Source organism: Vulpes vulpes, chromosome 3 (assembly GCF_048418805.1).
Source record: "Vulpes vulpes isolate BD-2025 chromosome 3, VulVul3, whole genome shotgun sequence".
NCBI lineage: Eukaryota > Metazoa > Chordata > Mammalia > Carnivora > Canidae > Vulpes > Vulpes vulpes.
Genome location: NC_132782.1, coordinates 108521648 through 108593736, shown reverse-complemented (window position 1 = coordinate 108593736; position 72089 = coordinate 108521648).

Sequence of the window (72089 nt, the reverse complement as noted above, 5' to 3'; positions counted from 1 at the left end):
GGGAGGGAGTGTCACCTAGGGTGAGGCTGGTTTTTTTCAATTGAGATCATCCTCAGAGAGAGGCTGTCAGCTGAGGGTCACCTTGAGTAACACTCCCGGCCTCCAGGAGAATTAAGGCTTCCACCCAGAGGAGGCAGGCATCTGAATGGTGGTGCATCACAGCATCTGCATAGACCTCAAGAAGTCAAACGCATCGTTAGGAGCACCGAATACAAAATGTTGTACGGAATTACTTCCTGATGAGACCTCACAGCCTCTCTCGTTAACCTCGGCCCTGCTCTTCCTGGCCCTTGGTACCATTTGCTCAGCCTGGCCGTTCTCAAATTACCAAGAGCCACAAACATTTTTATGTTCCCAATCAATGTCTTGTGCATTTTTTCAGGACTTCATCCACATCTCAGATTTGCCTTAGGTATTCTGGAGGCTTTTCCCTCCTCTGTCTCGCCCTCTTCTGTCTTTTGCAACAGAGACCAAGTTCGCCTCTTGGTTCCTTTTTTTTTTTAATTTCTTTTTCAAGCTGACATGGAAAGCCTGGCCTGCCTTTTCCAAAGCAAGGCAGGCAGCTCTGAACCACAACCGACATAGGTTAAGCTCTGCTAAACTCCATGACACGAGGATTATAAATTAAAGGTCAACCCGTTCCTTCACACGGTTGCTATTGAAAAAGCTCTCGAAATGTACTAAATTCAGATGAATTGGAATCTTATGTCAAGGCTACAGAAGGAACCCCAGTGTCGGAATAAAGACCTGTTTTTCCCAGAGCATATTTCGACAGAGCTTAACCCAGGTGATCCATCCCCGGCCCGGGGTCTCCTTCATCCATCAGACATCTGCTCCTCCTCCCGCCAGCAGCGTAGTTGGTCATCGATCCCACCCCACTCCTCACCCCCAGTCAATGGCCCCAACCTGGGGCAGGCAGGGTCGGTTGGACTCCGTGCATTCGGCAAAGCCTCACCAAGAAGTAAGTTTCCATCTCCCCATGGCAGCTGGACTCAAAGTGACAAAGGACTGACCCCAGGGTCAAGTGTAAGGTCAAGTGCAGCCCTGTTAGTGCCATTAAACACTAACGAGGGACAACGAGGGACGAGGCTCTGCTAAGACCAGAGGCGCCTGCTACCCTGGGTTAGGTTGCTTGAGATCCTGCACAGACCCAGCCAAAACACATCGCCAAAACTCACTTTCCCTAGAGCTTTTAAAGCCTGTCCTGCCCCTGCTCCTCCTCTGCCTTGAGAGGCACATTTGTCACTCTGTCTGAGGCCACCAAGCTCCATATGCCCGCTCTCTTGGGTGAAGCAAACACAAACAGCCAGGCTCTCTCTTGGCAATACTGACCTATCATGGACTAAGGCCAATGGGCTGCTTTGCCAAAGAGCCCACACCCCCCCCCCCCCCCCCGCAGAGAATGGAACCCTCTCTTTCCACCCGTTTACTGTCAAAAATAGGGGAAACGCAGAAAAGCAGGAGAGACACCAGCAATCTCATCAATTACTGGCTATCACTATTAACATTTTGATGTGGTTCCTTCTAACTCAAAAAAAAAGTTTAAATGAAGTAGGAGTCATGCTATGCATAGATCCTCATTCTGCTTTTCTACGTTCAATTCTTGACGGTAAGCATTTCTTCATGCCATTAAACATTCCTTGAAAATGTGACTTTTTAACGATCATAATAGCCCATTGTCTAGAGGTGATATGATTACAATTAGAGTGTCTCCCAGACTACATTGGCATTCTATGGGAGTGGTGCCCCCTGGAGTTGTGTGACAAGGTGGCCTGTTAATTATATGCCATGCAAATGCCATGGCCATTTTAATTGACGGGAAACTGAAGTTGAGGGGGCGTTCGTGACTTACCATTTTAACTCCAGTGAGCAGAAATCCCACTGTCTCCATCAGCTTAGGCTACTATAACAAAATACCATAAATTGGTTGGCGTAGGGGTGCTGGGTGGCACAGTCGGTTACACAACCAGCTCTTGGTTTTGGTTCAGGTTGGGTTCTCTGAGTCCAGAGATCGAGCCCCACATCAGGCTCTGTATTCGGTGGGGAGTCTGCTTGAGATTCTCTCTCCCTCTGTCCCTGCCTCCCCCCTCTCAAATAAATAAATAAATCTTTTTTTTTATAAATGTCTAAACTGGATGGCTTAAACAGCATTTTTTCTTACAGTTCTGGAAGCTGTAAGTCCAAGATGAGGGTGGCAGCATGGATGGGTTCTGGTGAGAGCCCTCTTCCAGACTACAGTGCTCTGTGCTCACAATGAGGGGACGCCATGGGGTCCCTTTTATAAGGGCGTGGATCCCATTCCTGAGGGCTCCACTCTTGTGATCTAATCGCCTCCCAAATGTCCCACCTCCCAAATGTCCTAATGCCATTGGGAATCAAGGTCTTAAGAATAATTCAACCAAGTAAATGTTTTGTAAGATATTATTTATTTATTCATGAGAGACACAGAGAGAGAGGCAGAGACACAGGCAAAGAGGGAAGTAGGTTCCCTGCAGGGAGCCTGATGTGGGACTTGATCCCAGGACCCCAGGACTGTGGCCTGAGCCAAAGGCAGATGCTCAACTGCTGAGCCACCCAGGCTCCCCTCAACCAAGTAAATTTTAAGATCCAACTGGATCTTATTAAGAGACCCATGAATCAGGCACCATCCAATCCAGCAAGTAGAGAGATGTTCTAATGAGTCTACAAAATGGATGGTTTTGAGAGGAAGGGGGCAGGACAAGAAGTTGTCAGCAAAAGGAAAGGAAGGATTCCTCCATCTTTTTGGGAGGAAGGCAAGGCCAGGCTTTATCCTACAGGTAACCTTACCAATGATGATCAAGAACTTGCAGACTGATGTTGGAAGGCCACATTCCTGGGACAGGTTGAACCTGTAATTAAGTCTTGGTTTGCTTCTTGGGGAGCAAATGACTCCAATTTGTGGTTGGTTTTTTTTTTTTTCTTTCTTAAGAGGGATTTCAACATATAAATTTGGGGAGGACAGAAGCACTCAGTCTGTACCACCAACCTATGTCATTTGATCCTAAAGCCAGTGTTTCTATATCATTAAAACGAACATACAAACAAATCTTGAAATCCCTCCACTATTTCCATTTTGCCCAGTACATCAGGAGACACAGAAAGAAGAAAGCAAGGAGGGAGGGACAATAGGAGGGCACATGTAATACCACCTCCAAAATGCCAAGTGCTCTCCCTCCATTAGCTCATTCAATCCTCACTCAGATCCTTGAAGCAGATGGATTCCACACTGCCCCCCTTCCTTAGGAGAGGAACCTGAGGTCCAGAAAGGTTAAAGACTGTTCCAGAGATTTTGCAACCAGCAAGTGGCAACACCATTCCAAAGGGCATTTCACAGAGGGCCTGTCGTGGGCTGAGAGAGAGAGAACTGTTTGCATTTGCATGTGGTGAGCACAGTATTGGGTCCATCAGGAAAACAGAGGCTGGATAATTTGAGTTGCTCACAGAACCAAGTAGTGAACACCAAAGTCCACCCCACACCCACATCTCTATCAGCCACTCACCCCAGCTCGGTCACCGCAGCTTTCAAATCTTGGAGACCCCTTGGCCGATTAGACCAATCTCCAGCTGGAACACTTTCATCTTCCACTTTCTCTGTGACAAGGCCATCTCAATGTGCATGGAGGCTGAGAAGGGCAGCAGGAGGGAAGGTCAACCCAAGCTCTTGAATGGTCTCCCTGCCACTTTGCAGGTACTCACATTGTGCCTGATACCACGACCAGTGCAGGGACTTGTTGGGCTGTGCTCATCCAAGATTAAGACTCCAGGAAGAACAGGGATTATCCCTGGCATTGGGGTTTGTTTTATATTTCTAGTTATCTGATTCCTCTTCCCTTTCTAAGTATCCTCTTCTCTAAAGGGAAGATGCTTGATGCTGTGAAATCCTCTTGTCCACATGATTTTGAAGTGGTCAGTCCATTGACTCATCAGTAATCACCTAAAGGTCAGCTGGGGTCTCCAGTTCCATCAACTCACAACTTGAAAACCCACAGGATGGCCAAGAAAGAGCAGAGCTGGACTAGAACTCATCTCAGGAATGACAGTGATTAAAAGGTATAAACACTTATTTGGTGGCTGTTGGTATGGCCCACGCTCTGTATGAGATAAGCTGTCTCATTTTCATCCTACTCCATATGTTGCTATTACAATTATCATTAGTTGAATCATTCATTTTAAGCATGAGAGCACCGAAATCAGAGAAGAGAGGTATCTTGGTCAAAGCCACATTATGCAAAGTGTTTGCACACGATCTGTTAAAAGGAAAACCCGAGTTCTGGAACACCATCCAGGTCATGTCTGCAGAGATCTCTGGCTGCTATACCCAACTGAATTTGAACCTTGTGTCTAGGAAATGAACTTGGCTTCCCTTACATGAGCTCTGAAGGTAGCTGTTCCCATTCACTCACCACCCTGTGCTCAGAACTTCCCAGAATCTCCTTCCAATGTATTAATCTGAGGGCTTACAAGATACTGATACTCCATCCAGTAGAACTATAATGTGAGCCACATGCATCATTTTAAACTTCCTAGTAACTACGTTAAACAAATAAAAAGAAATAAGTGATATATATTTTCAAATTACATTTTATTTAACCAATAGATCCAGAATATTGTCATCCCAATAAGTGACACTAACCACATTTCCAGTGCTCAAAAGCCACATGGGGCTGGTGGCTGTCATAGTGGACACTATAGCAGAAAAACTACAGGGTCCAATTTAGTATACATTAGAATAAACTGGAATCCTTATCTAAAATACAGATTCCTGAAGGGGCATCTGAGTGGCTCAGTGGTTGAGTGTCTGCCTTCAGCTCAGGTCGTGATCCTGGGGTCCTGGGATTGAGTCCCGCATCCGACTCCCCTCAGGGAGCCTGCTTCTCCCTCTGCCTGTGTCTCTGCCTCTCTCCGCGTGTCTCTCATGAATAAGTAAATAAAATCTTTTTAAAAATTAAAAAAAAATACAAATTCCTGGGGCCCATTCCTAGAGACTCTGAGTGAGTAGATCCAGGACCCAGGAATCTGCTTTTCCAGCAAGCGCCCCTAGGTCCCTCCAAGGAGAGCAATCCGCAGCACTTTGCTGTAGATTTTCAGAGCAAAGCAGAAGATTCCTAAACCTTAGAACACAAGAATAGCCTGAGTAACCGTGAAGTCCTTGCAGCGAAACCTGTATCCCTGAGAGGATATACCGCTGCAGTCTTTGCTGTTCTCTGACTTAAACTCAATAACTGGATTTGAGACTCACATGTGATGATACAGGTGCCCATATTGGAATGGGCCCATTCACCGACCCACCACCACCCATTGCTTCAAATGATGTTTGAAACAAAATATGAATGATTCTAATGAAATTTGAGAATGACCTTAGACAGAACCCCATGCGTTTTAAAGCAAAACAACCCTGAATGGTTGTACAGATATCTACATACTGGCTTCTCTTGGTCTTATTTCTGACATACTACCTGGGTAAGAATACTTTCAAACCACAAGCAAGCCTCCAGGCTTGGACAGTTACAAAAAAGGATAAAGAGAGGAATGGTCAGACATTAAAATAAGGCTTTCCCCTATCTTAAAAGCTTCCCAAAACATGATCCCAGGACTATAGAGGCAGTGATCCTGAAAAGTTAATAGACCTGCAGATTCCCAGGGCCCTACTCCAGAATCCGATTTATATACAATCAAGAATCTGCACACATCCAGCACACCCCCCAGCCATCACCCCCCATGATTCTGTCACAGGTGGTTACAATAAAATCAATAAACCCCATATACACCTCACTGGTTTCAGCAACATGAAGCTACAATGTGAAATTACAAAATTCACCAAAAAACAACAAAAACCATCAACATGAAAACACACACAAAAAGACAAATAACAGCTGTCTTTCTCCTTATACTTTAATTATACATGTAATGTATATAGATTTCCAATTATAAAATATTTGAACAAATACAAGTATATTGAGTAAACTTTACAAATTCCCTCACATTTTCTCTAAAAGGGTATTGATTAGAGCCCACTGAGCAAGGGGAGAATAAAATCTGAATTTGGAAATGGGACAAGAGATCACCTCATCCATCAAGAGTTTTGTAGGCTGTGATGTAGCATTTGGTTTTCATCACATCAAATGTGATGAAACCTTTGAGAGAATTTTAATGGGGGGGGGGCATGATCTTGAGGACACTGTTTTCAGGGTTTTTTTTTAATCCTAGTATAATTAACCTCCAGTGTTATATTAGTTTTAGGTGTATAGTATACGGATTCAACAATTCCATACATCGCCCAGTGCTCATCATGACAAGTGCACTCCTTCATCCCCATCATGTGTTCCCCCATCCCCCACCATCTCCCCTCTGATAACCATCAGTGTGTTCTCCAGAGCTCAGAGTCTCTATTTTTTCTTTGTTTTGTTTCTTAAATCTCACATCTTAGTGAAATCATGTGGTATTTGTCTTTCTCTGACTTATTTCACTCAGCATTATACCCTCTAGATCCACCCACGTTGTTGCAAATGACAAGATTCATTCTTCTTTATGGCTGAGTAATATTCCATCATATAGAGCCCAGAACTAAATGCATGATTATCCAGTCAATTAACCTTCCATAAAGCAGGAAAGAATATCAAGTGGGAAAAAAATGACAGTCTCTTCAACAAATGGTGTTGGGAAAACTGGCCAGCCACATGCAAAAGAATAAAACAGGACCACTTTCTTACACCCCACACAAAAATAAACTCAAAATGGATTAAAGACCTAAATATGAGACCTGAAACTATAAAAACCCTAGAAGAGAGCATAGGCAGTAATTTCTCTGACACAGGCCATAGCAACATCTTTCTAGATATGTCTCCTGAGGCAAGAGAAACAAGAGCAAAAATAAATATTGGATCTTCAGAACATTTTTAAGATAGTTTTAGCTACTATGGAGAACTGACTCAGAGTGGGAGCTATAAGAATAGAGACAGAGGACCAGTAAGAAGGCTATTGAACAAGCTAACTGGTTAAGTGTGAAAACGTAAGCCAAACTCTATTTCCATGGGTGTGCTAGGTCAAGCTCCATCCACCCTCCCTCTGGTGTAATATGTCAGGCTGGTCTTCCCTGCCACAATCATTCTCTACCCATCCTGGACCATGAGCAGGGACCCCAACAAGATCACACACATCCACACACTGCCCAAGATCCAGACAATTGCCAGGCATACAGCAGTCCATGTTCAAATTTAGAAAAAAAAAATATTTTTTAACTTGAAGATGGCCCCACTCTGCCACTACAGGCATTTTATATTGCTGAAAGTAAACTCAGCATCTTAGACTGAAGCAGTTATGGTTACTTATCTGTACCTAGAGATTCTCCAAGATTATAGGGGAGTATAGGCCTGGCATCTGCACTGCTGGTGGGGGGAGGGAACCCTCCAAAATGATCCTCCCAAAAGAAGTATACAGACTGTCCATAATCTGAACTCCTCTTAAAAAACTAAAAAATAAAAACTGATTACCATCCTCCCCCAAACTGGAACTTCCTTCAAGATTTCAAAATTAAGCTCCAATCTTCACCTGATAACATGCTAACAAGAACACGAAGCGAGTTCAGTTGTTTTCCGGAGCATCTTTTGCACATGGATGATTTCCACCACATCTGGAAAACATTGTCAATCTGAGGTGCAGCTTCCACAGTTTGTCTGCATGCAGAGGGTGTGGGATTTCTAGTTTCTGGACATGCAAATTCAGCGGGACTACTTTGACCATTCCGGGCACCTGAAATCATTCATTTCGCTAACATTCACTTCAATTAGGCATTGAATGCCCACTCATCTTGAAGCCCAATGTATGTTGGGCGACGTTTAAAGTCTTCCTTCTCTTGACAAGACATCAGCAGCCCCAGCTGGCTAGGGCATATTTTGTATGTTTGCACTCAAAGTAGCAGCCACTGCTGTACAGAATCCAACACTAACAGCAGGAGGAAGGAAAGACCAGACTTTTTATCTCATGCCAGTGGGTTCAACTCGGATCTTCGAAATCATGTATGATTTCCAAATGATGTTGTCCTTCATTGATGTATTTCTGGGATAGATTCTGGATAGGCCAGGTTAGTTAATGAGGAAAGGAAGGATGAGAAGAGGGGTTAGGGAGGCACAGGTTTCTTGGTGTGGAGCAGAAGATGCGAAAGGTCAGCTGTCCAATGGCAGCCTGATTCCTGATGGCTGTCCTGAGGTTCAGACTGAACAAGCCGTCCATCCATCCATCATGGGCATGGCCCAGTGAATCCCTTCTCTGTAAACATTTGCAACACAGCTTCTGTTTCCATATCCATAAATCCAGGAGGCAAACATGAAGGGCCTTTCTCATTTCTCCTCCACACACAGCTCCTTTTGGCCCTGCTCTAACTGGTGGACCAGTTCACCCGCTACGACCACACTCTTCTGTCCTCTGAAATCTTTCTCCACCACTCCACAGCCTTCATCCCCAGTGTCAACAATTAACATTTACTCTGTTGGAGGGATTTTACAATTATTATCTCATCTGACCCTTGCCATAATGGAGAAGCATGATCATCCCAATTTTATGGAGACCCTAAAGGCAATCCGTGCCCATTTATATAACAACCAGAAGTGCCCTAAGAGTGTCTGCTCATCACATCCCAGCAGCATGACATCTTATAATGTTTTAATTGGCCAATCTGATAGGCTAAATTATGCCTCAGTATCTCCCCAATTTCCAGTTCTTCGATGTCAATAAAAGATGAACATTTTCTTTGTACACTTACAGACCGTTTGTATGTCTCACTTTGGAAGTCAACTCTTCATGTCCCTTGCAAATTTTTCTTTTGGATTTTTAAAGATTTGGCATTGAACACGAGTCAATTTTACCATATTTCTTGCAAATCCTCATCTCACCAATTGCCACATGCCCTTTAATCTTGCTCTTGGTGCTTTTTCATTTTATTATGTGGTGCATTTGATCCCCAGAACTTATTCAAAGTTCTCAATCTTCAAAATGGAATCAATTAGTATTTTTCTTGTGATTTATTCCATGATTTCTATGCTTTCAAAAATCCTATCTCAAGCTGAGGAAACAATTTGTCTGCATTTTTTCTTTCTTTGTTTTTTCATTTTTTTTTTACATTTATCTCTTTAATTCTTTTCGAATATACTTGGAGCATAATATAATTGTAAAGGTTTAACTTGTTTCTTTTCCTCTAAACAACCAATTTCTCTAATGTGACTTCTTGAATTTGCTTGTTTCTCATTGGTTTATAATGCTTTCTTTGTTGTAATCTTATGTGATAAACATGCTCAGTACTATATATTTATTCCACTGTTTCTTGTACCCATACCCCATGGTTTCAATTACCATAGCTTTTTAAAGTATTTTGTGTTTGAACAAACAAATACCGTTGTTTTCCAAACATCTTTGCACCATTTTCTTCCTTTTTTAAAAATATATTTAAATAATGTCACCCATTAATTCTTCCAGATGAAACTTAGAATGATTTTGCAAGATCTCTGAAAGTGCCAATAGGATTTTGACTGATATTGTGAACTTACACATAAATTTTTTAATAACTGACACCTTGGTAATATTTAACTTTCTCATTAAAAAAAAAATGATGTGTCTTTCAAGTATGTCCCCCAATCAAGATGGATCTATCATAGTAACTATGGAGTTTAATGATATGATGCATTAAATTCAAGTTAGTTAAAAACATACTTTAACATATATTTAAGATTTTTCTTGTGAAATATTTAGCATAATACCCAGAACATTATAAAATTTTAAGAACTTTTATTTGTAAATTACTATTATTATTTTATTTACTTTCTTTTACTTTAAATGACTATTATTATGGGCTTTATTACTGCTGGTATTATATGTAAGTTACTATCATTAATACTATTTTTATCAGAACCAGAATGAAATAGTACCTGTGGACATTCCTCTATATAAGAGAAAATTTGAAGATGCTTTTCTTTCCCATTATGTTTCTTTTTATTTTCGCCATACATTACATTGTCTTTCAGAACATAGGTCAACGTTCATAATCAATTTTATGTTCTTTGATGCCAAAATATTCTCATTCTTTTTTCTTTTTAGTTTGTGATTGTTTTGGTTTTGGTTTGGTTTTGGTTTGGTTTTGAAAATAGTTGGCAGACAATGTTACATTAGTTTCAGGTGTACAACATAGTGATTGGACAACTCTATACACCGTGCTGCCCTCACTACAGGTGTAGCTACCCTCTGTCACCATACAACACTGTTACAATATCACTGACTATATTCCTTATGCTGGGCCTTTTATTCCCATGACATATTCATCCCATAACTGGAAACTTCCATCTCCTACTTTCCTTCACCCCCATCCTCTCCTCTCTGGCAACGATCAGTTTGTTCTCTGTATTTATAGGTCTGACCCTGCATTTTGTTTTCTTATCCATTTGGGTATTTTTTTAGGAGAAGGAGGAGAATTATTCCACTTATGAGCACAATCAGATGGTATTTGTCTTCCTCATTCTTATTTCACCTACCTTAACACCTTCTAGGTTCATCCTTGTTGTCTCAAATGGCAAAATCTTATCTTTTTATGGCTGCATAATATTCCTCTGTATGTGTGCACGTGCACATGTGCCACATCTTCCTTACCCATTCATCTCTTGATAGACATGTAGGTTGTTTCCCTGTCTTGACTATTGTAAATAATGCTGCAGTAAACGATGGGTGTGCATATATCTTTCTGAATTAGTGTTTGTAGTTTCTTTTTTCTTTTCAAAGATTTTATTAATTTATTCATGAAAGCCACAGAGAGAGGCAGAGACATAGGCAGAGGGAGAAGCAGGCTCCCTACAGGGAGCCCGATGCAGGACTCGATCCCAAGACCCAGGATCACGACCTGAGCCAAACACAGACGCTCAACCACTGAGCCACCCAGGCATCCCTGTGTTTGTATTTTCTTTAGGTAAATATCCAATAGTGCAATTGTGGATCCTATGGTATTTCTACAAAACATTCACATTCTTGAGATTTCTGTTTCTATTACTCTCCCAAATGGCTAGAATGTACCTAGGAGTATTGTTTTAAAAGGAATAGATTTTTACTAAGCCATTACAGGATCTAGAATAAACTTAACTAAACAGAAAATATAAAAAGATTTTTTGGAATGCCTGGGTGGTTCAGTCTGTTAAGCATCCGACTCTTGATTTTGGCTCAGCTTATGATCTCAAAGCCCTGGGATCAAGCCCTTGTGGGGCTCCAAGTTCAGTGGGGAGTCTGCTTCTCTCTCTCTCTCTCTCTCTCTCTTTCCTCACCTGACCCCTTTCCCCACTAGCTCACTCTCTTTCTCTCAAATAATCTTTAAAAAAAGATTTTTCAAAAAATTTTTTCAGCAATGCTCTTTCATGACAACTATCAGCATATACAAAACAGACACTAGCCATTGGCATGTAGTTTTTAATTGTGAAATGAGAGGATAACATGTCTCCTTAACTGTTGATACTTAACAGGCTTGCCCTGTTCTAGGCATCAAGATATGTGTCGATCATCATTTTGTACTTCTCCATTTAGCTCCAGCAGTCTTATGATAAGTAGAAAGTTCTTGCAGATTCTGACAACAGTTTCATTATCAGTTTGGGTTTTCAGGGTTGTATGAGCTTGCATTTTTCTATGTCTTCTTAGGATTTTTTTTAAATATGAAGGCAGAAAAGCTTATGTTTGATACAACTTCTAAACAGAAATCCATTGATCATGTTCAATATGGTATGATATAATTTTTGACAATTTAGACAGTTTAAAAGAACATGAGCAATGGATTCAAAGACATGGTTTGCATATCAGTTAACTACCTCTTAGGTTTTCAGAATGGAAAATCCAAATTGAAGTGGCTTGAGCAATAAGTAAGATTCACAGATTCATATTACTACAGCTACAGGAGGGACTCAGGTAAGGCTTTTGCTAGTGAGTTAACAATATCATCAAAGACCTGGTATCTACCAATATCTCTGCTCTCCCAAACCCAGTAGTACCCCATTTGGAACACTGTCTCATGGCAGCAAAATGACTGCAGGAGCATCTCTTCTTGCATCCTAATACCACATCTTCCAGGAAAAGAAAGCAAGAATTTTCTGAAGTCTTCTTCAGAAGAGAGAAGAATTTTCCCTTAGAAGGTTCACAAATTACCTCCTTGCATCTCAATGGGTCTTTTAGGGTGAGGTGCCCATTCCAAAATCAATCACTATAACCAACAAAGGGGATGCATTGGCTCTAAACAAATCACAACCAACCCCTGACACTGGAATCATTCCCACCTAAAGTGTGGGACAACTGAGACCAGGCAAGATGCTAGGTTACCCAAAGGAAGGTCATGGCTCTGCGGGCAGAGTAAGGGGACGTGGGCATAGATGAGACAAACAATAGGCATCCCCTTCGGGTAACTCCACCTTTCAGTGTGCTTGTATTCTGTTGATCCTAAGTGACAAAAATCATTGCACTAGCTATCTATTGCTGTGTAACAAATTACCCCAAAATTTAGCCATTTAGAACAACAAGAATTTACTATTTCAACAGTTTCCATGGGTCAGGAATCAGGGCCTCTCTTTCAGTGAGGGTATCAGGAGGAGCAACATTCTTCTCAAGGCTGGAGGATCCATTTCCAAGATGGCTCACACCCGTGGCTGTGGCAGGTCGCCCTCTCCACAGAGCTGTGTGAACATCCTTACAACAAGGCCACTGGCTTCCCCCAGAGTGAGTGTTCCAAGTAAGAGATAGAGCAAGGGGCAATCCTTCTTTTACTCAGGTCCTGAAGAGAGTTAGTTCCAGAGATGGATTCTCACCGGACATGCTGAGTTATCATCCACTCTACCCAAGATCAATCATGATTGCCCAGAAGATGAGTGCCATGATCAGTTTGGCCTCCATCACATTCTCAATCCTTAGGTCAGAAAGTCAAGGTCATTCTCAAAATGAGGGGAGATGGGAACAAAACATTTCCATGGTGCCCTACGGCCACTCACTACCTATGTGACCTTGAGCGACATGCTTGACTTCTCTGTGCCCCAGCTTTGTCAGCTTCAAAATGTGGATAATAATGCCTCTGTGTAGGATTGGTTTCGTATTAAATGAGATGATGCGTGAGAAGTGCTTAATACAGAGACTGGCATACGGTAAATGCTCAAGAAATACAGCTTTTTATCACTCATTATCATGATTTCTTGTTCTTGATGCCTTTTGTGAAAACAAGTTCCTTAAGGGTACAAATCAAACCCCCACCATGTAATAACCTTAGTGGTTTTTAGAGATTTTAGAGGAAAATGGGCCACCCCACAGGTTCAAAATGGAATGTTGAGGTGGCTCAGAAAAGTGAACAGGTGGGGCACCTGGGTGGCCCAGTTGGTTATGCATCTGCCTTTGGCTCAGGTCATGATCCTGGAGTCCCAGGATTGTCAGGCTCCCTGCTCAGTGGCAATCCTGCTTCCCCCTTCCCCTGCTCCTCTGTCTCTCTCTCTCTCTCTCTCCCTCTCTCTCTCTTTCACTCTCTCACTCTCTTTCAAATAAATAAATAAAATCTTTTTTAAAAAAAAAGAAAAGTGAGCAGGCCTAGTACAAATCTCTGCATTCTTAGAGGCCAGTGGAAATCCACAGCCATGCTCACCATAATATATTCTGCTGGCGTTGTTAGTAATAAAGCAGCAGATGTTGAACAAGAAGCCTGCCCCTGGCGATATCTGTTAATTGATGTGATGTGTGTTTTTATGGAAGCTTGATCAAGGTGTTTTTATCTCTGGCTATAAGGAAACCCGAGAATGGGCTGATTCAAAGTATTCTTCTAAAAGAACTAAATTTAGAGAAAGTGATTATCAAAAATCATCATCAAAATCTCTAAACCAGCAAAGAAGTAACTACCTGATTTAGTTTGATTTTTTTTTTTAAAAAAAAAAAGAAGCAGATGATAAGGATTTCAAAACAAATGAGCTACTTCAAAAGGGGGTAGAAAGGGTACTATTTTTTCCAGTTTGGATAAGGGTTTTAGAGTCACAAATTTGGTGTGATCACCATAGGCAGACAAAGAAACTCACACATGGACATGATATATGCACATGGACTCACCCAGACAATATCCGTGAGTCCTCCAAGTGGAAACAAGAGAAGCTAAGAGAAAGAAGAAAACACAGAGACCGACAAGAGGACAGACACAGAGATAAACAAGCCAAGGGAGACACACACAGACACAAGCACACTTCTCTTACAAACCCATCAGCCTGGCCAGTCTGTGCTTTGTGGGAAAGGAATAGCTGGGTCAGCGGAACAGGGAGAAGCTGAATAATTGGCCTTGAAAGATGCCTTGGCCAGAAGGCTTAAATATACGATCACCACCTCAGGCAAGGAGACATAAAGCCTCAAGACAGGTTTCAGCTTGTGGGTCCCATTAACCCTCAGCTTTGGAAAAGAGGGCAGACAAAATCTCCCCACCTGGGTTTGTCCGTCAGTCCTCCATGCTTCACCCTGAGGGTGGCCAACCTGGCGCATCTTCATTATGGCCTTATCTATATTAATATGATGATGGAAACAGCTCAAAACATATATTGAGTTGGGGACCATGCTCTGCTGGGCACCATGCTACATTCTGTACGTACATAATCTCATTCCATTCCCACATCAGAGCCTCATTGTAGGGATTAAAAAACAGAACCAGAGTCAACCCAATTAGTCTTTGCAAGTCATGCATAGATCAGCTACCCAAAAGGTGTCTCTGTAAGGAAATTTGCTAACTGGCCACCAGGATGAATTAAAGCTTAGGAGCATCCAGATGTAGGGTCAGGCTGGGAATTAAATTTAATAGATTGGAATAAATGATGAATCAAGTCTAATTAGCCTCTTGGGCCAAATCAAGTAGCTTCTAGTTTAAATCTGGGTTGGAAACTGAGTCTGTGACTTTAAGGGCACTGAGGATGCTGGTTTTATTTTTTTTAAGATTTTATTTATTTACCCATGACAGACACACAGAGAGAGAGGCAGAGACACAGGCATTGAGAGAGGGAGAAGCAGGCTCCATGCAGGGAGCCCGACTCAGGACTCAATCCCTGGTATCCAGAATCACACCCCGGGCCAAAGGTGGCGCCAAACCACTGGGCCCCCAGGGCTGCCCAAGGATGCTGGTTTTAAAATGGGACCCCCAGGGGCACCTGTGTGGTTCAGATGGTGAAGCAGCCTACTCTTGATTTCGGCTTGGGTCATGATCTCAGGGTGGTGAGATGGAGCCTCATGATGGGCTCTATACTCAGCACAGAGTCTTCTTGGGATTCTCTCTGCCTCTCCCCACACTGGCATGCTCTATAAATACATGAATATGTAAAAACATACATACATAAATATATACATATACAAACACATATACCTGCATACATATGTACATAAATCCATGCATGTGTGCATAAATACACATATACATAAACATATACATAAACACATACTTGCATACATACATAAATATACATATACACATACATATGTACATAAATGGGACCCCCAGTTTCCTCAGTTTCTTCACTAAGGACCCACAAGATCATTTCACAACTCTGCAAAGCTGGAGCCAGTCTTCAGAGTGAGGAATCAGTGGGGGTCATCTCAGCCAGGTCAGGAGGGTAAAGAGGAGCTTTCAGTTGCCTCTGGCTGCAAGTCACAGTAATCCAGACTATACGATTTGTGGCCCTAAAAAGACGAATAAGTGATAGCCCTCACACCCATCCCAGCCAACTTTACCCAAGTTCAAGAGATAGTCATGATGGGGATCCCTGAGTGGCTCAGTGGTTTAGTGCCTGCCTTGGGCTCAGGGCGTGATCCTGGAGTCCTGGGATCAAGTCCCACATCAAGCTCCCCGCATGGAGCCTGTTTCTCCTTCTGTGTCTCTGCCTCTGTGTGTGTGTGTGTGTGTGTGTGTGTCTTATGAATAAATAAATAAAATCTAAGAAAGAGAAAGAAAAGAAAGAAAGAAAGAAAGAAAGAAAGAAAGAAAGAAAGAAAGAAAGAAAGAAAGAAAGAGTCATGATTGAAAAGTGTTTCTTGCAAGGCTCAGGGGTCTGATAGGATCCAAGCGCAGGAATGCAGTGAGGCCATGGGAAGAAGTTGAAAATGAAAATCTACCCATGACTAACTCCTCTCCACTTCTCACCTGTATTTCTATCTAATATTTCAGAGTGATTCTCCCCCTGTAAACCTGCAGCACACGTGGAAAAGTGATAATTATAATTATGGGTCAGCCTCATCTTCTGATTGTCTATATGCCATCTTAATAGAGGCCAGACAGAGTAGAGTCTTTTAGGACCAATTCCAAATCCCATGGGGAGAGACCATGGTTGGCCCAGCTTGGGTTCAATGCGAGCAGCCCTAGTCCAATAAAGTGCAGCCAGAGGGTTCGGATCACACATAGTACCACCACCCTTAGGATTTTTTGGGTAGGGATGGGAACTTTCCAGGGGAAGAGAAATTTTCATCAACTGGTAAGACCCTCCAAGAGGTGTCTGCTACAAAGACAGAGGAGGAGAAGGGAATAGTGGACTCGCTGGTACCTAACATTTTTTAGTGTTTCTGTGTATCAGGCATTCAGCCAAGGAAGTACTTAAAATAGGTTTCATCAGCTCTTTCTTAGTTTTTCAACTTATGCATCTAAACTCTTCTTTCCATAGCGGTTCAAAACAAGCCCAAAGGACTCCACGAAGACCAAAATCATTCCAGCCTCTTTGGGCCTCTCTTCCACTGCAGAAAATATTTCCCCTCTCAACTACAAAACAGACTCCCATAAATGGAGGCAGACAATATATGAAAGGGGTATTATTTATTTTAGCAACAGCCAGTCAAGAATGTTCTTTTATTTCGAGCCCAATCCATCTCGCCTAATATCCACTCATTTAGTTCAGTCCTATTGAAAAGAAGTTGAATTTCTCTTCAAAAATCATGCATTCAAATCACTATTAGTTTCCTAGGGCTACCATAGTGACGATGACGTACCATGAACTAGGTGGCTTGCATTTTCTAAAGAATACAAGTCTGAGATCAAGGTTGATTTCTTCTAAGACATCTCCCTTTGGCTTGTAGATGGCCATCCTCTCCCTGTGACCCGACATGGTCTTTCCTCTGTGCATGTCTGTGTCCAAACTTTTCCTTCTTTTGAGGATACCAGTCATAGTGGATTATGGTCTCATTTTACCTTAATTATCTCTTTGAAGACCCCATTTCCAAACACAGTCACATCCTGAGATACCCAGAGGGTTAGGACTTCACATATGAATTTTGGGAGATATAACTCAGCCCCTAACAGTCTTTGAAGACAGTTTCCTTTCTGCCCCTAAATACGTAATCTCACCATTTGGGAGGCATTTCTCACACTAACAAAACTCCTTGATTTCCGGAGTGCACGTTATGAAGGAGTAAGATATAAGGATGTAAGATTTCTCCCATGGAAGGAGGTAGGCTTTAAGTGAACATCTCATTGGAAAAAAGCTGGCTGCCATCTTGGATTTTTTTAAAGCATTCTAGAGAATGGGACTTGGTGGATGCCTGGTTTGGAAGGATGAAAATCTCATGAAAAGAGGAGAGAGATAGAAAGTAGACACGTCCTGGGGCAAATTCCACCTCCTTTGAACTGTAGCTATAAAACTGTCTCGTATGACATAGCTTTGATCCTTCCATGGCAACTTTAAAGATGTCTGGGGATGCCTTAGAACCCATCCAATGACAAAACCCCTTTGCCTGCTAAGCCCATGTCACACCATGTGGTGTAAGCCCTCAGCAGCATTCCCAGCCTTACTCTTCAACAAAAGCAGCCCACATCTGACCATGACCTCTGTCCCTCTCCAATGAGGACACATGCAGGTTAAGTTTCTACTCATGCCCTCCTCAACCTGTGTCAAGAGTTCTGCCTAATTTTCTTGGGATCCAGGAAGGTGGTCAACTTCCAAGTTTTAAGCTCCACTCTTCCAGGAGATTTCCACAGGCACCATTTCAACTCCCAGCCCACAGAGAGAGGGGTGGTGGTTGGTGATGAGTTAATTTAGTACCTGCTGCCAATGTACTCAGTAGTTAAACAGATTAAATTAATTCTCCTTAGAGCAGCAGCTTTCAAACTTGGCTGCACATTGTCTTCACCTTGGGAGCTCTAAAAAAAAAAAGAAATACTGATGACTGAGTCCCACCCCTAGATTCTGGTTTAATTGGTCTGGGGTGCAGCCTAAGCACTGGGATATTTAAAAGCTCTCCAGGTGGCGCAAATTGCGAACTGAGAACAGTTGCCTTAGAGCGATGGTTCTCAGAGTGTGGTCCCTGGACCAGCAGCATCAGCATTACCAAGGTGCTTATTTGAAATATACATTCCCAGGTCCCATCCCAGACCTAGTAAGTTAGAATCTCTGGGAGGGGGCGGGGGGGGGGGTTGCGGGCAGCGGGCAGCCATCTATTTTCACACACTCTTCAGGGTGATTCTGATGTATAATACAGTTCAAAAGCCACTATTCTGGGGGGTGTTGGGCTGCACTCTTCGTGTGAGCAAATAATAGTTCAGGTCCTGCTCAGCCTCCTTTTACTGACTCTGCTCATGACTGAAGTCCCTTTGCTTCACCTCTACGTTCAGCCCCACCTCCATCTGACCAATTCTAAGTGGAGGTAAGGAGGATGGCAGGAATCCAGGCTCAGTGCTCCAAGCTGGGCACAGAGATCATCTCTCTGGCACACTCGTTCTGACCCCCTGGTGCCCATCTGTAATGAGTGGACCTGCTTTCACCCTCCCAGTTCCAAGGTGGCTCATCCATCCTGAGATGCACGCTGTTGTCTCATTCTCCAGGATCAGAATGCCTTATCTTTTTATTTTAAGGTTTACTTATTTATTTGAGAGAGAAGAGAGGGTACATGCAAGCCAGTGGGGAGGGGGGAACCAGAGGGAGAGAATCTTCAAGCAACTCCCCACTGAGCATGGAGCCTGACACAAGACTCAATCCCACCACCCAGGAGATCATGATTTTGAGCCAAAACCAAGAGTTGAACGTTCAACCAACTGAGCCACCCAGGTGCTCCAGAATGCCTTATCTAAATCATCTACCTCATACCCTTGATCTACCCCCGGGGAACAAGCATAATTGTGTATCCCCGATGCCACCCTCCCCAACGACCCATCTCTTTCTCTGAATCCTCCTCTGAAATGGCTGCTTATTTTATCTCCCTAACTACTTTCCTACACCGACTTCTTACAGGAAATCATGAATTATGTAGGTGTAGGTTTATTGTCTTTTTTTTTTCAAGATTATTACTTATTTATTTGACTGAGACAGAGAGCACAAGTAGGATGGAGGAGCAGAGAGAGAGGGAGAGGCAAACTCCCCACTGACCTGGGAGCCCGATGCAGGGCTTGATCCCATGACCCTGAGATCACGACCTGAGCCGAAGTCAGACGCTTAACTGACTGAGCCACCCAGGTGCCTCTTATTGTCTGACTTTAAAAGTAACAGCTATTCATCATAGAACACTTAGAAAAATCAAAGGGACAGAAAAGAAAAGAAAAACCATCTTTCATCCCATCTTTGCAACAACCATCGTTAATATTTTGATGTGTTTACTTTGGGATTTTTCTTTCCCTTGCACTTTATGTATATTATGATCTACTTTGTTCCAAAAAGCGTGAGCGAGGCTACAAAAAGGCATCAAGTACAAGATGTAATAATTCTGAAATACCCTATTGATTGAATTATTGGTCTCAAGGCTTCACTGCCAGTATTGTATTATATATACACATCCTTGACATGAGGGGTGGAATATATATATACACACACACAACCTGACTTTGAAATTGGCCACGTAACCTGCTTTGGCTAAAGGGATGTTAGCAATACATAACACAAGCAGAGGAGCGAAATCTGTGTGATTCGATGGCTTGCTCTCATACTCTAGTTATCTGCCCAAGGAATAACATACCGTGGAGGCCACTGCCTCTTCAGCCTGGTCCCCAAAATGGCACATATGGAGCAGACTCCCCCCAACCCTGGCCCCCAAGCAACCCTGCCTATGTATGTGCAATAAACAATTCCTTACTATCGTATGCTATGAGTTGAGTTTGGGGCAATTTTTATGTGCTTTTATTGTGGCAATAGCTGATTGATACGTACCCTGTTTTACTCATTCTAAGATAAATGCACTTTCACATGATGACATCACTGAAGTCAGGATATATCTTATAATCAATGTCATGGCATAAATTTTTTGGCAAAGTTTTTTTTTCCTTAGTAGTATGTAAAAAAATGTTTAAAAAATGACATTTTACATAAGAAATGTAAAAGAATGTTTATTGTATTTGATGGCATCGTAGATTCTATGAAATACTGTAGGTGGTAAATCAGTTATAGGGACGCCGGGGTGGCTCACTGGTTGAGTGTCTGCCTTCAGACAAGGCATGATCCCGGAGTCCTGGGGATAGAGCCCCACGTCGGGATCCCTACAGGGAACCTGCTTCTGTGTGTGTGTGTGTCTCTCATGAATAAATAAAATCTTTTTTAAAAAATCAGTTATAAAATAATATATGCAGTACTTTCCCATTAAATTCATAGATGTGTGCACACACACTATATATATATATATATATATATATATATATATTCTTTATTTATATCTTATATATGTGCATGTGTCTTATATATTCTGCATGTGCCCATCTGTATGTGTGCATGTTTGTGTTTGTGTGTATATATATGCACATGTGTAATTTCAAAAAGTAAAAATGTGGTTGTTCTGGAGGACAGAAGAATATATACTAGGGAATAATGTGTCTTTAGTTTGAACTTGAAATTCCGAGCTCTTCATATATATCCAGAAGGAATGAAACAGAGAGAATTAACTCACTTCATCTACTAACATCATCTCATTGAATGTGAGGTAATCAAGGATCAAAACAGCAGTTGGGTTGGGGAAAGGCTAGAATTTACCAGGGAGCATGACAGTGAGAAATTCTCCGCGTGAGGAAGAGTCAGTGAACTCCCAGAAGGACAGGACATTTACCACCTCTTATCATTCATCCCAGCTTCTCCCAGACCTTTTTCACACAGCAGTCTTTGTGAGACAATACACGGAAAGGGGTCAGTGACCCTACTTGGGGTGACAGATCTCAGGGGGCAGGATGAGGAAAAATGCAAGGCATTCACGCAACCCACTGGACCACCCATAGATTAAGAAATAGAGGCTCAGCTATGGTAATTGCAAAGGGCAGAGTGTTTCCAAAAATTCAGAAGACTTGAGAAATCTAGGTTAACACATGCAGGGAGAAAATGGAAAGAAACAAAAAAGAGAAAGAAGAAAGAAGGAAAGAAAGAAAGAAGGAAAGAAAGAAAGAAAGAAAGAAAGAAAGAAAGAAAGAAAGAAAGAAGAAAGAAAGAAAGAAAAAAGAAAGAAAGAAAGAAAGAAAGAAAGAAAGAAAGAAAGAAAGAAAGAAAACCAAATCACTGTCAGTAGTCATCACTAGGTAATAGAACATTTTTTATATTTGTCTCTGCTTTCCAAAGTTACCACAGCTGTAGATGTATTGCCTTCATAAGTATAAAAACAAAATATGTTTGTATTAAATGCTTGAGAAAGAAAGAAGAAAACAGCAGGACCAAGGTGAATGGCACCAAGAGCGCGTGAGGGGAACGACGTTGTGTTGTGTACTCTGCTCATGTTTCATGGATGAAGAGTATTTCCCCATTTTTATTGCAAATTCTTCACAGTACGATTAGTGATGGTTCCATTACAGCATATAAATGAATGAATCATAATTGATCTCATCCTCTATTGTTTCATAATTGAGAAATAATTGAGTTGTTTCCATGTCTCATACTATTAGCAGTAACTGTGCCTAACGTTTTTGTACATCAATCTCATCCTATCAGAATTTTTATATGCCTGGTCTTCTGATTATCTGAATGCCTTGTCCTTTACTCTTCTCCCTTTCTGGAACACTCCAGAACCAAGAGCTCAATATCTTCAATGCCTTTGGCTCCCCCACCTGCTTCCCATTACTGTGGTCTGATTCGTGAGCTGGAGTCCCTACCATCACCAGTCAGCATCTACACCGGCCTCCTGGTGCTTCCACTCAAAACAGCACTGTCACCACACTGCTCATTTCTCTCAAAACACTGCCTCATAAAAACACTTCCAGCAGCTGTGCATGTTCATTGCTGGAGCAATAAATGATGATGATGCTGTTATTCATCAAATGTTCAGAGTAATTGTGTCATTGGGTGCACCCAAGTTCTTACTGATTCCTCAGAAGTGCGCCCCAATACCTCTCTCTCTCTCTCACACACACACACACACACACACACACACACACACTTTTTCTAAGATCCATATGAATTAGCAATCTTCCCAATAGATCATGTGGGACATGATAAGACTCACTGATTTACACTGACTTCATGGGGCCTTAAGCAATTCTGGTTTTATGGGGATGTGGGGACTTACACACACACGCGCGCGCGCGCGCGCGCACGCTCTCTTCTTTCCATTATGAGAGTTCAGAAAGCCTCAGAAAACATGACTAGCCTCAACAAAACTGGTCCCGGTCTGCTCATCTGACAGACTGGGCTGTGGCTTCAAACCCAAGGTCAGTAGAATTTCTTTGCTTGCCTTGTAAGATGTGTCCAGCCCTCAGGATCCTCTGCTTCTTCCCTGGGGAACCCTGAAGATTTTGACACCCAGCTCAAGGACATGCTTGGGCTTCATCACCTTTTCACATACATACACACACACACACACAAAAAAAAACCCCACAGGCATGCATACATGATAAGTAAACCTTTATTCTTAGAATGTTTCAAACCGCATCAGAAAAATGATTTCCCTCTGGTTCCTTACCTCTTGGCACTGAAAGGAGAGGGTGAATGACTTCTGAATCCAAGGAGAGGGCATTCTAGGCCTGAGTATGTGCTTCTGTGAGCCCTTGGGGAGGTGGGTTTCCAAAGCAGGGACATGGGAAGAGGAGGAGAGCTTACAATTGTCTGGGTTCTTCTGGACATCCAGCTGTCTCAGGAGCTAGTTTTCAAGGTTTAACCAGACCCCTCCTAGACCAATGTCACAGGAACCTATGGTTTTGACTCTCTGTAATCTACTTGCTTCTGCTGACAGCATTCCAACCCCTACTTTCTGGGAAAGGAGCCTCCCCTCCTGGTCTTGGGCATGTGGTTTCATAGACCTAACACCATCACCTCTTTGGCACCAGGGGCAATCAGGTGATGGAAAATTTGCCAAGGAGGCTACTACAGTCCTTTCTTCCCAGAACCTTGAACATCAGTCATGAGGCCATAATGGACACACAAGAAAATGAAAATAAGACCCAGGGATAAATGAGACTCCTTACCATAGGATTTGAGCACCTAGACTCAGGATACTTAGATTTAGAAATGAGTAAGCCAACATAATACTCCTCTCTCATTTAAGCAATTGGATCTAGGATCTCTTTTATTTAAAACCAACAATCCTGATGGACGTCACCTGCCCTTATTTGTGTACTGAATAAACATATCGAGCTCCTGCTGTAAGCAGGAACTCTGAGAGGCTACAGCCATTGATGGGTTAGTAGCTACACCCTCAGTGTGAAATCCCGAGGTGCCTCCCTGCGAACAGGGTTACAAAGAAATTCTAGTGACAACAGACACAGGTTGAAAGAGAAATAAGTGCGCTCTGCTGTGGATCAGGAAACAGATGTGTGTCCGAGTCTCTGACAATATCACCTTGGTTCAGTTACTCAGCATTTATGAGCCTTGATTCCCTTACAGTAAAATGGGGTTAAAGAAACTCATCGCCTGGCTGGCTCTGTCGGTGGAACAGGTAACACTTGATCTGAGGGTCGTGAGTTCGAGCCCCATGTTGGGTGGAGAGAGTCCTTAAAAATAAAATCTTTTTTAAAAAAAAATCATTAGGTCATTGGAAGGGCTGAATAAGGAAATGTCTTTGAAGTGCCACGACAGCACCCGGCGTGCCAGGCATCGGGGGTGTACTTGCTGCATACCACGTCCTTTTCTCAGAATAACATCAGGCAATCAGCTAACCCGGCGGAGTTTCCATTTCCTCCTCTGCAAAATTAGGGCTTTCTCACTAGATCAGTGGTTTTCAATCCTGGCCGCAAACTAAAATCACCAGGGGAGTTTTAAAATATACAGATGCCTAGGCTCTCTGCCCAGAGATCCTGACTTAATTGGTCTGAGTGGGGGCTTTTGGCACTGGCATCTTTTAAATGCTCCCAGGCAACTCTAACAGGAGGACAGAGCTGAGATCCACTGCAGCATATGAGGACCACTTTACAAGTTAGCAGTCTCAGGCTCTTGTTAAGGAAAAAAAATAATAATCTAATCATTGAAGCTATATATTTTCCTGCAGAACCATTCCAAGATGATGCATTCGAAAGCGAGCGATTAACCCTTCAGCCAAAAAATGTTTAAAAATCTCAATTCAGACTCGGCAAAGCCACTCTCTGCTTAAGGAGAAAATTAATTGAAAGGGGGAAATTGTTATCGCCCCGAGATTGCTCGGCAAACTCTTTCATTGCCTCCGCCACGCTTTTGGTAGGACTCTCATCCCCTAGTTTAAAAAAAAAAAAAAAAAAAACAACTCAGGGAAGAGAGATATCAATTTTATTTTGTGAAAATACTTGTGGAGCTAATGAGTGTGTGTTTTTAATAGATCCCCTGGGAAAGGCTATACAGTAAATATAATTGAAAGTAGGAGATGAGGCTGATTATTCATCAAGCACATATTTTAAGAATGCAATTAGGAAAAGAAGAGCATAGCATGGCACATGAGGTGGCTGCTAACAATGCAGCAGATTTTTCTCAAGTGTTTTAGAGAGCTCTCAGATCCCTGGGATTGGGGAAATTATCGCACTGGTATCTTACAAAGCCCTCACTGCTTGCATCACCCCGCATTTACAAAACGGAGCAGAATGCACCCTCAGCTCAAAATGGGGAAGGAACTGCACGCACCTCGTGGTCCTTTTAGCAGCCCTCTGCTTCTAAACACCCTGTCTTGCTCAGGACAGGGCTGCCAAACGTGCAGTTGAAAAAGGTCCCTGAAGGCAGCTCCTCTCATCTTGCTGCTGGGACCGTCTTCCAGAACAGAAAGGAAAAGGAGGCCCTCCACGGCACGGGTGGGTGAGAAAGGGAACGAGGAAAATACGATCAGAGTAGCCACAGCAACTGTACCCGCACTTTGATGCCTATGACAGTAAAAGAAAGAAACGTCTACAAGGACACATCAAATTCCTAATGCTGGCTATCACCCCGGATGGAGGCAGAACAGGTCAGGGCAAGCCTGTACCCCCTCTCTGGCGATCATCAGAGCTCGCATTTATTCAACATTTCCTACGTGCCGGGCAGCATGCTGAACACTCAACTTCCATCACCTTAGATCATCCTAGGGAACCGTGGGTAGGTGGGATCAAGGGTCCATTGCACCCACGAAGAGAGTAAGGCCTGCAGGAATAGCTCGCCTGAAGTTCTTTATTAGGGCAGAAAGATGCACAAGACTTCTGGGCCGCATGGTTCCAAAGGCCCGTGTTTTTAACCAACACACTGACCCCCCCTCAATTCCATAAAAAACATGGAAGCTTACAGTCTCAGAGTGCTAGAAGCCAGGTACCGAATCTTCACGAACCCTAGTGGGGGAAGGGGTACTATCTCCATCCCCCTCTATCAGATGAGGAAACTGAAGGCCAGAGACTTCCATGAACTTAACTGAGAGTGATACATCATGATGCAGACCTAGGCTGTCTGGATCTGCGGTCGATGCTATTGCTACTAAACGATAGGAAAGCTAGTTTTCGTGCCCATCGCTGGACGGGGGACACAAAATGGATGAGAGCTCCCTTCCTTCAAGGTGTAGGAGGAGATGTTGGTTCTAAGAAGAGAAGTTAAGATCAGGACAAGCATGATCCATAGGGTAGGGGTATCAAGCCCCATATCGGGCTCCCTGCTCAGCGGGAAGTCTGCTTCTCCCTCTCCCTCTGCCCCTGCCCTACTCATTCTCTCTCTCTCTCTCTCTCTCTCTCTCTCTGAAATAAATAAGCAAAATCTTTAATAAAATAAAAGATAAAATAAAATCTGGACGCTGTATGGCGTGCCCTGCATGCTAGCTATGCATACCGAATAGAAACATGTCCATATAGAAAGAAGCCTTTAAAAAAAAAAGAAAGAAAGAAGAAAAAGAAAGAAAGAAAGAAAGAAAGAAAGAAAGAAAGAAAGAAAGAAAAAAGAAAGAAAGAAAGAAAGAAAAAGAAAGAAAGAGAAGAGAGAAAGAAAGAAGAAAGAACGAAAGAAAGAAGAAAGAAAGAAAGAAAGAAAGAAAGAAAGAAAGAAAGAAAGAAAGAAAGAAGGAAAGAAAAAGAAAGAAAGAAGCCTTTAAGACTTTCATATCCTTCCAGTCCACGGCCAGTAATTCCACTTCCACCAATCTGGCAGCAAAACATGATAGCTAACCTTGTCCACCAGTGGGGATGTTGAATTAATTGTGGGGCATCTATTTGAAGGGATAGCATGCAATCGGTAAAAATATTAGGTTGTAATAGTTAATGCTTTTTTTTTTAAGAAAATCCTTTAAGATTACCTTTTAAAGGGATCCCTGGGTGGCGCAGCGGTTTAGCGCCTGCCTTTGGCCCAGGGCACGATCCTGGAGACCCGGGATCGAATCCCACGACGGGCTCCCAGTGCATGGAGCCTGCTTCTCTCTCTGCCTATGTCTCTGCCTCTCTCTCTCTCTCTCTCTCTCTGTGACTATCATAAATAAATAAAATTTTTTAAAAAGATTACCTTTTAAAGCTTCTGATCACAAGGAGAAATGCTCTGATACAGTAGTAAGCAAAAACAAGAATAAAAGAATTTCAGGTTTAGCATTATCTCAGTCATGTAAAGTAATAAGAAATAATTAGTACCAATAATAATAATAATAATGTGGGGAAATAGGCCAAAAGGTTAATAGCAATGGCTTCCAGCCAGTGGAATCACAGATGATTTTTGTTCCTGCTTTTGGCGCTGTCATCACATTTTATTTTTATAGTCAAGAAAAGGTGAGCATACAATATGTGTGAAAGGAAAGGCTAGGAGAAAAGGTAAGAATAGTTACAGGGGTTTCGATGGTGTTGACTGGGTGGTAGATTTTGTTCCTTTTTCAGAATCTTATGTGCAGCGGCTTGTCACTTTCATAACAAAAAGAGATATGAAATTATAAATTAGGAATCCCGGCATTATCTATGACAGGGAAAAGTTGGAAACAGCATAAATATTCAATTGACAATTGGGTAAATGAATGAGAGTGTGACCCATGCAAAAGAATGTTCTGTAGCCACTGGAAATAATGTTTTCAATGGGCTTGGAATGGTGGAGAGATATGTTTAAGCCAAAATTCTATACCAAAAACACCTTCCAATTTTGTAAATAATAATAATGAAAATAGCTAGGGGGAAATAGACCGAAGTGTTACTAGCTGCTCTCTGTAGGTCATCAATGATCTTTATCTCACTGTGCGATTCTCTCTTGCCATCTTACAGATAACAAACACATGTTGCTTCTGTCTTTTGAAACTTTTCTTAATGTAAAAAGAAAAAACTGGACTTCTTGGAGGCTTTGAAACCAGTTTCTGTTCCCTTGGTAGGCACTGCTATGTCTTCTCTCCCCGGGTTGGAGGCTTTGATGGTCTGGTTTTAGTTTAGGACAAATGGTTCTGATCCCTCGATAAGAAGCTCCAGGCCTCGGCTAACACCAGGGGAAAGGCTGAAGGTGATAGGGAGACTTGGGCCTCTAGCAGCCTCTAAATCACCCACTGGGATCATCCATCCTGCCTGGGTTCAGAGCTCAGCTCTGTGGAGCCCTCGCTGTACAACCTCGTGCTTTTCTGTAACTTCCCAGGGCCCTGGGAAGTTGCTCACTTATACAACATCCATTTATTTTCTTTTCCTGGGCATAATTTATTTTTTTTTTTTGCATAGGCATAAATTAGAATCTGGAGATAAAAAATTCAGAACCAATAGTGCAGCATTTGTGACAGGAGAGCACAAAACAAAACCTGGTTGTCTGGGCTGGGGCTGGTGCCCAAGGACCACAGGTAGCCTTGGGCCTCATCTTCCTTCCAGCTCCCTCCCCTAGGAGCCCATCTGGGGATCAGCCTCCACAGTAGCCCCTCTCAGCAGCCGGGTTACAAGGAACTGAAATCAGCCAGTGCCCCACAGAACGGGGCTAGGAATCAAGCCCAAAGCTTTTCAGTTAAAAAACAGACCTTGAAAAAATATATACATAATACAGCAGGGCCTGCTGGGTCTAAAAGCCATCTCTTCCCCAGCCTACCACCCCTGAAGGCTGCACCCCCTAGGAAATGAGCCAGAAAGGAGGTGTGGGTAGTGTGGTCAAACGCAGTGATGGCACCGATTCTTCACCCCTACCTATAGGCACACCCTTTGTTACATAATTTTTGCAATGCCTCCTCCCACCCTGCCCCTTCACCCTGTGCTCAGCCATGCAATTTGCTTTGGCCAATAGGACGTGAGCAAACATGATATAACACAGTCTTGAAATGGGCGTGTACCTCAGTCATCACTCTAAGAATATACCCGGGCAGATGAGAGGCACATGGAGTGCAGTCATGTTGCCAAAACCAGCCTCAATCAGCCTATGGCCAGCTGATGCCCAGCAAAGATCAGCAGAGCCAACTAGCCAACTCGTCACTGAGCCCTGGATGTCTGAGAACTAACTCCTTTTCTGTGTGTATGCTGAGGCTTTGCAGGTTTTGTGGAGTAGCATTACTGTGTCAATGCAGGTACCCCTCACCTGTTAGCCCCTTCTCCAAGCGCTGACCATAGAGTAGCAAAAGGATGATAGTCTTTGATGATGAAGTAACAATGCCTGTAAAGTACTTATCCATTAATAAATGCTAGCTCCCACTTGTTCAGTCGCATGGCTATGGATCCACTGTATCATTTCCAAGATGGCTCATGTGTGAAGAGGATGTGTCACTTGGCTGGATCCTGCCCTCTCCATGGGAGCCTGGATCTGCAAGCCCAGTCACAGTCATAGTTACCTTCAGAGGCCAACCAGGCCGTATCTGTATGCTCACCATTCCTCTTGAATCTGAGGATTCCAGGGTGATCAAACTCATAGTGATGGAGAAAGACCATGCATGTTTTCCCATTTTTCTGTCTACCACTGTGCATTCCTTTTTTCCATCAGAGGCTTTTAGAACTGCTCAACCCTGGGTAAGGGGCATGACTATGTACTAGGTGCATAGAGGCTGAGTGTTAGCAAGATCGAGGCCGTGAGACCTTGTTCCCAAGTCAAGGAGCTCATGAAGAAGCAAGAGAAATAGTAGCCAGCACCACCTCATGCCCCGATCGCCCTCCCCCAAATAGCCAGTCATGCACCTGTGTTAGAATTCTTAGAGACAGTCATCCACAGTGGTTGAGAGTGAGAGCCTTGGAGTCAGACAGCCTGAGTTCAAATTCCAGCTGTGATCCCCGGCAAATTTCATAACCTCTCCATGCCCCAGTCTCATCATGTATGAAATGGGAATCATAGTAGCACGTGTGCCACTGTGAAGACACATAAAAGTTTGAAACTCTGTGCCTGGCACATAGCAAGCACTCAACAAATCCTAATTATTATGGTTATTATTTCTCTGTATGGTCTTTGTGTTTGTGACTGTCTCTCTACTAGGCTATAAGCTCCTATCCCATTCATCTCCACTTCCCGGTGTCCAAAAAGTTGTCTGGCCCATCAAAGACAGCCTGTTTCTATTGACTGAATTGAAGAGAACTGAATTAGGTTAATATTTAAGATGAATACAAGTCCAATGGGTGGAGGAGAGGAGGAAAGATTCCAAGCAAAATAAACAGCAAGTGCAAAACAGAGTATGGGGGGATGTCCTACTGTGAAAACAGAGCATCCCATATTTATAACTAGTATATGCTGGGAAGACATTGATCAACATTCATGCAGCTACTAGTGGTAGAAGCCAAAATAAAAACCATCTTAAGTAAGAAAAAAGGAATATACTCAGTTCCACTTATTTGAGATTTCTGTTCTTGCTGGATAGACATGGCTCATGATCAGAGAAGTGTCTGTGTCCAGTCAGCACAGTGGCCCATACAGGCCAAGGAATTTATGAACGTTTATTGATGCTTTTCTCTGGAAAAGTCCAGGGATAACTGGCTTCAGGCACAACTGGATCTAAGGATTCAGGCAATGTTTTATCAAGGATGCATCTCCCTTTCCAGCAAGCATAGAAGATATTACTGGACATGCTCTCTCTGTGACTTACATGAGTGCTATTCAAATTGCAGATATGACGTACAAGACAACCTGAGACTCATGTCCTACTAGTTTAGTAACTCCAGTGGAAAGGGATGGCCCTTTATTGAGAGATCCAACAGAAATATCCCAAAAGGAGACTATAATTGGTTCAACTTAGGTCATGGGAACATCCTTGTGCCAGGGCATGGGGACTATTTCATCAATGGAATGAGGTCCCTAAAGGAAAGAGAAATTCTAGCACCAAAAGGCTTGAAGGGCAGGTGTAATTACAGGTAGCCACAAAGGAAGGTAATGGTAACAAGGCAGACACTGCTAGCTGATTCCCCAAATCTGTTCTCCCCTCTTGTATCTCCTGGGCATAACAGACCACACTTCTCCACTTTCTAGCAATGAGGATGGTCATTAATGTCCAGGCCATGGAATGGAAGCAGGAATACTGAAGGCTCTTCTGAGCCCAGGCTCTTAAGAAGGCTACGTTACCCCTTCCATCAGCAGGATGAAGATTATAATTAGGTCCTAAAGGATGGGGGAGCTACAAGGTAGAAGCAGCCTCAGCCTCCACCTACAGAAGAGCTGCCCAGGGATCCCTGGGTGGCGCAGCGGTTTGGCGCCTGCCTTTGGCCCAGGGCGCGATCCTGGAGACCCGGGATCGAATCCCACATCAGGCTCCCGGTGCATGGAGCCTGCTTCTCCCTCCGCCTGTGTCTCTGCCTCTCTCTCTCTCTCTGTGACTATCATAAATAAATAAAAAAATTAAAAAAAAAAAAAAAAGAAGAGCTGCCCAACCTGAATACCCACCAACGACTGTCACCGAGCAGGCACAGACTCCTGTCGTGTGGCTCCATCTCACATCTTGAGCTATTTATTACTTCAGTCCTAGCATTTCCTGACTAATCCAAGTAATGACGCAAGAACCATAGATGGGTCTGACTCTTGAAAGGTCTACAAGTCAAGCTTGGAAGAATGATTAAATGCTCATGATGCAGGCCAGATGAAACAAACCAAAGATGCAGGGGAACCTCACTCAGTCTCCTCCCCCCGCAGATGCGGGAGAGGATGCTCGATTGTCTGTGTTTGCTGCCTCACTCTTAACAGAAGAAGAGGCTCCCTTGAGTCAGCTCAGATGCCCACGGTAGTCCCGGGGTCCGGGGATTTATTTCAGAAAAGAATCAGTGAGGATGTACCTGCTTCATTAGGCACCCATCCATGTGGAAGATGGGGCAAAGAAAGATGCACTTCTTGATCTCTCCAGAGAAAGAGCCCAACGGGTTTTGACGGATATCCCCACAGTCTGTGCCTGCAGCTTTTAAACACTTGACTTAACAACTGCCTTTAATTTCACTGAACATAAGTTATTGATCCTGATCTCTGTTGCCTGGAAGCCCCAATCCTGATTGTTAATTGAGCTATTGATTTTTGGCTCACATTAACCGTTCCTGAAGGGGTGAGTCCTGGGTAAAGTGGGCAGGTGGGCTAGCAAGGTGGCAGAGGTGAAGTTGTGCGGGGAAGTGATTTTAATTAGTAATAATAGCTTCATACTTAGCCAACTGGTTTGTAATACACACGGTGACATCCCTATAGATCAAGCAGACAAACCAGCGGTCGTCCTTCTATAAGAAAATTAAATTGGGTCAGTTATCTAACGTTGGGTGATTTCAGATGGTTACTTAACTCAAAATGAACCTCTTGCCATATGCATCGAATCTGCAGCTCGGCCCCCAAAGCTTACTCAAGTTGGGAAGTATAATTAATCATGTTGGCCTCGCCCCTGCCTTTCTAGCTTAATATTTCAATGCTCAGAAATTTCCAGGAGACAAACAAACAAATTGGCCATTCATAGGGAAATGGTCATGGAAAGAATTTACATTTCTGCCACAGAATTATCATGTAGTCATTTGCAGACACCAATTAACTTGGTGGAGAAAAAATTCCACAATCTAGGTATTGTTAAGTAAAAAAAAAAAAGGTCATATTCTGGTGTATATAATATGATCAAGTTTTTATAAAACAAGCAGTTACCAACAACCGTGCATGAGTCTATGGGCCAGGACAAAAGGATGGAAGGGACCACAACAGACCCTAATATTGGCTAACTTTGGGGTGGGCAGGTGGGGTGGGCAGGGAGAACATAGATGTATTGTTTTTTAAGATTTAATACATATGTACATAATGCTTATTATGTGCCAGACATTATTTTAGGTGTTTTATAAATCTTTTTTTTAAGATTTATTTATTTTATTTTATTTTATTTTATTTTATTTTATTTTATTTTATTTATTTTAGGGAGGCGGGAGGGAATGGCAGAGGGAGAGAGAAACTTAGGCACAGAGCTCAGAGCCCAACACGGGGCTCGATCTCATGACCCTGAGATCATGACCTGAGCCGAAACCAAGAGTCGAACTCAACTGACCGTGCCACTCAGGCGCCGCAGGGTATTTTATAAATCTTACGTCATCTGATTCCCCAACAACCACCTGATAGAGGCACTATTATTATGCCACCCTACAGATGGGGAAGCTGAGGAATGGCTGGGCTAGCTGAGTAAGAGTTGGAGCCAAAATGTGGCCCCCAGGGCACCTGGGTGGCTCAGCGGTTGAGCGTCTGCCTTCTGCTCAGGGTGTGATCCTGGGGTCCTGGGATCGAGAGTCCCGCATCGGCCTCCCTGCAGGGAGCCTGCTTCTCCCTCTGCCTGTGTCTCTGCCTCTCTCTGTGTGTCTCTCATGAATAAGTAAATAAAACCTTTGTTAAAAATATAAAAAGGGAGAGAGAGAGAGAGAGAGAGAAGAAAGTAGCTCCTGGAAAGGTGGAAACACACTCCTACACTTGCTTCAATTTCCATGGCTTAGACCCTCCATCTTTTTCATTAGCACTCCCCTGAAGAGCCTTTCCTAAACTTTCTTTTCCCCAACCACCAGCCCCCATGATATTTTCACACTGCAGATACACTGTGTATCCATTCGTGTACTATATGCCTGTGTGTGCTTTATGCATAGAATGAGTGATTTTTTGACACCCAAGGTCCAATGTTTGCCCCACTGGATGCTGTATCACCCCCGTCAAGAATGAATGGCTTAAATTCGTGGTTCTCAGCAGGGAGGAGTTGATCCTTCCTGCTCTCAGGGGACATTAGGCAATGTTGGGAGACATTTTTGGTGGTCACAATTTGGGGGGGAGGATAAAGGCCAGAGATGCTATTACATACCCTGCAGTGCACAGGACAGCCCCCTGACCACAATGATCTGGACTCAAATGTTGATGGCACAGGGGTTGCAAAAGTCAGCTCAAGGTCAACTCATTCTTCGTTTTCTTGACGTGAAGTGGTCGAGTCCTCCAGCCACAGAGCCACATCGTGGACAGGGAGCCTGCGGGAAGGACGCGCACAGCCCATGGCTGCTTGCCCAGCACACATGCAGCTCAGGGCCCCAACACCTGGCAGCCCGCCTGGACACACGGTGGCCATCCTTCCTTCCCGCCATCCTGCCCTCAAGTGAAATGACTGTGGGCGCACCAGCGTCCCAGACTCCTGTCACATCCCAGGCCCCTGCGGCGGCTCAGCTGCGAGCAGCAGGCCCGTGTGACAAGCATGAGGTCTTTGTCGCATAGTGGAGAGCTTCCGAGGCTGTCGGAGATGGAGGTGTCCCCCGATGGAGAAGCAGCCCGGGCCCAGCCAGCAACATTCAAAGCCTTCGCCCCTTCCTACAGGGCAGCCTGACCTTGCTCGGGCGGCGGCTTGGTCAAGGGGGGAACGGCGTGGATTCCTGGACTGTCAAGTGAGAGCTACTTCGGGCTGAGTTGTGGGGAACTGGAGATCTATAAACCTTTTTATGTGCAGGGAGAAAGGAGCCAGCATTGTCGCCGGTGGGTTTCCCAGGCGAGAGGAGACGAGCAGAGGCTGAGTGACAGTTGGGCAAGGAGCAAGCTTTCCTTTTTATTAACGGGCTGATAAAGCTACTTTAAAAAATAAATTAAAGCTCGAAAAATATCCTCGGATTGACTGCCGGAAGGGAAGGGGGCTTGGCCGGTGAGCCCGGCCGTGACCTTGCAGGGACATCCAGGGCGAGATGGCTGGGTGTCTGGAGGCTGGGGGCACAGCCCAGGGCAAAGCTGCTGCTGCGGCCGGTTCCCTGCAACTGACAGGGCAGCACGCCGCCTCGGGGACGCCCAGGAGCCCCCCACAGGCCTCGCCTCTTCGGTCTGTGGGGGGGCCTCTGAGCTCACGCTTCCCTCCCCGGCCAGGCCCCAGCTAGGGAGCCCCATCGATCGCTGTGCGCCCCCTGCCCCGCCTCCCCACCCACCCTGGGAACTCCTTGCTAAGCCAGAGCCAGAGCCTGGCACCTGCTGGATAGATGCTCCTGCCCTTTCCCTGCTCTTCTTCCACCCCATCCATGCTCCGTTCCTCAGGACTCTTTCCTCCGCCCCTCCTCTCTGTCTTTCCTCCTTCTCCAAGAATTCCTTCTGCCACCATGGACGGTGAGGTATCCTCCTCTCTCATGTGGACACACAGAGCCACGCCACTGCCCCCTGCGTGCTGCTCGGTGGCCCCCGACTGAGGCTAGCCAACCCCCTGCATGGAGCACGTTAAAGCCTGACCCCTGCCAACCATCCAGCCTCACCCCCTAATACCACCATGTGCACATGCACACAACACACATGCACACACATACCACACGCACATGTGCCCAACACACCACACATGCACACATACATGCACATGATTCACAGGCACGCATGGGCATATAATACACACAACACACATGCACACATGACATGCAGCACACATACCACACACACACCACACGCAGATGTGCATATAACACACACAGCACATGCACAGACCACACATAGTCACCACACACATGTGCATATGCACACAATACACAGATGCACACACTTCACACCACACAACACATGCACATATACTGCATACAAGCCAAATACAGATGTGTGCACAACACATGCACACACAACACGCGTGTGCACACAACGCACATGTACATGGACCATGCACGTGTACTGCACACCCCCACATATGCACATGTACATGTATACATACTACACACATGCACCCACACATGCATGTGTGCATGCACACCCACTTTCTGCCATTCCCAAGCCCAACATATCTATTTTTTAAGATCTTATTTAGTTATTCATGAGAGAGGCAGAGACACAGGCAGAGGGAGAAGCAGGCTCCCTGCAGGGAGCCCGATGGGACTCAATCCCAGGACCCTGGGATCACGACCTGAGCCAAAGGCAGAAGCTCAACCACTGAGTCACCCAGGGTCCCCCAACATATCATTTTAAGCCTCTACTCATACTTATAATAAGCTAACTCTTAATAAATGGCTCTCTCTATGCTGGAAGCTTTGGGTTGACAGGCTCACTGAACTCTCACACGCATGACGAGCTTGACTCGGTTGTCATCCCCATTTTCCAGATGCAGAAAAGGATGAGTAAAGAGGTTACAATGACCGTCAGAGATGCCGTCATGCTAGAAGTGAGCCCTGAGCCCAGCACGTCCAGGGGCGTCACCACCGTGGCCCTGCTGCCTGCACACCTGCGGCCCTGGCCAGACTCCACCTCTCCCTTGAAAGCCCTCTTCCTCCAGGTGAAACAAGACCATTCATTTTTTCCCTGTATACGCCCATCCTGATGTGTGCATGCCCTGAAGCCATTTGCTTTTCTACTTTATTTGGTGAATGCCAAGAACCATGATAGACACTGGCAGTAGAGTAGCGAATAGCAACCAACTCCTAAAATAAGTTCTCCGAAGCCAGGCACCGCATCTGTCTTGTTTGCTGTGTCCCTGCAGCCCGCCACGGCGCTGGCTATGGAACAGGTGCTCAGGATCCATTTGATGACAGAAACAGAGGAATGACCGAATGGAGACTGAGTCAGAGGGACAGGAGGCATCTCCCCACCAAGATTCCATCTCGAAAATAACCACGAGGATGTGTTCCCAGAGGAGCTGCTGCAGAGCCACATCCATTCCTCACGCTGATGACATCATGCATTCACTCAACGGTCGTTTATGGGGCTCCTGCAAAATGCAGCACCCGGTGCCAGGTGCTGGAGATGTGACAAGGAATAGACTCCCCACCCCACCTGTCAGGGGCTTAGCTGGCAGGAGAGCAAAAGGCAATTACTGAACGGTGTCCTAAATCTGCTACAAGGGCGGGTGGACCAGAGGGGGAGGGTTTTGAGAGCACAGGGGTGGGATTCCTAGTCACACAAGAGGGGTCATTGGCAGTGTTCTAGGGGAAGTGACATCAGAGCAGAGACATGAAGCATGAGATGGAATTAGCCGGGCATGCATGCACCTGGAAGGTGTTGGGAGCTATGTTCCAGGTGGAGGTGTCAACAGAGGCAGGGTGCAGAGGTGAGAGAGAGCAGAAAATGATCGTTACGGCTCGTGTGGCCACGGATGGGCCCTAAGACTGGAGAAAGTGTTCCTCTCGCAGTGCGTTAAAGAGCTTGGATTATATCCAGAAGCTTTATAGATTCTGTTCATATAATGTAAAAAAAAAAAAAAAAAAGTAAATAAATAAAATGTTTCGTGGAAGGAGCACAGGACTCCCAGTCGGCCAAGCAAAGAAAGGTTGCTCCACATGGTAAAAGACAAAAATGCAAGACAGAATGCCTGGCGGCATCAGGGGGGCTCCTTCCCCATGTACCTGCCACCAGAAAGGTCCCTGAAATCCTCATGTCCAACCTGGTAAGTCCAGGTGGAGGCAGGGGGCGTGGCTGGTCAGGGATGCAGCTCACCTGCCTTGGAAGCCCCATCCATCCACCCTCCCTTCCTGATATTTTGTCACTTGTCACCCTTTTTTTTTTAATAGATTCCTATTTTTTGTAATTTCCTTTATTAGATTTTGTACTATCGATCACATTTAAAAGCAGCAAGTGGGGCAGGGAAAATGTGAGTAAGAGAAGGCACAGCCAAGAGGCAGCCATGCCTCACGTTTGTACCCCTAGGAGCAATAAATGCCAGAAATGCTTGGCCAAGGCGAGAGCAGAGTTGAAAAAAAAATGATGTTAAGTGTGACCAAGTTACTGCCAGAGGCTCTGACACTCTCATAATCACTTTGAGGCTGAGCCTTCACTCTACGAGGGAAATTCTTTCCTTTCTCTCTTCCCCCTTCCCACCCCCGCAGCTTTCATAATTCAACATAGCTATAATCAGGTCAGATCACAATAATTGAGCACCGACTGCATGCCAAGTACTGGGACACCAGAGAAATGCATCACTAAACATCAAGTTCCAATACCATCTGGAAATTCAGTTGAAGGCCGGTGTATGGTTTGAGCTCGGATATTGCCTTCACTCTACCCCCCAGAAAGACATGCTCAGTGTTCTGTGAGAATGCCAAGGGAGCCTGTGATCATTCCATCCAGAAAGGACTGGAGAAGCTTTCAAGAAGAAAACATTGAAGGTTACCCACAATGATGATCCCTACTGTTTAACGAGCACCTATTATGAGTTCAGTGCTGTACTAGGCTTTAATACATCTTCTCATCGCGTCCTCACAGCAGTCCTCTGGGACAATTTGCTACGTCAGACACTTGGTTACCTACCCAACGGCCATGCTCCATACTGAGAGAACCCCCATCTTGTTCACCATCCTCCACATGGCCCTGTATGAATTGGGCTTCTCCCTAGCCTGAATCGTGAATCTCGATTCCCCTAAACCAGTGACAGCAGCTCCAAGCTGTTGGGCAAAACACAAGCATATGACTTAGCGCTGGCCATTGAGCTACAGTAGAATATCTACGGCCGCAACGCTTCTGAGAAAGGTATACTCATCCACCAAGAGAGAAGGCATGGATGTTTCCTTGCTGCCTCTGGGTGTTGTCATCTGCACATGACACCTAGAGAAGCAGCATCTATCTTAGAGCATGGTGGGATCCAACCTAAGAAGGAAACCCAATGTCTGTAGATGTCAGAATCAAAAGACAGACAGGGACGGGGTGGGGGACCCTGACTATTCGGTAACAACACTGAGCGACCAAATTAATCATCTCCAGAACCACTGTGCCCCAGACTTGGGCTGTGAGCCACTTTCAAATATGTTTTCCATTCCCTGCAGCCAACAGCATCCTGCGTGATCTGGTGTCTCTGGCCCCACTTTATAATTGAATTAGTAAGTATCAGAGCCGGGATTCAAACTCAATTTTTCCTGGCTCCCAATCTGTGATCCTTTCACATTGATATTACAGATGAGATCCAAGTTTGTAGGCAGAAAACAGAGCAGGTGAGGGCAGGACAGTCCTGAAAATACAAAGCAGAGGCAGTGGGTGTAATGGGAGCCAGGAGATCATGAAGGTGGATACCTCCCCATCCCAGGGGCTCTGAAACACCAAGTCAGAGTGGCTTGTGTTGTGCCCTCGATGAGAACCTGAGTTCTCCTTCCTAGGGCCTGGGGGACACAGTTCCTCCTGAGCTGAGAGCTGTCGCCTCATCAGCAGGAAGGGCGACCCACGTACGCATGTCTGTTTCAGACCGTGAATTCTCCAGCATCTGTGTTCCAGGAGTCAGCTCCCAACGTCCTCCAAGGGCCTGCAAAATGTCACATGATCTGCCCTTCTTCTACCACTGACCCAGCCTGCTATCGCCGCACCCCCCACCAGCCGGCCTTCCAGCTACTCAAACACAGCAGGGGCGTCCCCACCTCAAGGACCTCACCCTCCCTCTTCCTCCTGCCTTAAATACAGTTACCTAGTTCCCTAAAATCTGCTTCCTTTCCTTCCCTCAGATGTCAGCTAAAATTTCACTTGTCTAGAGAAGCTTCCCTTGAGATCCTACCCCTTGCCCCCAGAAACCTGGAAGGAACGACAGACAGACAGACAGGCTGAGACGGAGCCTGGCTTTGTCTTCTGTATCTGATACTATGAGAAAACGCTGGATGCTTTAAGAATAAACATCCTACATATTGGAAGTACCAAGTGCAGAAATGCCATTTCCATGTAAATGACCCAGCCGAGCAAAGCACTGACTCACCCCGAGAAGCATCTACCTGGGGGAAAAAAAAATGTTGTTTACAAGAACAATACCAGATGTTGGCCTCAGAATGCCCTGCCTCGACATTTGAAGGCTACCAAGGGAGATGCAGGGACTTGAGGGCAGGCAAAGCAAAAGTAGCAGAACGGGGTTCATTTAGAAGTGACTTTACATATTAAGTTAATTCCCGGTGTAATTCAAGAGTCTGGTGGGGGAGGGAGGAATCACGGAAAGAACCGAGTCCTTTCCAAGTTCAGGAGAGAGAGAGCAAGACCCATAATTCCATCTACAAGTAATGGTAGTTGAAATTGGTTGTCTCTGATTTGAATAATCTTGATGGCATCGTTATTTTTAATTGTGATTAGTGGTCGTAATGTGCTAATAAATAAGACTAGAGACAAGGTACAACCTTGCCTTGTCCCACAAATGATCTGGAATCAAGACCGCTTGAGGCCGGGAAGGCTCTGGATGGGAGGAACAACCCCGCCAAAAGGACAGACGCTAAAAGACGATTTTTTTTTGTGAGCTTTTGAGACAGAAGGCTTAGCGTAAATTTCCTTTGCTCCAAGGTCAATCAATTCCACAAAAAAAAAAAAAAAAAAAAGGAAGGAAGGAAGGAAGGAAAAACAAGGAAGCCCTGCGCTGGCTTCCCCTCATGGCAGCTCTTCGCTCGAAGAAAGGGACTCACATGTAGTGGCGCACTGCAAGCTTCTCCTCTGGACATCCTGCAGATCTTCTCCGTGGTAGGAAATCTTTGAGGTGGTGGTGGAGCAGGTTAGTGAGAGACCAACCCCTGAGCCAAGAAGACTCCAGCATGATGTGGCCCCCAGGAAAGCTCAGCCCCAGGAAGTGTGCTAGTTTCCCAGAGCCGCCGTTAACAGAGTAACACAAACACTGTGGCTTCCAACAATGGAAATCGACTCTTTGATGTTCTGGAGCCCAGAAGTCTGAAATCAAGGTGTCCACAGGGCCCTGCTCCCCCTCCTGGCTTCAAGTGAGATCCTTGACAGTCCTGGGCTTGCAGCCGCATGGCTCCCATCTCCCCCTGCAGTGTCGCCTGGCCAACCTCCCTCCATGCATCCACCTTCCTGCGGCATTCTCCTCTAATGGCTCTCTCTGGGTCTCTTCTCTCCTTATAAGGACGCCAGTCCTAGTGGAGTCCTTACTTCCATCCTAATGACATCTGCAGACTCTATTTCCAAACACGGTCACATTCACAGATACCCGGGGTTCCCCTTCAAGCCTCCTCTGGGATCCAACCCACAGAGGAAGTGAACTGCTGAGGGGGAAACGGCTGGTTGCAAAAAAAAGGAAGGAAGGAAGGAAGGAAGGAAGATAGTGCAACATGGAAGGAAACTTAATTTGTATAAAATATGATGGGCATTCATTACTTGTTAGTGATACACTTATTTCCACCCAGTAGATCATCACCTCAATGACACTTCTTTATATTTGCTGGGTCATATCGGTCTCTGTCTACTTTGCACCACCTTAAGACCCCAGGTTAGAGTCCCTGTGGGGGTAAAGAGAAGGAATGGGAGCTGATTACCTGACTCTCACCCCAACCGAGGCTCAGAGAGGCTGTGACTAACCAAGGGCACATTGCCAGCACACGGCAGAGCCAAGATTTTAATCCAAAGCCATGCTCGTTCCATTATCCTGCAACCATTGCTCCAAATGTTTATCTCAATGAATGAATGAGCACCTGAGGGAAGCGACGATCCAGTCCTGCATGGAGTGGCCTCCAGTTGGTCCTGGAGATGTTCTGGGCTCCAGGAAACCATGGGAAGCCCATTGCCCTCCGCCACATGCCCCAGAGCTTGGCAGAAATGCCACGTCACCATTCCGAGGGCACTCTCTTCAAACATCAAGCCACTCTCTTCAAACATCAAGCCACCTACCGGAAACAGTTGTCCTCATTTCTTCTCCTCCAGATGGAGGCTGGGCTGGGCCTCCCTCGGGGACCCATTGACTCTGCCTGTGGACATGCATTCCCCGAGGGCAGCTCTCCAGCTGAAGGAAGGGACTCATGCATAGGGGTGCACTGCAAGCTTCCCCTCGACAGCTTCAAGATCTTCTCAGCAAGGTTCTCCTTCTCAGACCAGAGAAACCTGGATGGCTGTCAAGGGAAGATGCTACGAATAACTGAGCTAATGTGGGTAACAGAGTGGGCCCCCAAGAAGAGATAGGATAGTGCTGGTAAGAGTAGAGTAAGTATCGGTGTTCCCCTTAGCCCCGCGACCAACACTTACTCAGCTGATTGTATTTTTTGCTCGAGCTGCTATCATGAAGAGCCACAGCCCGACTGGCATAAACCACAAAAGTTTTATTTTCTCACAGATCCGGGGGCTGGAAGTCTGAGATCAAGGAGTGGGCAGGGCTGGCACCTTCTGAGGGCCGGGAAGGCGAGATCTGCTCCAGACCTCTCTCCCTGGCTCGCAGAAGACCATCTTCTCCCCAGGTCTCCCCTCCGTGTGTCTCTGTGTCTAGATTTCCTCTTATAAGGACACCGGTCATCTTGCAAGAGGGCCCACTCTAGGGACTTCATTCAAATTGAATCACCACTAAGGATGCCTGGGTGGCTCAGCGGTTGAGCGTCTGCCTTCTGCTCAGGGTGTGATCCTGGGATCCTGGGATCGAGTCCCGCATCGGGCTCCCTGCAGGGAGCTTGCTTCTCCCTCTGCCTGGGTCTCTGCCTCTCTCTCTCTGTCTCTCATGAATAAATAATTTTTAAAAAAATACTTAAAAACAAAAAAACAAACTGAATCACCTCTAAATGTGGTCACTTTCTAAGCTCCTGGGCTGAGGGCTGTGACATATGGGACACAATTTGTCCCCCCACACACACACACTGATGTTTCCATGTGGCACTTGGAGACCTAAGGCAAAGGGTTACAAATCCAGTTTTAAGAAACAATTCCAGCAGCTCGACAGACGTTCCTCTCCTTCATCGTAAGCCCTGGCCTCTCTGGGCCCAGATTTCCCGACGGGACACAAAGGGGTTCGGAGCCAGAGGACTGCCAGGGACAGGGTGCTCTCACACCGTAGCCCCTGAGCCCTGAGTTCCCACCTCCAAGTAGATGTTCAAAGGCAGGAGAAGTGAGAATGGGGTGAAGGAACCCTGGCTGGGCCTCCAGGGGTGGATGAAATTCAGGGCAGTGGAAGGGAGGAGGCAGGTGCACCGGGCAGGAGCGAGAGCCTGGAAGGATCGGACGTGCAAACCCCTGGCTCCTGCTCTGCTGTTGAGGTTCCAGCGCACACGCTCTCCACCCCTAGGTTTGTCCAAGTTCTGCGCGCACCGTCCCGACTCTGACCCGGAGTTCGGAGCCCGAGGAGCCACGCAGCGCTCCGGGTCGCGGTCCAAAGCCCGTCTCCATCCTTCCGGAGCCTTTCCTCTCCGCTCGTGTCTGTGTCTGCCAATTACCACACTAAGCTAATGGAGGGGAGTTAACAGGAAGTGTCAGAGAGTTTTATAAAATTATCATGTCAACTCTCTTCCTGTCAGTGCGCATAAGGGAAGCAGACAAGAAAATGATATTGTCATTGAATAGTTCACTTTAGATCTTCATCTCTTATCACTCATCATTACTCCATATTAATTGCTTTGTATTGGCAATCGCCGGCTGTCAGTCACCCCACGGAGGATCTTGCTGAGATCCTGGCTGCACGGCATCCGTTAGGAAGCCACTGGAACCAAATGTAAGCTGAGCGGATTCGCTGGACTCACCCCCCCTCCACCTGCCCGCAGGCCGGGCGGGCAGCAAGGGGCCGGATACACAGTCGCCAGCGTCCCGAAGTGCAGCCTCGGCACGTTGCCGTCGGGGTTTGAAATGTGTACTAACGTACTGGACGCAGTCTTGGCACCGAGCTGGTGCCAATACATGACGCCCGCCGGTATTTTTAATCAGCATCAATTGAAAGAGAAGATTCGACGGACCTGCCAAGAGGAGGCCACCTCTTCTTTCAAAGGACTGGGCTCAGGGCAACCCAGCAAACGTGGTGCCGACCACGAGTCAGGCATGCCACCCGCTCCGGGGACAGAGAGGAGTAACCTGGGACATCCGTCAAGTCCTCGCATACACCAGGAGCCCTCCGGTCACTGAGGCACCTGCCATGCCCTCTGCCTGGAATGTTCTTTCCCCTCTTCACTCTGCTGACCCATGGGCAGGTGTTATTTCTTCTAAGCTCAGTTCACGCGTGCCTTCCTCCTCCAGGAAGCCTTCCCTGATGCTTCCCATCAGCAGCACGTTCTTACAGCTCGTCGCACAGTTGTGACGGTGCATAGAAGGGATGACCGAGAGATTGCTCTTCTCTCTCAAAGGTCACAAGCTGCAAGAGGGCAGGACAATGTGTGTTTTCTCCATCGTCGAACCCCCCAACGCCCGGCACCCTGAAAGGAAGGCGATGCAAGGCCTCATGGGGAAGAGCCAGACACACACCCAAGAAAGTGCAAAAGGATGTCCTAGCACCTGAGCAGATGCAACCCAGATGCCACTGAGATGTCACCGTAACCCCCTCCTCTTCGGAGCTGTTGGCTCAGGAGAGGGCAGCCAATGGCTACTTTCTCATCAAGTGTCCCGCTTTGGAGGAGGAGCCAGCAGCCCCAGAGTGCCGAGGCCTCGGCTTTCCTGCCATTCACTCCCCCAGGAGGGACGCTTCATGACATTAGGCCCTTTCTGTCTCTTTGCACACCCGGCACATAGCAGTGTGCAGAAAACATGCCAACTAGATCGGATGGATGAACGGATTACTAGATCTTAGGCACTAGGTCAGCAGCAAATCCCACTACTTCCAACCAAAAGAGCATCTCTTTTGACACTCTGTCCCAGCCTGGATTTGGTCCTTGTGGACTTGGGGAACATCTCCTTCCCACCCTACCCCCAGACTTGCATGAAGATTTGCCTGCCTGAAGAAATTCCCCACGTCGTGACGCCCATTGGCTTCCAGATAAACAAATCCAGAAGCAAGAGGTGTTCCAACATTCACCTCCATCAGCCCCTTCACGTTGCAGACCGAGCCACTTGGGCATGGGGCTCAGAGCCACGAGAGGCCGAGTGGTCCAAGGAGCCCTGGAGTAGGCATCTGAGCTCTTGGGGACAGACCTTGGCTGTGCCACTGAGGCTCCGTGTGAGCTTGAGCAAATCTCCAACTCTCTGGGCCTCAGGTTCCTATCATAAGGGTGACAATAGAAGGCGATGCCTTGGAAATATTTGAAATTTCCAAAGTCGGCACGTATGTGTGTTCCCAAACTGGCCCAGTGCACGCAGGGAGGACACAGAGAGAGAGCGGGGCCACTCCAGACTGGCAGGCAGCGGGGTTGATAAGCAAGGGGACTTACTTAGGAGGCTTGTCCTGGGCCCTGCGAGGGCAGCGGATCTTTGCACCTGCTGCCAGAATCCTAAGAGTTTATAGAGAGGCTCTAACGGGGCTCAGCTGCGTGTGCCATGTGGATGGTCACCCCGCCTCACTCTCCAGGCTGCTTCCTGGCAGTGGTTCCTGCTGTGGGAACGGCAGGCAGAGCGAACATTCCAGCTTGGGTCAGCCGGGGTCACACCCTCTCCATGACCTCCTCCAGTAAAGTCTTTTTGTATCAGCACAAAGGCGTTGAGAAGGGGTCTTGGAGGTAGTTTCCACTCATTGTGTTTCAACATTTAGTAGACCCTGTAAATTTCCAAGCTCAATGGGAAAAAATTAAATTAAATTTTAAAAACCGAGCCAGTGATTTCTAAAAAAACACTTCATATATCCACATAGTCAACAAGCGTAGGAAAAGTGCTCAACATCAGAAATCATCAGGGAAGTGCATAACAAAATACAACGTCACTTCACCCCCCCCCCCACCAGAATAGCTAAATTTAAAACAAAACACGTGGGAGGCCTGGGTGACTCAGTCGGTTAAGCATCTGCCTTTAGCTCAGGTCATCATCCCAGGGTCCTGGGATCGAGCCCCACATCAGGCTTCCTGCTCAGCGGGGAGCCTGCTTCTCCCTCTCCGTCTGTCCCTCCTCCTGCTTGTGTTCTCTCTCTCTCTCTCTCTCTCTCTCAAATAAATAAATAAAATCTTTTAAAAGTAATAAGAATAATTTTTAAATGAAAATATACTAAATAAATAAAAATTTTAAAAAAACACGCCAACACTCAATCTTGGTGAAATTGTGGCACAACTGGAACCCTTATAAGCTGCTTTGGAAAATACATCGTTTATGCAACTCCTGCATGGGTTGGGGGCAGGGGGGACGCCCAGCTGTTTCTTATGAAAGTAAACACATACTCGCCTCACGATCTGACAATTCCACCTCAAAACATGTACCCAGGAAAACACGTATTCACAGAAGGACTCGTGCAGAAAACGTTTACACACCTCTGTTCATCACAGCTGATAACTAGAAACAAGCCAGGTGTCTATCAGCAGAAGAATATAAAAATAAGCTGTGGCCAGCCAGGAAAGCAACAACCTGCTGGCCTAAGGAACAGCACGGACGAGTCTTTCAAACGTGACTCGGAGGGACGTAGGCGTGGAGAAAACAGTATGCTGGGCGTGATTCCATCCACGTGAAATTTCAGAACGGAAAGAATTATCCTATGATGGGAAAATCAGAACTGTGTTTGTGTCTGGGGGCTGGCGGGGGTGGGGGGAACCTGCTGGAAGAGCTTGAGAGAGCTCTCTGGGGTGGTGAGAATGTTCTGCATTAAGATGAAGGCTTGAGTTACATAAGACAGGTGTGTGCAGGACACCTGGGTGGCTCAGCGGTGGAGCATCTGCCTTCAGCTCAGGGCATGATCCCAGGGTCCTGGGATCGAATCCCGTGTCGGGTTCCCCTCAGGGAGCCTGCTTCTCCTTCTGCCTGTGTCTCTGTGTCTCTCATGAACAAATAAATAACATTTAAAAAAAAAAAAGATAGGTATGTGCATCTATCAAAATCTGCCTAAGGCACATTTAGGATTTGACTTGTTTCACTGTTTGCAAATTTTTCATCAATAGAACAATCGGCAAACTAACTGGGGGAAAAAATAGTATTGCCAATACCATCGACGATCAATTCCTCAGGAAAGGGCTGATATGTTTAGAGTTCTTGTCTAATAGACACTATTACACAATAGTGTAATAATAGACATCAAAAGATCTACCCCAGGGATGCCTGGGTGGCTCAGCAGTTGAGCACCTGCCTTTGGCCCAGGGCGTGATCCCGGGGTCCTAGGATCGAGTCCCACATCAGGCTCCCTGCGTGGAGCCTGCTTCTCCCTCTGCCTGTGTCTCTGCCTCTCTCTGTGTGTGTCTCTCAGGAATAAATAAATAAAATATTTTTTAAAAAAGGTCTACCCCAAGTATCTTCATCTGTAGACCAGCAGAATGACTACAATTCCAGTAACGAAAATTCATCAATTCACCGTAGCAAGTCACAACTACAATAAACACTATTGTAATTAAAATCTGTAGACGAAGTCTCCCTCCTGACCACCGTATTATACAATCACCCCAGCCACCTTCTTCCTCCTCCCCAGCTCTGGATATGGCTCTGGAGACCCCCACTCGCCCCCCAGGTGCCCAGCCCACCACCTCCCCCCACCCTCTGCACCTGCTAGTCCTAAGAAACAACATCTGGCAGGCAGCCTGGCCGCAGACCCCGCCGGCTCTCCAGGCTTGCAGCCCAACCGTGGAGGCAGGTTGCATGTGGAGCCACTAGGATCGAAGAGGTGTCATTGGAAAATGATTCATATCCCTTGGCCTTAATGAGGATTCACACCCCAGGGCTTCCAATTACCCAATCGATGGCGGTAGTGCTGCTCCCAGCCAGCGGCGCCTAGCTTCTCCTTCCCTTCTCTAACGATATTTGCAGGAGGGTTGGTTGCCCTCTTTCTCTCCTCTGCGGGGCCTCCCCAAGCCCAGGGAGGAACTCGAACCACAAAACCATCTCAGGGAGTCCCCTGGTCTTGACTGACAAGTCCTACAAGGTTGAGGTGGAAGATGCAAAAATCCAGGTGGAGGCCCTGATGCTGGCATGTTTGAGGGGTTCTCAGTGGACTGCCAGGACAGCGGGTGGACAGATTCAACAGCCAAGAGAGAGCTGAGGGAAGAAACCACTTGACTTTGGACTCTGGGCCTGTTACCCACTCCCTTGTGTGTGGCATTTATTTGGTAACAATTACGAGGCGCCCACCCAGATCTGCTGCACCAGATCTGCACCAGCAATGCGGCTGCCCAGCCTGGGACCCACCTGCTACACGGCTGGCCCTTCCTGGAAATAAGTGAGAGATCCTGCCGAAGGAACGTGAGTAGAAGTGTGCATGTGTGCGTGTGCACCTTCCATCCGGGTCCATAAAACTTTGCCTGTGTGACCTTCCCATATGTACAAATCACTATGTCCCGGGAATGATGCTCTGGCCCCAGGAGATGGTACAGCCACGAATAAGTGTGAAGAAATTGACACCACGAATGACCCCGTGGAGCGGAGCTACCCATGGCCTAGGAGAGTCACCTTGGACTCTGTCACCAGAGAGAAGTAAACTTCTGTGTTCTTTAAGTAATCTAAAAATTTAATTCTTGGCTCTGCGCCGGGGGATCTCTTTGTTACACCAGTTTAGCCCACTCCAGGTACTACCACGGGGCAACTCTCTTCCCCTGCATGTGTTTCAGTTTTTCCACCTACAGGGAAGAAATCCTCCTTCCCCGGGCTCGTAGGAGAACCGAGTGAGCTCTACAGACCAGAGGCTCAGCGCCGATGGAAGCAGGGCTGGGTCAGTGTGTTTGTCCAGCACACTGGCTCAAACACACCTCTGCGTGGGATGCCAGACTCTGATTATACTCCCACCATCACCACCAACCCTCCCAGCCCAAGATCGGCTCCATAGCTGCTTCCTCCCGGCGGATTACAAAGATGCAAGACCTGTCATCTCACACAGAATCCTGCATCTCTGCTGCCACCTATTTTTTGGCGGTCTGCAGCAGCAGCCAGACAATTGATCTCTCTGTTCTAGCACGGCTGTCCCCCAAGGCTCAGAACTCTGTGGATATCTCTTTATCACTGCCTTCTGGAAGCCAAGTGGAGTTCACACAACTTTGAAGAACTTCTTTGCAGGTCACTTTGGGAGTTCATCGGCCACCCAGAGAAGTGCAGTACAAACTCAAACGCGTGGAGTGGGTAGAATCATGGGCTGCTAAGGCAGGAAGGTCCCTGCGAGAGCATCTCTTCCAGGCCCTTCATAGTTACAGACAAGGAAACTGAGGTCCAGCGGTGAGGAGACTTGCCGCGGCCACACAGAAAGGTAAGCAGAGAAGGAGAAGCAGCCAAAACCAGATGCAGCCAACTTTTGTATTTTTAGAACTTTGACAAACGCTGACCATGGGCAATGTTCCTCTAAGACAAGGGGGGGTACAGCTGATGTGAACCAGTTTCCCCTAATTTAAAGGATAGGATAAGCCGTAGCTCTTTTGTGGGGAATATATCTCCTGTGTAAACCAGACCCAAGCTCAACAATTGCTCAAAATGAGTCCTTGAGGTCCAGGAGTAATTTAATAGATATTTGTGGGCGCCTCCTATATGCCAGCCCCTGGGCACATCCTGGAGATTCACTGCAGAGCAAAGCCAAGGACGGCTTCAGCCTCACAGTGCCCATGGTTAACGGGCAGGGAAAGCAAAGAATCACATGATGAATGATAAGATTGCAACTATGGGAAGTACTTCCAAGGGAACATACACAGGGCGATGAGAACTTAACAGAAAGAAGAAAGACCCGTGGTTGGAAGCCGGGAAGGCTCGCCTAAGGAAGGTCTCTTTGAGCTGGGAAGGCACTGTGTGATCTGTTTGCTGCCTCCACATGCACCCATTGGCCCACCCAGCCTTTCAACAAGCACTGCATACAAGGCCCCATGCGAGACAGACCAAAATCCCCACCATGATCATTCACTCTCACCGTACTTGACACCTAAATTCTAGCCTCCCCAGTTGATGAGATCATCTCATCTCTCGTGGCTGGTGAACATCTGGTCATCTTGCTCGCCATAATCAGCTACCGTTTGATCTGAGATGTGTGCTACCCCAGGCCAGTTCTCAGTGCAAATCCTGAGAGAAGTGCCTTTCACACTAAAGTGTGAACAGCTCATTCCCAGACTATGTGAAGAATGGCCAGAGGAGCTGGGTGTGCTTCTCATGGAGAAGAGATAACTCAGTGATGTCTATGCAACAATTTCAAATATGTAAATGGCTGGAAGAAGAGAGCCAGGCTTCTCATGGGGGAAGAGTTACAGGGAGATAGGTTTTAACGTCATAGCACCCAGAGCTGCCTAACAACGAAATAAACTTCTTCACAAGGTAGTGAGCTCCCCACCACTGGTGATGTTCAAGCAGAGACTAGATGGCCACTTACTGAGACTGGTTAGATGTTTTCTGTAGACCTGTTGGACTCCTGGAACCTATTCTATAATTACATCCTTAGCACTAAGTTCAGAACTAAAATTAAATTTTATTCTTCCTTCCCAAACTTGCTCTTTCCACAGACTTTCCCATCTCCACTAACAAAACTCAAAACTTCTGGCTAAGGACAAAAACCATGGAATCTTCATTGATAGCTCTTTGTCTTTCATGCCCCAAATCCAGTATGCTAGGAGATCCTATAGGATTTACCTTCACATACATCTAGCATCTATTTCTTGCCATCTCCATGCCTATCATGCTGGGAAAAGCCACCAATATCCATTGTTTCTGTCTAGGTTCTCCAGAGAGAGAGAGAATATATATTCATTATAGTAAATATTACTATATATTATATATATGTAAAGATATGGATTGGTAAATATAAAAAGAAAGATATACATAAAGAAATTTACTATAAGGAATTAACTTGCATAATTGTGGAAGCTGGAATTCCAAGATCTGCAGTTGGCAAGCTGGAGAGCCAAGAGAGCTCTTGAGTCTGAGTCCAAAGGCAGGAAAGAACCAACATCTCAGCTTGAAGATAATCAAGCAGAGAGAGAAAATTCTTTCTCATTCAACTTTTTAATTCTACACAAACCTTCAACTGATTGAGTACGGCCCACCTGTGGGGGGGAGGGGCAATCTATTCGGTCTATTAAGTCACATGTCACTATCATCCAGAGACACCCTCAAAGATACATCCAGAATAATGTTTGACCAGATATCTGGCCACCTGTGACCCAGGCAAGATGACACATAAATTAACAATCACCCTCACCCATCTCCACTTGGTACAACACCACGTGTTAGGCCCCCAAACAAACACAGACCCTGTCCTCAAGGAGTATATATATTTTTTAAAAAAATATGTGTGTTGAATTATCATACAGAGTAAGGTTATAATTATAAGTAGCTCCACGGGGAGGACTTTGGTCCTATGAGAGGGTAACTTCATTAACTCTGTACCTTCAATTATATCTTAACTCATATAGTAATAACTGTAAAATGTTTAATTGGGCTGCATCAGCTCATAGAATTCTCCCAGAAACCTGGTGAGGTGAAGAAACAAGGATTCTGATCTCCATTTTGCAGATGAGGAAACTAGGACTTGTTGGGGTAAACTGAGTACCCCAAAACCACACCACCAGAAAAGGAACGAGTAGTTAAGCAACGACTCTTTCCCAAAGACTCTAATTCAAAAGGTTTCCAGGCATAAAGACTTGGGACAAAAAGGACTAAGGATAGCCATGAAGCAGATGAGATGAGCTAGCCCTTGTGTCAGAAAATCAGACTCCCTCCCAGTGGACATAAACTCAGGAAGAGCAACCTGTTACTTGAAAAGAACAAACAGGGGGAAAAAAAACAATAGGCACGCAGCAACATTTATGATGGTCAAAGGCTAGACCACTAAAAAATAATAATAAAAAAATTTAAATTTTAATTTTAAAAAAAGCCTAGACCACTGCTAAAATGTCAATCAGAGACTACATCTCAATGGTTCTAAAATGCGAATACCACCAGGGCGCCCTAGGGATGGGGGAAGTGACTTGTGGTCGTTTCTGTGTCTTTTCCGCGAATTTTAGAGGAATTGCTTCAGTTCAGTTCAGATGAGAGCTATAAACTCCTAATGCTCCAGGTATCCAAACCATCACCTAAAGTCAGACACTTGCAAAACAGGTGTGAGCCACTGCCCCCAAGATGAAAAGTGGGCATCAAAATGCCTGGATCCCACATATGTGACATCTTCAGTGCCATGGAGGGTGAGGCATTCATTTCGTGGCGATCATTTCTTTGATGATTAATGCCAATGGATGACCTTACGCTCGAGTCCATTCCCTTCTTAGATGCTACTCCATGGTGTGCAAAATACTTCAACATACTTGCTCTTTCCTTCTACGTTTCTTCCACCTCATCCCAGAAAAGACTTACCATGAATACACCTAACTCATAAAATAGAAAATTATGGACTCTAATTTATGGGTTATAAATTCATAAATCTGAGCTGGAAGAGACACTACGAACAGTTGGGCCGGGTTAATCAAACCATCCAAAGCTATAGAGCTTTGATGTTGACTATTTATTGAAGACCCACCAGACCCACAGCAAAGCTTTGCTGGATAGATTCCCTTTCCATCCAGTACATACATAATGGAGCATCAATGACACGGCGCAAAATCAGGTGGCATGAGTTCCTAACCGCCCCCTTTGCTGTGGTTTTCGAGCCGTGGCAGTGGTATTTAGGTGTCATTATTGACGAGCTTCCCAATGCATTGGAGACAGATAAGATTCTAAGCCAAGCTTGATGCAGAGATGGTGTTTTTCACAAATATCCCATCACCACCTTCCTACACTAGCTCAACAGACTTTCCCACCTGCCACTGCCCCTGTGTATATCCTTCAGTGGGGAGAAGGAAGCAGCTCTGCTGAGAAAACAAGAAAAGGTAGCTACCCCTTCCTCCTACTTTCCCAAGATGCCCCTCCCTGTCCTTTAAACATCCAGATAAGCCAGGATCATTCCGAACCCTGCATCTTATATACCAAGTTGGAAAACACATATTCTTCACTCTGCCCACCTATATAGTCTTGCTATAAAAATGGCTATGACCAGGCCCGAGGCCCAGGGCCTGCTAGTGACCAAGAACACTCTAACGCAATCAATAAGGCAGCCAAGACACAAAGGAAAGTCGTTACGTACGTGTCTGGCCCTTCGAAGCCAAGCGACCCTAAGGTAATGACAGCTTCCTCACTAAGAGGAAATGGGGGAGACAGGGCTAGGCTTGAGCAGTCTGCACTCATCCCCGTTGAATATGAGTGCATGGCATGATCCATCATGTTCTCTGCACCTGCAGCTTCTCCGCGTTCAGTGGACGCTCAGAGAGCTTAAGTAACCCTGCAGAGGGATGAGAGGCAGGGAATGGAGTCCAAGTCAGGCCTGCATGGCTTTACGCCACAGACAGGTTTCTCTCTCCATCTGAGACATCAGAGGCCACGGTCTAGGGAGGGTGATGACTCTTGTGTTCCATGGAGCTAGAGCACAAGCCCACCTAGAGGCTCGCGGGTTCTCCATCCACCACATGACACCAGTGCTCTCTTAAGTGTCTGAGTGCTTAGGTGCCTGGCGTAAACCATGGTCCTCGTGGCTGTTTTAGATGCATTTTTGGCTTCTTGATCTTGGATCTCTCATTCTATTAGCACAGCTTGTTCTTCTAATGAGTACCCCTCCAGTGGTCTTGAGAAATAAGCCCCCAGCACCGTATTGACCCTATGGAGTCCCATCGGCCAGGTCAGGCTCCCTCTCCTCTCCCATTAAGGGGAATTTGGGGCACGGGTCAGCTTTGAGGACTTAATTCCCTTCTTCACCTTGGGGTAAACGCTCCATTTGGCAGTACACACTCACCAAACGAGCTTCTGAGGCTCAGGGAAAAATAAATAAATAAGTAAAATCTCACCATTAAACCGGACAGTATGAATCGTAATTAAAAACCCCCATTATGCCATTTCAACAGGAACACTCGAGCCGTCATTAAGCTACAACAGAATTCCTTCAGGGAGAAATTATTTCTCATTTGATTTCTGTCAGAATGGCTTTGACTTTGCAGATACATCTACAAAATGGTGTCTCCGGGCTCCGCCTCCGCAGCTCCTCAAACAAAGGAGATGTTCGCTTCGAACAGATGAAACCTGATTAAAGATTCATTTCAAATTAACTTTCCCTGCTTATTTCTCTTTTGTAATCTTTATTATTACTTTAAGGGGGGAAAAAAATAGAAAGAAAGAAAGCAAACCTCTCCAGATCCTCACATAAATCTTCATAGTAGCCACTCAACGGTATCATTAATTCCCCCAGAATATTCCAGCAATGCAAAGTAACAGACACTCGTGCAATGGCAATTTATGGAGAAATCAGCCGGCCTGTTTGATGTTGCTTTATTCAAGTGAGAGGGGGAAGATTTGCTGGCGAGATGGATGGCGATAAGAAAGAACATCACATGGGCATGACATTCCGAGTCCCGTCTTCAAGGTCGGGATGGAACAAGACAGGAGAGAGGAGTCAGTGCGAGTGCCTGCACGTGCCGTGTTCTGGGCCTTGTGGCTGGGGTCTCAGCCAGCAGAGCCCAGCTCCTGGTGGGTGGAGGTGGAAGACAGTCTGACACATTCACAACTTCCTAGAGGGTGAAAAGTAACTTGGGGAGGGGCCCAGATCCTGGCCAATGTGGGGAGGCAGGTGTATTTCACACACAGCTGATGAGTGACGTGCCCCATGAGAGGTCACATCAGAGCAAGAAGCAGGGGCCTCAAGAGAGAGAGCACGAACAGAAAAGGAGCCCGGCCTTGCAAGGCAGACCCAACAGCAAGGCAAGAGCAGCAGAAGGAAGGAGAATTCTAGCAACAGGGGGAAGAAGATGTGTCATCTGTGCACTTCAAGAGAGTGCCTTAAAGCATGGCATCACTAAATGCTATCATACGTTGAGTCTCAAACAACTTAGCATGACATCCCAACCCAACATAACACAATGGGAGCCTTTGTCACATCTCACAAGATGCCATCTTAGTCTCTGGGAGTGAAGCACACGCTGGCACTCCCCATCCACCAACATGGGGCTCTCATGCCACCATGCCTGGGCCCCAGCCACTGTGGGGCGCCTCAGTGAGCTCTTGGGATCAAAGCAATGGATGGACTCCTGGCCTGGTGAGGCATGGAAGAGACTGGAAACATTTTATCACCAAACTTTGTGAGGCCTACGGCTCCAGAAACCAGACTGGGGAAGCCACCTAAAGGAGCTGGGGCACAGAAGGAGCATCAGAAGATGCTCTCACTTTTCAAGAGTTATGGCGGGAATCTTTGGCATCAGGATTCGCCTCAGCATGTTCTCTCTGCCCCTTTCTCATCTGCTAAAGGGAGCAGCTAAATCATGCCCCATGGGCCTTAGGCCTGATAAACCCTACTGTGTACCCCAACCCCATAAAAGTATCACCCTATAACCCCCACCTTGGCCCCAGAAGCTGTACCCGCCTCTTAATTTGAAGATGGTGAAGGATTCTGAGCCTGTTTGGGAGCCACTGGGGTATCTACTTTGATGGATGGCACCAGGGCAGAAAAAGCCCATGGAGATCCCTGGATCCAGTTCACTCAATCATCAGCCAAGAGAGGCCTAGATGGGTGCAGGGATTTCCCCAAAGTTACCCAGCAAAGTCTGCAGTCTCAGAAAGCAATAGTTGAACACACACAACACACCCTCCCACCCACCTCCCACTCCAACCCCACCTCTGGCTCTTTCTCAGGGGCAGGTTCTCTTCCCTTGATCAATAATTTGTTTCTTACCTTTCCAAAAGGAAATAAAAGCAGCTTGATATGCTGGACAACTAGAGTTCACCCTTGACCCCTTTGTCCTCTGGGGAAGAAGAGAATGTAAGAGAAATATATTGAGATTCTTAAAAAGAAGAGGGATGGGATCCAGTGTTTAGAAAGACGATGATGTCACCAACTAGGAGTTAAAAAAAAAAAAAAAGGAAAACTGAGTTGTGGGAGAATATGATGAGTAGCATTTGGGACAGGCTGAGGTTGACAAATGTATAGGCAGGGGCTGCAGGTGACCAGTAGGTAGTTGGCGATGTGCGTGCGTCTAAGGCTTTAGGAAAACACACAGACTGGAGTGATGTGATCCGGGAGTTACGAGCGTTAACATCAGGAGAAGGTTGAAATGGAGAGCAAGAAAAAATACATACGGAGGATAGAACATCGAGAAACACACAGAGGCTGATGGAAAAACATATGCGAGAAGGAGGTAGGAGACAACTGGCTGAGAGGCATGCCCAGGTCCCAGAGAAGGGGACATCATGGAAACCAGGGGTCCTGGTATTTCAGGGAGGACAGGATTTGGCAGTATTGGACTCCCCACCAAGGTCCAGTAAACCGGATCTCACAAAGGAGATCATGTCACTGAGCGTCACAGAGGGAAGCACTGGGACGAGACGCCTGACTCCAGTGGAGAAGATGGTGTGTCTTACAGAAGAGATACCTCGTTTCCTGAGCCCGGAGGACATGAGGTGACGACAGACATTTGATGAGAATATATCCTCAGGAAGCTGTGCGAGGAAGAGCCCGCTGACCTCAATTTGATCAAAGAATTTAAGACTCAGAATGAGGTTAATTTAGCTGCAGAGGGAGGCAGAAATGACCCCAGAAGCTCAGTGGCTTCGCATGACCCACTTCCATCTGACTCACGCCGTATACAGTGACAGGGTCACCCCAGCTGTTCCCTGTGTAGACCCAAGTGGATGGCAACTCGACTCCGCTGAACCCAAATGCTTGTCTCCACAGTAGGAAAGGGAAAGGATGGATTCCGTATCCATTTTCTATCTTTACTTATTTTCATTATTTTTTTAAGTGGGCTCCACACCCAACATGGGGCTCTTGAACTCATGACCCTGAGATCAAGAGTCACATGCTCCACCAACCGAGCCAGCCAGGCGTCTCTCTGCGTCTGTTTTTTTTTTTCTTTCTGCATCTGTTTTTTTAAAGTTGTGGCTCATGTTTTGCTGGCCAAGCAAGACTAACTTCAGGGTAAATGGAGACGTGAGACCCCAACATCCGTCCAGAAAGTGGCGTAAACAGTCGTTTCGGTGAAGGGATTCCAATGAAATGTGGTGACTACAGAGAGTTCAAGGGAAATTGAATGGAAACCTGGACACGTGAGTCTTTAAGGGAATTAGAAAAAGAGAGGTGAGCATCTAAAACTAATGAAAGGATGGACAGGTGCCTCGATAGCCCGGCGGGCTTGGGTCCCCACCCTTAGTAGTGCTGACATCTCACTGGTCACGGCGCCTTTAGCAAACCTCACCTCCTCCTCTTGAGAGCTGTGTCCTCACCCATCACACAGCGTTGGACCACCCGGTTTCTACGTTTCCCTGCCACATTCCAGCCTTATCACTGGGACAGGGAACCTGATGATATGGAAACTCCACTCGAAGTCAACCCGCCACCCTCCGCACCGCTGCCCACCACGGGTCCCGCAGGGGAGTAGAGCATCCAAGGATGCCCATGGGCAGAGTCCCCATTTAGGGGGCCTTGCTATACTGACTGAGCCAAACGGAGCTTGCCCTTTCCCACTTTTGCGGGTACACTGTGGGGCCAGAGGTCAATGGACTTGATTTGCTCCTCTCTATTCCCACCACCAGACTGGTCCTCTGCCTCCAACTCACTGCTGGTGAATGGAGTCACGCCATGAGGGTGGATGGAGGCGGAGGGGAGAGAGGGAGGCAGAGGGAGGAAGAAGGGGGGAAGGCATTAATAGAACAGAGGCAGGCAATGATGAATTAAGGGAGCAGCCATTAATTTTTCATTTTGACAGATTATCGTCCGTCAGAAGGCAGAGGAGATGGCTCCTGTGCCCAGAGAGGAGACACTTGCTCTTTGTAATGCAGGCTTCTGCCTTTTTTTTTCTGCAGGAATTAGGTAGTGGGCACCCAAAGAATGAAAAATTTATGACAATCTATAATTTACATGCTAGAAGATAAATAAAGAACTAAATCTTGTCATTAAATTGGTCCTTCGTTTTTCTTAATCTCTTGGGTGATAAATCTGATTTTTGCAACAGCATTTGGTATAAACTGATATTTGGGGGGGTGGGGGAAGAAGGTAGGGTGGTTGTAGGGAAACTTTTAAATACTTTGGCTATAAATAGAGTGTCCCAGGCATTGCATGGCCCCGGACCTCAAGATACAATGGCCCTATTAATGTGGCTTTACGTTAAGACTGGCATTAATTAAAGGAGGATGTCGACGAGGCATTTTGCAAACCAACACTGATTCCGTAAAGCTTTTGAGTTTAATGAATGGGAACTTGAAATGCCAGCATGGTAGTGAGACGAGCTTCCATAGAAGGAAAACCAAAGAAGTTGGCTCTGTTGGGCAGCACGAAGATGCTGGTTAAGAGCATGACGGCAGCATGCAGCAGCCTGTAGTCCCTCCACTTCCTCATCTATAACGTGAGGACAATGGTTGTCCCAAGTGTCCGCTGGATAATAGGCATCAAACAAATATCGACACAGTAGATAATCATTAAGGGACAGCTGGATCATTACAGCACCAGCATGCAATGAGCTGTGTGATAGGAAACCATTTTTGAGTGCCTACTGTGTTCCTGACCCGGTGCCAAGCCTCTTGGGTGCACTAACCCCCACACCCGCCAGAGGAGGTGGGCATCAGCATTTCTTCCCGTTTGCTTTTGAGGAAACCCAAGTGCAGAGAAAGGAGCAAGCGCAACGCAGCAGAGCAAGGGGGCAGCTACGAAGCGAGGAGCAGAGGTGACACGGGCGGGGTTATTATGGGCTCTGTCTACCTTGGGCCAGGCGCCTCCTGGGATGAGGGGGACAGGAAGGGATAACCCAGGGGGAGCAGCCCGCATTCACAAAGCTGACATCCGAGTCAAGAGGATGACAACGAGACACAAAGTAAATAACACCGAGTGCAAGCGGTAGGAGGGTGACGTGTGTTCAGGAAGAAGGGCACGCAGAGCCGGAGGGAAGCCATCCTCAACAGGTGAGAACGCAGGCACCCGTTTCCAGGACAGGAACTCGTCGCCCCTAAGAGGGAAAGGCCGTGGCTTTGGGAATGAGAACTGTGCTTTGAATTCCATCTCTGCCTCCTATGCTCCGCCGAACTCGAGGCGATTGGCTTGACCTCTCTGAGCCTCAGTTTACCGGGCTGCACAATGGAGACATCCCCTGTGGCAGGACCCGGGGGAGGATGCAGAGTCGCTGGAGGTGAGGGCGGGCCCGCACGGCCTTTCGATGCCTTCTCCGGACTACCCCTCATCTGCGTGGAGGCAACAGTCGTAACACCTCCCACTTCGGTTTGCAACGCAGAGCAAATGAGATGATCCATAGGAGCGCAGCTTAAAAAAGACGTATAGGTGGTGGTCCCAAGAGCCTCCCTGAGTTTGGCATCCACTGATTTCTATGGCCAAATACCATACGTGGTATGACCCTGAGCAGCACCTTTGTCTCACCTGCCAAACCGCAGAGCTGGATCAGATGACCTGGACGAGATGTGAGTAAGCACCACGCAGCCGCACAAGCAAAGCAGCGAACGTTGCCTGGCACACGGGAATGAGAAACAGGGATAATCAGCTGCGGAGAGCTTTCTGCCCTGGGTGCTGTGCTGACCCTCTGCAAGCACTGCCCCCCCACACCTCCCTCCTTAGTGGGGGACAATGCTAAGGGCCCCCACGTTACAGAGCTGCAAACAGGCTGCCTCGCATTCACCTCTCCACCAAGTGGCAAAATTAAGTCTGGGGACTTAGTCTTCTCTTGCAGAATGATGTTCTCATCTCAGACGTTTGGCATCATAAAGTCAGTACACGGGACATAGTAAGTGCTCGCAAAACGCTGACTAGGCCCGCGTTTCTTCCAGGACCCAGGGCAGCTAGATAGAGGGGTGGATCAAGCATCTCCAAGGGGGTCAGTCTTCTCTCAACAACCCCTCCCCTTCCAGAGCCCTCACATTATATCATCTGACATAAAATATTCCGGGTGCTAATGCAGGATCCTGTTATGTCTGAACATAGACACCTCTCTTTCTTAATTTATGGCAAATCCGTCCTAATGATCAACTATAAAAGGTTGGTGAGTGGAGAGCACTGAATTCAGTGCCTCCCTCCCTCTTGGGTACAGAGAGAAGGCAGCGGGGGGGGGGGGGGGGGGGGGGGAGGGGGACTTCTAGAAGCCTCCGCAGAGCTTCTAAAGATTGGGGCCAGATGGTATGTGCCATAATTTTTTTAGGATTCAGCCATAGCTGTCAAACACATGCAGCAACGTGCTGGGTTTTAACCTGCCGGAATTGATAGAGAATGAATCTCACAGCAAAATGGGCTTCAGGAATCACCTGGTCCAGGGCACCGAAAACTGAAGCTCCAGGAGACAGTGACCTGCCCCAGGTGACCTTTCCCACCTAACAGCCCTCACTCCACAGGCCAGGGAACCATTGTGAGGATCCTTCCAGCTGCTGGGGATGTCTGTCCTTCTGGTGCATTCTGGAACAAGGGAATGACCGTAGGATGGGTTGGCGACCCACTGGGCCCACTGTGAGGCAGGCCTGAGCTAAGAGGCCTACTTGACCTCCACGGCCTTTCCTTGGACTGGAGGGACCACAGGGATGCTTGGTTCTCCTAGAACCAATGCAGTGTCCAGTCATTCCCAAAAGGTCCCTTTCCTTTTCCTCAGTGCACAGCAACCCTGGTGAAAGGCTCTAGGCCCCTTGGGGAAGGCCGGAAGAAAGATTGACGCTGTAGATTTTGCAGTACTGGGTCCTCTGTCAGAGGGCCGGGCATCCCTTCACTCTGGGTCTATAAACTGGCTCAAGCCTGGGACTCGGTTGAAGGACCAGGTCTGTTTATGATTTGAGTTAAACTTTTGTTCCCTTTTTTTTTTTAATAAATTAATTTTTATTTGTGTTCAATTTACCAACATACAGAATAACACCCAGTGCTCATCCCATCAAGTGTCCCCCTCAGTGCCCGTCACCCATTCACCCCCACCCCCTGCCCTCCTCCCCTTCCACCACCCCTAGTTCATTTCCCAGAGTTAGGAGTCTTTATGTTCTGTCTCCCTTTCAAACTTTTGTTCCCTTAACCCAGAAAATTTTCTGCTTCTACAGATCAAGTAAGCATTTACTAGGCTTCCTACCTACCTTACTTCTGGAAATGCCGTAACTAGCCAACACCGGAGGCCTGTGTGAGTCAGACCACTCTGACTGCTGCCTTGACTCTGCCATCCACTACGTTGCAGCACCCACCCAGCCTCTAGTGCCACCCCAAGACCTGGTTATCCCCACTGAATTTAGGTTCTCCAGTTGAGTGGTTGTGGTTCCCTCTGTAGGGCGTAGCCTCCAGAGAAGAGTGATCACAAAGCTCCCAGGGATGCTAGGGCTCCCCCACCAATCCATTTCTCAAAATATTGATGAAGGACGTGTCCTCTGGGCCTTCCTAGGGTGGGTGAGGAGGTCTTAAATGACAAATCTACTCTAACATCCCAATCTCCCATGCATCTGAAGCCAAGGTTCCGGGCGCTTCCAGTTTGTTCACAGTGGGCCATCTTCTGGTCCACCTTTCAACCAACCAGCCAACCACCCTGCTAGTGCCCTTTCTAACGCTCTGAGCGCCAACGTTAAATGCACGACGTCTGCTTTGTGAGTCCACATCAACAAACTCAGCCTGGTCCAACTTTATCTTTTACCATTATCCCTTAATGGTAAATATCCATTCCCACACATATATAAAGATTTCGGCTTCTATAAAGGAGAAAAACTCAGGCAGTTCTTTTAGATTGTGACAGATGTCATCATAGGTCACACTCTGAGCCTCATCTTTAGAAACCTATTGGGCTACAAGTCTAGTTACAGAGTCTAGAAGCAGAGGGGCGGAGGGGTGGGTCCTCAGGAGAATTGACATGGACTCGCCTGGCACCTGCAGAGGGGAAACCATGACCCTCTGGTCTTCATGGTAGGGTTAATCCCCTCGGCTGGAGGTGGGAAGGCTGAAACTGCTGTAGGAAGAGAGGCTCTGTCCCTGGCGGTGGCAGCGGGAAGCCACTGCCACTGGGGGTGGGGAGGCCGCTTGCACTGGTGAAGACTCATCAGAATTCAGGGGCTGGGCATCCCCGACTGCATCAGGGCCTTCCCATGCAATGCCCCACCCCCAACTCAGAGGATCCCATTCTTTCCCCAGCAATGCTCTCACTTTAACCATAGATGGATGCCATTGGGAGTTCAACTCGCTATGTGCTTCAGCCAGTTACAGGAGGGGGCCCTGCCTTGGATTATCAGGAGCTGCAGCCCTGCAGCGGCAGGAGATAAGGCTCTCTCTCCCTCAGGACACACCTAGCAGCTCTCAGGTCCTTTCTGCGGCACCTGAGCTGGGAAATGGAATCCCTGAGCTCATCCTTTTCTCTCACCACTTTGTCTAGTGATGTTAGGAGCAACCAGACGGCATCATTTTATTCCTTTGTTTTCCAAAAGTGTTCAATGGTAATCACGTACAGAGTTACTTAGCTCCTTATGTCTTCTGGGTGGCCGATTAGGACGATCCGGACACATCTTGTATCTCTGTGAACAGGTCACACCACGGACAACCAGTGTTTCCTCTGCTGCAGGAAATAGCCATTAGCATCTTTGAAATCAAATCCGATTGGAGAGCCAGTTCCAGAAATGCCAGAACCAGTTCGGGAAACTCATCCTCAAAATTCCGTCCCTCTAGAACCACTCTGGGTACCAGAATCCGTGCTAGTCGGGGTTCTCCAGAGAAAGAGAATCAATAGGATATACGCATAGATGTGTAAGGGAAGGCCTACTTGGAATTGGCTCACAGGTAGCGGAGCCTGAGATATGCCACAATATGCCCCCCGCTAGCTGGAGAAGCAGGAAGGACAGCGGTATGCTTCAATCCAAGTCCCAAGGCCTGAAAACTGGGGGAGCCAATGGTCCAACTCCCAGACCGGGGCCAAAGCCTGAGAACCAGGGGAGGTGGGGGGTGCCACTAGCAGAGGTCCCAGAATCTGAAGGCCTGAGCACCAGGAGGAGCGCAGGAGAAGATGGACTTCCCAGCTCAAGAGGAGGTAAGAGAACTCGCCCTCGGCCTTCTTGTTCTATGCGGGCTTTCAATAGGTCGCATGGTGCCACCCACATTGGGGAGGGAGATTGTTTTTACTCAGTCTACTGAATCAGATGCAATTCTCTTCCTGAAACACCACCACAGACACACCCAGAAACGATGTTTTACCAGCCACCGGGGCATCCCGGAGCCCAGTCAAGTTGACACATGAAATTAAGCGTCACAGCCAGCGATGAGCCCCATCTGCCCCCTGCACATGTCCTGACATTGGGACACACATTCCCTGACAAGAGTCCGAAGCACAGTGCAGGCGGGGGAGCTGGAGCCTTATTTCCAGGGAAGCCTGAAAAGCAGGGGATCGATCCCTATGGGGCATCCCGGGATTCTGCTCCGCTCACCTGCCAAACGAGAGGCGTCCGGGGCAAGGTCAGGAGGGGCAGGATTTTCCTTCCCTGTCTAGCCCCGGCCAGTCCTGGGGCTTCGTGGGCCCCCACACACCGGTCACCCCCAAATGTGTATGTCCAGCCGCACTCTCCCTTGACCTACAGACTCACCCAGCCAAGTGCAACATGATGCTGTCCCTAGGATGTCTTCAGGGTAGCCTGAGCTCAACGTGCCCAAAGCCAAACTCCTGCTTTACCTCTTTAAAAACAAAACAAGGGACTCCTGGGTGGCTCAGTGGTTGAGCGTCTGCCTTCAGCTCAGGTCCTGATCCCAGAGTCCCAGGATCGTGTCCCACATCGGGCTCCCCATGAGGAGCCTGCCTCTCCCTTTCCCTTTGTTTCTGTCTCTGTCTCTATCTCTCTGTGTGTCTCTCATGAATAAATAAATAAATAAAATATATTTTAAAAAATAAAACAACAACAACAACACACACACACACACACACACACAAGTAGGTCATTTCTAATTTCCGAGGAGGGAATCTATCACTGGATTATTCTATAAATTGGTGTGTTTCCTGGCAATCTGCCATCACCCATCCTGGCCACCCAGGTGGGCCACCTGTGCCTGGCTGGAGGTTGGGAGTGTCACTAAGGCCTCTAGGGGACATCTGGGGAATGCAGGCGTCCAGAAACTTTCCTACCAGCCCATCCCGGGGTTTCCTGCCCAGCTCTGGCTTTCCAGGCTGGGGAGAGATAAAAGGGCTCACTGTACAATCTGCCCTCGGGTCTCAGCCCTCAGAGGTAATCAGCCCTGAGCACTCTCTGAAGTAAAAAGAACCAATTTCTGTTGCAACAGTGAGAGGTTTTACCTAAAAGAGCCAATTAAACGTGAGAGATTATTTGCAGAAAGACTTTGGAGGAGGGCTTTGGTGGGGTTCCCTTCCTGTTGTTGTGTTTGTTGCTTTGGGGATTTTTTTTTTAAGGCTTCATTAATCACTGGAATTTAACTCTAATGGAAATAAAATAAGTATCAAAGAGCTTTGCTGGAAATTACTGATGGCCTCTGTTTGGGAGGACAGGTTAGAGGATTTCTCTCTAAGGCTCAAGCTGCTAAGATAGCTGCCCCCTTCCGGAAGCCTTCTCCCATAAGCTCTGTGTCAATCTCAGGAAAAGGCTCTTAGGTGCTCTACTACGTCAACATCACCGCCTTGGATCAATCATTGTCGCCCGAGGAGGCAGACTTCTGATTGGCCGGTCACTCGCATACAAATTGAGGGTATTTGTTCCTGGAGGAAGAAGAAAGGATCTTTGTATCAATATTAAAAAAAAAAAAAAAAAAAAAGCTACTAGCTTCTACCCCTGTGCTGTTGGGTTCCCTTGGTGATGATGACGATGGCACTGACAATGTTGACGATTCCTGCCATGTATCTATTGCTTGTAGGCCAAACCCTGTGGCAAAGCACTTTGCGTGCCTGACCTCATGTAGACCTCATGACAATCCTGTGATCTGGGTGCCATTTACAGATGACAAAAGCAAGGCTTAGAGAAGTGAAGGGACTTCCTCAAAGTCACACCGCAAGCAAGGAGAGCAGTTCGAAAGTCACTGCTTTCATGCTTGCATTAGTGACCTATTGCTCTATAGCAAATCACCCCAGCATTTAGCAGCTTGAGACAACAAATATTCATTAGCTCCCAGTTTGTGCAAGTCGGGATTCAGGCGTGGTTTCCTGGCTGGACATACACATTTGGGAGTGATAGGTGTTGGGTGGCAGGAGTGGGTGGGCATCAAGCCACAGGAGTGGCCGGGGCCAGGGAGGGAAGGAAAATCCTGCCCCTCCTGACCTTGCCCCAGACGCCTCTCATTTGGCAGGTGAGCCGAGCAGAATCCCGAGATGCCCCGTGGGGATCGATCCCCTGCTTTTTGGGCTTCCCTGGAAATAAGGCTCCAGCTCCCCAGCCTGTACTGTGCTTCTGACTCTTGTCAGAGAGTGTGTGTCCCCACACCAGCTATGGGTCCTTCTGCCTTGTGTCTCTTGGAGTCTACGATCGGGCTGTGAGGCAGGGCTGCGGTCTGCTCTGAAGGTTCAAATGGAGGAGGAGGACCCACTTCCACTTTCATTCATGTGGTTATGGGCGGAACTCAGTTCCATGTGAGCTGTTAGACCCAGAGCACCAGCTCCTCACTGACTATTGTTTTGGCCAGACACCCTCCTTAGCTCCTCGTCCACCAGGGTGGCTCTAGGGGGGAAGCTCTCAACATGGCAGGTGGAGTATTCAGAGCAAAGAGCTAGAGGAAACAGTGCCCACGATGGATTTACCATCTCCTACTAACCTAGTCTCCAAAGTGAATTCCAGCACCTTCCCCTTAATTCTGTTGGTGAGAAATAAGACAGGGGAGGGATCACTCTCAGGGGGAGGGGCTTCCAGAAGGAGGCGGGGTCCCTGGGGTTATCTGGGGCTGTCCTTTTGCATAAGCAGGCTGCCTTACACACAAGCCAGTACAGGAGGGTGCAGGGGCCTGCTCCAGCTCCCCACATCCACTCGCGGGATCTGTTGGGCCCCAGTCCTCCCGGGATCGCCTGATGCATTCATTTCCCAGTCTAGCCACATGTTTTCTCTGTGCATCTCTCCCCGGCTCCTGAAACATCTGAACTCAAGAGGCATCAGAACCTGTAATTGTCTGGGAGCCACTGATCCGACCCCTTCCTTGTGCAAAGAAGAACACAGAGGCACAGAGAAGGGCAGGCGCCTCCCCGAGATCCCACAGGAAGCCAGAGGCAAGGCTGGAACTTTTAGTGCCTTGTGCTCTCAATATGCTGCACATCCCAACACACCAGGATCCTTGCTGAGAAATCAATCCAAACCAGGCACTTGAACTCTGGGGAGACTGCCAACATTTCATCAACATACAGATGAGGGAAACATTTAGATGGTTCTTCTCCCCTTCTCCCCATCCCTTTCTTCACAGGGGGCTGACTTCATTTCCTCCTGGGAGCAGGGAAGGGCTTACTTGTTAACTGAGCAGCGAACAAGCCTTTTTGTGTGAAAATCTAAGGCGCTCTCACACTGCGTCTGATGTGGTTTCTAGGTACACAATGCCCTCTAGTCCTGAGTCACGGTAGTTCCAAGAGGAACGATTTTGAAAACAATAGGGAATCGTGAAAGACACAAAATGCAGCGCCAGTAATAATTCACAACGAAGCCGCTTCAGTCCAGACTCCTGAGGATCCAGGAGCTCCCCAAATCCCAGGTTAATTATTGCACGATGTGAAATTTTCCAAGGAAAAGGTCTACGGCCTCCACCCAACGTGAAGAGTGGCCGTAGCTATGTCACTAAACAAAAAGAGGGGGACCCACTGATTTGGACTTTCAGAATGTCGGGCATGCGTTCCCTGGTTTAAAAGAAATGTCAAAATTAGCAATCAGAGCATGGGCTTTTGGGGGGATTATTCCCATGCTTTTTTGCATGTCGTTCTTTCCCACAGGTGGTGGTTGGGGAGCTAGTATATCAGGGTTGTATTTCATTCACTGCCCGTCGTGTCCCGAGTGCCAGCAACACAGACACGAACTGCCGTGGGCACTTGCTGAATTTTGCCATTCAACATTCACCTCCCATTGTTTGGACAATACCCGTCCCCATTTCCTTCTGAAAACCACCCCCTTTCCTATCCCTCAGCCTCAAACCCTGGGCTCCATCTGAATCCCTCTCAGCACCAGGGTTGGAGTGTGACCTCCGTGAAGATGGGCTCAGGGAAGAGCCACACAGCACTAAACCCTGGGGCTGAGCTAGATCCTCAGGACAGAGGACCACACTTTCAGTCAACGCTGGCGTTGAACCTGAAAGAGCGGAGATCGGTCTCCAGCAAAGACTGAGAAAGGAGAGCCAACGTCTGGGAAGAGAGAACTCAGCCCCAGGTGGGGCCAAGTCTATAGACTTTGTTTTTCTCTAATGAGTACAAAACCGGTTTTGGAGTCACTTGCAACAGAAAGACTCTTTTTTGTTGTTGTTTTAGATTTTATTTATTTACTCACGAGAGACACATGGAGAGAGACAGAGACACAGGCAGAGGGAGAAGCAAGCTCCCTGCGGGGAGCCTGATGTGGGACTCGATCCTGGGATCCCAGGATCATGGCCTGAGCCCAAGGCAGACACTCAACCACTGAGCCACCCCGGCGTCCCGCAACAGAAAGACTCTTAACAGATACCCTGCCCTTAAGGATCTCACAGTCCAGGAAGGTGATTTGTTTATAATGCAAAATATGATACAAGTGCCATCACAAATACACTCATACACATGCACATACACACTCACATCATCCACCTACTTGTTTATTTAGACCTACCAAGTTCAGAAGCAGGTGGAGGGAATATTACAGACCCCCCAGTACAGAGAGATGCACCCTGCCTTGATGTCATAGAAGGATTTGGAGAGGAAGCATGAATCAGGAAGGCGGGTTCTCATGAGAAAGGAACAGTGGGATCCAGGAACACACGCAGCATAGGCCCACGCTTCTAACCAGGTTGTGCTGTGAAGGGTCGAGAACCCTCCTGGAAATCGTGACTACCCGCATGCAGCTGAGCTGTCTCAGTCGTCAGCATCACGGGCCACGGAATAAGATCACGTTTACTCCTTAAAACTATTTTTGTATTGAAATAGAAATCACGTACAGTAAAAAGTACCCTTTTAAAAGTTTACCATCCATGGTTTTTATCAGATTCACAGAATTGTGCAACCATCCTCCTTATCTAGTTTGAGAACCTTCTGCAACACCCCCCAAAAAGAAGCTCTGTACCCTTCAGCAGTCACTGTCCATTCCTTCCTTCTTCCAACCCTTGCTAATCTGCTTTCTATCTCTATGGATCTAACTTTTAGGGACTTTCCTTACCAAAGGAATCATAGCACACGTGGCCTTGTGTGTCTGGTTTGTGTCACTGAGCATCACGCTTTCAAGGTCTCTCTCCACGTTGTGGCAGGTGTCAGGGCTTCTATCCTTTTCCTGACTGAATAATATTCCATCCTATGTATAGACCACGTTTTGTTTATTCATCCACCAATTAATGAACATTTGGGATGCTTCCACCTTTGGGCAATTATGAATAATGCTGCTGTGGACATTCGTGTACGTGTGTTTGTGTGGATGTGTGTTCCCGTTCTCTGGGGTCCATAGGAGTACAATTGATGGGTCCTATGATGATGACTCCATGCCTTGCTTTTCGAGGATCAGCCAGGCTGGTGTCCAAAGCAGCTGCACCATTCACATGTCCACCAGCTGTGTGCAAGGGTCTGAGTCCTCGACGTCTTGCCAACTTTTGTTACTTTTATCTTTTTTAATTACAGCATCCCAGTGAGTATGAAGTGGTGTCCCATTGGTTTTGATTTGCTTTTCCCCAATGGCAGGCACATTCCTTTCAGTGACCAAATAGTGGTCCATGTGTGTTCCCTCCAGGCTCATTGGTGGAAATTAACCCCGCTTGCAGTGACCTAGTTAGGAGTCTCTCCTAGCACCACCTGAGTCCACAAACCAGCACATCACCCGCAGTTACCAAGTGGGACGTGCCTTTTCCTCCTCTCCTTCCTCAACTCATCATGCTGGACCACGTGCATGGCCCACACACCCACAAGACAAGACTCCACTGCAGCCACTGCAAACGTCCACCCAGCAGCCCCAATGGCTGGCAATCCTGCCGGGTTCCGGGGCGGGTTGGGGGGGCAGAGTGCAGCCCCATTCCACCGGGAGGCAGAGAATCACATTTCTCCAATTCTGTGGCCACACCCAGCTCTGCAGAGACTGAAAATGCGCCAAAGAAACGTTCCCTAAACTTCTGGCCATCTCCTCTCTAACAAAAGATAGATGATGGAGCCAGATAAGGAATGGAATCCCCGCTGCTGACCATCCTCCGATTCCCTCTTGGACCTCTTCCCAAATTTCCTCCTTCTTCTGTTTCAGTGTTTTGTTTGGCACTCTTGACAGGTGGAGCCAGGTAACGCTGCCTCCGGGAGGGCGTCCTGTGCTTTGTGAGATAGTTAGCAGTATCCCCCCAGATGCCAATCATACACACCCCCGTTTATGGCAACCACTGCCAACTGTCCCCTGGGGAGAAAAACTGCCTGGGGGTTGACAACCATCCTACTAGTCTGTGGTAGGCGGAATTCTAACTTGGCCTCCAAGAGTCTAGGCACCTGTAGTGTAGACACCCCATATCATCCCCTCATCTTAAATGTGAGTAGGACCTAGAAATGGTAGGACGTCTTCTTAGGTCTGTCACTCAGCTAGAACAAATTACCACAGACTGGGCCGATCAAACAACAGACATCTATTTCTCACAGTTCTGGAGGCTGGGGAGTCCAAAATCAAGGTGCTGGAAGATCCTGCGCCCAGTGAGAGATCTGTTTCCTCTGTTGTGCCCATACATGGTGGAAAGACTGCTAATTCCCTGGCCTCTCCATATAAAGGCATTAATCCCATTCATGAGGGCTCCACTCTCATGACCTAATCACCCCCTAAACCCGCCATCTCCAAATACCAACACATCGGGATTAGGGTTTCAATATGTGAATTGGATAGAGGCAGGAGGTGGGGAACACAGTGTTCAGTTGATTCAGTCCATTGGGTTGCATTGTATTAAAAAAGGTGAAGAGATTTTGCAAATACAACTAAGGTCACTAATCAGTTAACTCTGAGTTACTAAAAAGGGAAACTACCCTGGGTGGGCCCAACCTAATCAGGCAACTTTTTTTTTTTTAAGTGTCTAGAGTAGGAGACAAGAAACGACAGCAGACACTCTCCTGTTGGCCTTGAAGTAGCGAACAACCATGTTGGAAACTGCCTACGGAGTAAGACAGCCTCTAAGAGATGAGGGCCTCAGCCCTATAGCCACCAGAAGCTGAGCTCACTCAACAAACTTGAATGAGTTGGAAGAAAACTCCAAGATCCAGAAAGGAACATAGCCCAGCTGACACCTTAGGAGACTATGAGCAGAGAACCCAGTTCAGCCATGCCCTGACTTCTAACTTACAGAAGCTGTAAGATAATGAACTCCAAATTGAAGCCATTGAATTTGTGGTTCTTTGTGACACAGCAATAGAAACCTAGTGCATAGTTCCAAAATAAATAGTCCCATACCTGTCAATAGACAGGAAGAGCTGAGAGCAGTGATTTCTCATTCCTAGTTGATCGTCCTAAAAAGCAGTATAAAACAAAGCAAAACAACTCAGGTGCCGTCACCAGATATTTTGACTTAATTCAGGGGGAAATAGAGCCCTGACTTGGGTGCTTTTTTAGACTCCCATGGGTGAGTTACATGTGCATCTAGAGGTGCAAAGTATTGATTTGGAGAAAAGAGGTGGAATTTAGAGTATTTGTGACTAAGGGGGATATTTTTACTAATAGTGCCTGGGTGCTGAGATCGAGTTCCTGCTTTGGTCTCCCTGCATGGAGCCTGCTTCTCCCTCTGCCTGTGTCTCTGCCTCTCTCTGTGTGTCTCTCATGAATAAATAAATAAAGTCTTTAAAAACATATCAGCCTGAGATCATCAGGGTTTCCTGGTTGCCAGGTATGAAGACCACTTCTTGTATCTCACCTCCCGCCGCACTTTACAAGGTCAGGTTTCCTTGTGCTAAGAGCCCTCTGTACCTTGGCCGCCTTCTCCCAGATGTACTCTCCACCCTCCCACTATCTCTGGTTTCTACTCCCTTCTTTCTCAAACGACTTCTCTTCCCACAAAGCTCCATCCTTGACCTCTTTCTTTTGTCCCCCCCCCCCCCACCAGGACCAAGCCGCTCTATCTAACCAACCCTAACATCCTTACAAACTTCAGCTCTTGGAACATCTGGAACCTGTGGCACTCTTCTACAACCCTGTGCCCCAGACTCAACAGCACATCTCACCTGGATGACCTGGACCACACCCTTCACTACCTCCTGCTTACACTCTTGCTATCATCCACACTCCCTTCTCTCGTGAAACCAGAGTAATCTTTCAAAACACATCTTTTCATGTTAAAACTTTCCTGTGATGACCCAATAATATTACAATATGACCAAAATCTTATCATGGCTCAGAAAGATTATACATTCAAAAAACCCAATACCTCCAGCAGCCATGTGCTTCCAAGTAAAGTTGAAACGGTGAGAGAGAGGTTGTGGGAAGGGAATGGAGCCAGAGTAGTTCCAGGAATGGCAACCACGTGACATCCCCAATAAGGGATGCTAAGGCAGGAGAGCACCCATGGCACCAGCCACCAGTTCTCTATATTTGCAGCACTTTACAGGGTAACCTAACCCTAAACCTAATTCTAATCTAACCCTACTCAAACCCTAAGCCTAATCCTAACTCTAACCCTAACTCTAACCCAACCCTAACCCTAATCCTAACCCTAACCCTAACCCTAAGCGTTGGGCTTCTGGGGGCTTGGAGGGGACAACAGGTAGCTTTCTGCCCCACATCTAAGCTTTAGACGATGACCTCTTTGCCAAGAGAACATGTTTATGTTGTTGATGGCCAGAAGAATGATCTCCAAGGCTCTGCAGGCCTGGGTCTTCCAAGTGTCTCTGGTGTCTCCACCTGTGCCCCACCACACTCACACTCCAGCTCCGGGTTTCCTTCACATTTTGGGTTGTTCTTTCATTTGCTTACCTGTTCCACCACACCAAGTCTCTTCCTTCTGCAAGACAGAGCTCCCTCTGCCTGTAAAACTCTTCCCCACCTTTCTCAGGTTTTATTTATATTCGTCTATTTGGTTCCTTCTCAGCCCAGACTTCACATTCTCCGAGAAGGCCCCACAGGTGTGGCCAATTACACATCAGTTGGCCAGTGTCTGCTTTCCTTAGTGGGACGCGTTGCAGTTCACATGGATCCCTGTGATTTTTGGATTAATATCTTCTCCACCACTGGACTGTAAGTACCACAGAGCCCCAGAAAGTGAATTGTTAGTTTATCATTACATCCCCAACAACTAGCATAAAAGCTAGCTCCCTGCAGACGCTGGATGAGCTCTGTTTTTAAAGAAATGGAAGAAGAACACCTGAGTGGCTCAATTAGTTAAGTGTCTTGGTTTCGGCCTAGGTCATGATCTCAGGGTCATGAGATCAAGCTCCACATCTGCTTGAGATTCTCTTTCTCCCTCTCCCTCTGCACCTCTGCTTGCTCACACGTGCTCTTTCTTTCTCTCAAATAAATAAATAAAATCGTCACACACAAAAAAAAAGAGAAAGAAATGAAGGAATGAGGAATGAAAGTCTCCGATTCTCAGTCTCATCACCTGTTTTTTTAAAGAAGTAATAAAATGATTATAAGAAGTAAATGAAATGGTTCATGATGTACGTAAAGAGTCTGAATAACAATCACTACTTAACAAGGGTCAGTCCCCTTCCTGCCTGTGTG